Source organism: Malania oleifera, chromosome 3 (genome assembly GCF_029873635.1).
Source record: "Malania oleifera isolate guangnan ecotype guangnan chromosome 3, ASM2987363v1, whole genome shotgun sequence".
Taxonomy (NCBI): domain Eukaryota; kingdom Viridiplantae; phylum Streptophyta; class Magnoliopsida; order Santalales; family Ximeniaceae; genus Malania; species Malania oleifera.
Window position 1 is genome coordinate 89,378,574 of NC_080419.1, and position 72,089 is coordinate 89,450,662.

Here is a 72,089-nt window from a genome sequence, read left to right on the forward strand (position 1 = left end):
CAGAGAGTAGCAGAGTGAGCAGACCACAAGCACAGTAAGTAGCAGAAGGCAGAGCTCGCAGGTTGATCACCCTGCGGCTATAGCAGCTGCAAGAAACCCACTCCTTTAATACCCTTTTTTCTTCCTGTTTTTCCAACCCCCTCTACCTTTAAATTAAAAGCCTCAAAAAAGCAAACCCAGGCCATACACCAAGTTCAGGCTGCAAAACGCCCCGTTTTTTTTTTGTTATTCATTGAGCCTTACGTGCATGTAGGCTGGGCTCCACTTGGTCTTGTCTTAAAAAAAAAAAACTCAAAAGTAGCACTGTTCTCCTTTTATCTTTATTCCCCTATGACTCGGTTTCAATTTATTCAGCCGGTTCCTTTAATATCTCATCACGGCAGCCCTGATGTGTGCTGCATAGACCCTCACGGCTCCCCAAGGCCAACTCAGAAACCGATTGCTCCTCTTTGAGTATGAGCCCATGCATTCCTAACATACGGTCACCCCGTTTTTTCATCTGCATGGCACGAGGAGACCCAGATTCCTACGTGGTGGCCTTAAGCTCCATGTGTATGGTCTTTTGGGCTCAGCTTGCGCATGCATTACCGGTTTCTTCTCAATATAACCCATATAAAATTTTTAATCTCTGCTTATTTTCAAAAATAATCCTGCAATAGTAAAAAACACGCAATACATAAATTTTGGCAAGAAGTGATAATTATCTTAAGTACTTATCAAAATGTGTGCTCAACTATTAATATATGGGACGTAAGCAGGCATTATAAGTAGAATTATAATCTTGATATGGCCACGATTTAAAATGCGCTAATCTACCAACTTTGTGGTAACGCAACGGTATACCATCATTTATTAACCCAAGGAAAGCTAAGTCTGGTAGAAAACAGGAAAGGTTTAAGTCGGAAGTCCGTGAATGTGTCAGTGCTTGGCAGGAGTAGCTCAACAGCAGACCGGATGGATCTAGGAAGGGTCGTGGCGTGGAGATTTATGGAACGAACCCATCCGGGATTATTATAGTCTAGTTCGCTCAGATGAAAGAGCAGAGTTGGATTGAAAATTGTGGAGAAGTATAAAGTGGTTTCGGAAACAGGTCTCAATATCTCCAGACGATGGATTTCTAAGGTTTTAACTTGGTCGCCGAGTACTAAGGATGCCAAGATTAAAGGATGAATTCTAGAGTAGAGCTCATTGGCTTCTCTATACTGTACATACAGGGAGCACAAAGCGTACAGGGATCTAGAGGATCCTTCTGGGGGAAAACTCTGAGAGAGAGATTTCCCGGTCGTGGGAACTATGTTTACGTGCCAGTGATGAAAGCAGAGCATCAGCGGCAAGAGGGGGACGACTGCACACCACTTTGATTCCCTGAGTGGAAGTGGGACATTTCTATTGGACTCGTCACGGGGTGGTTGCCTTCAGCATTACCTGGATAAAATGCTATATGGTAATATGGATCCATTTGCACTCTAGAGCTGGCACAACCTTTGGTCCTAGTAAAGTCAGTTTACTTCAAGAATAGGCTACAAGAGCTAGTATATATAACAGGAAGATCGTCCGACCTTCATGGGAGTCCCGGGTATCCATTGTATCGACCAAGATCACAATTCACCTCCATTTTTGGAGGGTTGGAGAAGGACTTGGGATCGTAAATGAATTTCAGTACAACATCTACCGTAGACAGATCGGTATAAATCAGAAAGAACAATTCAAAATCTTAGAGGATTATACTGTGGAGCGTGCGTTGCTAGATTTTGGTAAGTAGTTGGATTTAGTTTTTACCCTTGGGGATTTTTGACAATCTATAATAAACGTATCCAAACTAGTATTGAGAGGGCACCATATGAAGTACATATGGTTGAGAAGCGTGCGATCATGTGTATTGTGACGAGGTGAGGTGAACGGGCAGCTTTCGGGACGGAGCGTATCATAAGACTTCGCCAAGAATATAAAGTAGTAATACAGGGATAGAGTTAAGACATTCATAGTCAGCATAGATGAAGGGAGTATGCGGTTTGGAAAGCAGGGTGAAGTAAGCCCTAGGTAACCGAATCATTCGAGATACTGGAGAAGGTTGAGTCCATGCTTAACCATATAGCATTACCCCCAGTTTTATTAGGATCCAAGACATCTTTAATGTATCATGTTGGAGAAAGGATCCAGCCCGATCTCGCATATAAGCTATGAATTCTTGGAAATCAAAGATACATTATCTTATGAGAAGGTACCAGTTCAGATTTTAGATCGGAAGGAACAATAAATCCGTTCTAAAAAGATTCTGTTAGTGAAGGTACTCTAGCCTAACCACACGGTGGAGTAAGTTTCATGGGAATTGGAAGCGGAAATACGTCGGAAGTACCCATAACTATTCATCGAGAACCAACACTAGGCAGGTAGGTACGACGGTTTAGGTAAGAATTTGATTGTATATATACTGTGTTTTTTGTAGTTTGTCCAGCTAAGTTTAAGTGTTTGTAAATCCATAGAATTTGGGTTTAGTGATTGAGTGGGGTTGGGAGAGTTTTTTTTTTATCTACTTGTAATCTCCAAAAACTGTTATTGTAACTGCAATATTCCTCCGCCATAGGTGAGGGTAATTAAAAAATTTGGGATGGGGCCACTATGTGGGTGGCAGCCAGCTCTTCCTAGAGTCGGATGATATATTGGTAATTCCACGAGTGATGATAAGTATGAGGCAACAAATTTCTAGGACGAAATTTTTATAAGGAGGGAAGAATGAAGGAACTCGAACCAAGAAAATAAAAGAAAAAAGAAAAAAGAAAAGAGAAAATAGAAAGAGAAAGAGAAAGAAAAGAAGGCAATCGGTTTGGCACATAACCAAACCGTCGATGGTTTTAAGAAGCTTAGGAAAACCATCGATGGTTAAGACAACTAAGAGCATTTTTTTAGTAGCCAATCCATCGACGGTTTCAAAAAGCTCAGAAAAACCGTCGACGGTTTCCTACAGGCCAGCTTGCCTATAAATAGAACTTAAGTTAATTTTTTTAAAAAAATTTCAAAACCTCTCGCTCTCTCTCTCTCTCTCTCTCTCTCTCTCTCTACTAGGGCTTCGACTTTCTCTCTCTTCTGCACGTTTCTCTCTTTTGTAAAGCCTCCTGAGGCTCCGGCTAGCCCTCCGATCATTTCTCTTGTCCAAAACTATATTTTTAGGAAATAGAAATGATCAACCAACAAATTTTAGGTTTTTCTCAAAATTCGTATGATAATTAAAAACATCCATTTCATATGCCTGAATGAACCAAAAAATCATATATAACATATATGAGTTCATATACTCGAATTTAATCGGTTCAAATTCAAGAAAAATTGACATAATTTATTTCCCTTACTTGTTCCTGAAAAATCGCCTAAAACGATCGAAAACGAAACCCTAGCTTTCATGATCCTACTGAGGGAAGCAGGCCTGTAAGCCCAGTAGAAAGCTATTGCAAGCCGAGAGGGAGATAGAGAGACGATTAGAGGCTGTGCTGGAGTCCCGAGAAGTAGTAGGAGAGAGAGAGAGAGAGAGAGAGAGAGAGAGAGAGAGAGCACTGGAGCCCTAACTTTAAAGAGAGAGATATGAGATGAAATGAAAAAAAAAACATAAGATTCTAACTTATAAGCCCCTGCCTCGTTGAAAACTGTCGACGATTTTTCTGTTCTTCACAAAACCGTTGACGGTTTGGCTAATAATGGCCCTCAGTAGTTTTAACCATCGATGGTTTTATGAGATGGCATCAATCGTCGACGGTTTGGTACCGAACCAAACCATCTCCATTCTCTCCATGTTTTTCCTTCTATTTATTTATTTTCTTTTCTTTTTCTTGGTTCGGGTTCCTACATCCTCCCCCCTTATAAAAATTTCGTCCTCAAAATTTGTTAACTCATACTTATCATCACTCTTGGAATTACCGATTCGATCATCTGACTTTAGGAATAGTAGATATCCACCTACATGGTAGCCCTATCCCAAATTTATTAATTACCCTCACTTATGGTGAAGGAATACCGTGGTTACAATAACGGTCCTTGGGATATTACAAGTAGATCAACAAAATTCTACCAATACCACTCGAACACTAAACTTGAAATCTATGGATTACAAACATTCAAGTTTAACTTGACAACCTGCACAGAACACAGTATATATACAATCAAATTCTTACCTGAACCTTCGTACCTACCTGCCTAGGGTTCGGTCTCACTGAATAGCTGTGGGTACTTCCAACATATTTCCTCTTCCAACTCCCATGAAGCTTCTTTTACTGTATGGTTACACCAGAGCACCTTCACCAACAAAATCTTTATCGTACAGAGTTCTTGTTCCTTTGGATCTAAAATGTAAATTGGTATTTCCTCATAAGATAAGGTATCTCTGATTTCCAGGAATTCATAGCTTAACACATGTGAAGGGTCTGAGATGTACTTCCTCAACTTCGATATGTGAAAGACGTTGTGTATTCTTGACAAATCTAGGGGTACTGCTATCTTGTAAGCAACCGGACCAACTTTCTTCATAATCTTGAATGACCCAATGTACCTAGGGCTTAGCTTATCCTTTTTTCCAAACCTTATAACTCCTTTCATCGGAGAAATTCTCAAACAAATCCTATCTCCTATCCCAAATTCTAGGTCTCGTTGGTGAGTATCACCATAACTCCTCTGCCGGATCTAAGCTATCTAAATTCTACTCCTGATTACTTTGATCTTCTCGGAAGTCTACTAAATAAGCTTTGGTCCCAAAATCTGCCGCTCACCAACCTTGTCCCAATACAGCGGAGATCGGCACCTTTGACCATAGAATGCTTCATATGGTGCCATTCCGATACTAGCTTGATAGCTGTTATTATAGGCGAACTCAATAAGTGGGAAAAAATGAATCCAACTACCGTAAAAATCTAGCACGCACACCCGCAACATATCTTCTAATATATAAATTGTTCTCTTTGATTGTCCATTAGTCTATAGGTGAAATGCCTTCTACAAACTCCTCCAAAACTAGGAGGTGAACCGTGAATCTCGATTGGACACAATGGATACCGGGACGCCATGAAGTCGGACTATCGCCTGCACATATAGCTCTTCTAGCTTATTGATGGAGTAATTGACTTTAGTATGAAGAAAGTGTGTGGTCTTAGTTAGACGATCCACTATTACCCATATAGCATTTTTTTCCATGCAATTATGAAGGCAACCCTATTACGAAGTCCATACAGATATGCTCCCACTTCCACTAAGGAATACAAAGTGGTTGCAATGGTCCCACTGGCCTCTGATGCTCTGCTTTCACTTGTTGGCATGTCAAACATTTTTCCACAAACCAGGCCATCTCTCTCTTAATATTGTTCCACCAGAAGGATTCTTGCAGATCCCTATACATCTTTGTGCTCGTTAGATGTACTGTATAGAGAGAGCGATGAGCCTCCTCTAGAATTATCTTTTTAATATCGGCATCCTTAGGTACACATAGCCGGGTGTAAAGCCTCAGAACTTCATCATCTGAGATATTGAAACCTGTTGCTAAACCACTTTGTACTTTCTCCACAATTTTCATTAACTTCGTGTCTTTCATCTGAGCAGCTTTAATTCTTTCCTATAGGGTTGGTTGAACAAACAAACTAGTAATGAATCCCCGATGGTCACCTTCCATAAATTCCATGCCAAGCCTTTCCAAATCCATCCTGATCTGCTATTGACCTGCTACTGTCGAGACTGGCGCATTCACTAACTTCTGACTTAAAGCATTAGCTACTATGTTTGCTTTCCATAGGTGGTAACTGATGGTATAGTCATAATCCTTTATCAACTCAAGTCATCTCCTCTATCTCATATTTAACTCTTTCTGCATGAAAATGTACTTAGGCTTTTATGATATATGAAGATCTTGCACCTTTCACCATATAGGTAGTGCCTCCAGATCTTTAATGCATAAACCATTGTTGCCAGTTCCAAGTCATGCGTAGGATAATTCTTCTCATACTCCTTGAGCTGCTGAGAAGCATATGTAGTAACCCTTCCCCGTTGCATCAATAGGCATCCAAGCCCTTTAAGAGACGCATCATTGTAGACCAAAAAACCCCCTTCGCTTGAAGGAATTGTCAGTATTGGAGCAATGACAAGTCACTGCTTTAACTCCTGAAAACTCTATTCACACTCATCTGTCCATTCATATGTCACATTCGTCCTGGATAACTTCATCAGAGGGCCTGATATCTTAGAAAAACTTTCTACGAACTGGCGGTAATATCTTGCCAAACCCAGAAAGCTCCTAACCTCATGAACGTTCTTCATTCTTACCCAATTAATTACTGCCTCAATTTTACTTGGATCCACCGAAAGACCACTCCTAGATATCACATGCCCGAGAAATGCTACCTGTTCTAGCCAGAACTCACACTTCTTAAATTTAGCTTACAATCTCATTCCCCTCAACACCTGAAGTACTGTCCTCAAATGATCCTCGTGCACCTTGAGAATCTTTGAATAAATCAATATGTCGTCAATAAACACTACCACGAACTGATCCAGGTACTGATGGAAGACCCTATTTATTAGGTCCATATATGTAGTAGGCACATTCGTCAGTCTGAACGGCATAACCAAAAATCCATAATGGCCATACCAGGTCCGATAAGTAGTCTTCGATACTTCCTCTATCTTAACTCTCATCTGATGGTACCTGGATCGGAGATCGATCTTCGAGAAAATCTGTGTTCCCTAAAGCTAGTCAAACTGATCATCGATATGTGGTAGTCGGCACTTGTTATTTACCATCACTTTATTTATCTCCCGATAGTCGATGCACATTCTCATTAAGCCGTCCTTCTTCTTAACAAACAACACAGGGGCTCCTGTAGGGATACACTGGGCTTGATGAATCTCTTATCCAACAACTATTGTAATTGCTCCTTTAATTCTTTCAACTCAGCTGGAGCCTTAGAGATCAGCGTCATTCCCGAAGATAGATCAATAGCAAACTCCACCTCACGCTCAGGAGGTAATCTTGGAAAATCCTCCGAAAATATGTCAGGAAACTCCTTTACTATTGAAATATCCTCCAGCTTAACTTCCCCCTCTGATGTTTCCTTTACCCAAGCTAGGTACCCCTGACACACATTCAAGAGTAACCTTTTAGCTTGCATGACTGATAGAATCGATGGCGAGGTGCGCACACGCGACCCCACAAATCTAAACTCCTGCTCTCCTAGAGGTCTAAACACCACGTCTTTCTTGTAGCAATCGATACTCGCATAATCGGAAGCTAGCTTGTCCATCCTCAAAATCACCTCAAATTTGTGCATGACTAGATTAGCAGGCAACGTCTTCCCCTGAATACTGATCGAAAAAATTTTAAGTATCCTCCTACACGTTACTATGGTCCTTGTCGGTGTAGCCACTGATAAATTGATGCCTAGTGGTTGAGCCTCTATCCCACAAAATTTAATGAACTCTCTAGCCATAAATGAATGTGTCGCCCCTGAATCAAACAACACAATAGCTTTATGCGACAAAAATAAAATAGTACCTGTCACCACGTCACTGGCGTCCTTTACATCTCTCGGCATAAGAGAATACACCCGTGCCTGGGCGGTGCCCCTCTGGTGACCACCTCGAGGTGCCTGATTATGTCCCTGAAACTGATGAGGTGCGGGCGCATCACCAAGCAGTGCATGAAAGTCTCGTGCTATGTGGATAGGTCTACCACATCGGTAACAACTAGCTGATTTATCTCAGAACTTGCCTCAAAGCCTCTGATGACACCTAGGGAAAGGAGGGCGTGACTGAGTTCCCTGAGGAGCTCGAGGTCCCACCTCCTATCGCTGACCCGCATAGTCACTAGTCCTCCTCTATATACTCTGAATGGTGTCAGTCTGAAACCCATGAGGCAGGGGTCTCTTCTTCTAGTTCGCTACCCCATCACACTATTGTATACTAGCCTCCATTACCATGGCCTTATCCACCAACTCAGAGAAACTCAGGGCCTAAAATGCCACAACCTGCATGTGTATTCCCTGCCTTAAACCTCCGAGCCTTCTTCGGCTCATCCAGGATCATGTACGAGGTGAAGCGAGATAGCTTAATGAACTTGGTCGTGTACTGCTGTACGATCAAGTGCCCTTGTATCAGATTCATGAACTGCTCTGCCTTGGCTTCCCTGGTGGAAGTAGGGAAATACCTATCAGAGAAGATCTCCCTAAATCGACTCCAGGTAGTAGCTGCAGGTCCTGGCCTCTTATCCTCCACCAGCTTCATTGCTCTCCACCACCGCTTAGCCTTCCTTACCAACTTGAAAGAAGCGTACTACACTCTTTGCTTATCAGTGCAATGTAGAATAGCCAAAAGTTCCTTAACTTTCTTGGACACAATCATCAGCTACGATTGGGTCCACTCCTCCTCTAAATGCCGGCGGTTGCATACGGGCGAACTGCTCGATGGTGCAACCCCGATCTATAGGTGGGTAGTCCTTCCCTCTGTAGTCCCGCCTCATTTCTGCCCTAACCTGTCAGGCTAGACCTCGCAACACTGTCGAGGCATTTATATCCTTCTCACTGAAATCCTTCAAATTATTATCCCCTCTAACATTAACATCCTTATCTCTAGGATCCATCCTGAAAATAGGGAAAAGAATAATTTTCTTAGAATTCTATTGGCAGAATACAACCTGTACAACTAATAAGCTATAACTATAAAGTTCCCCTACATCCCGTATTAAAATACTTAGACCTTTCCTGATAGACTTTTCCCACACAAATAAATCATTTGACCTCCAACTCCCCAATCCAAGGGTTAGCCTTATCGCTTAGAAACAAAACCGTCGATGGTTTGCCATAATTTTTTTGAGACCGTCGCCTCAGGAAAACCACAGAAGACCGTCAAGGGAATTTTGCCTTTAGGCTACCATACAAAAACCCAACCTTTTTTGGTACTCTGATTGACTATCCACCCTATACCTGACCCACTTTACTGTACCTAGACTACTCATTCCTACTCTTATCACCACTCAGTCCTATGCTCTGGTAGTATTATTCCTTTAGAGTCTGCAGAACATAGGAAACCTAGGCTCTGATACCACAATTGTAGCGCTCCGAACCCAGTGGGGTCTAGAGTGCTAATATTTCATAAATAACCCTATAAAACTCTGATACCACAATATCAACATCCACAATTAATTTAAATATACAACCAACGGAAGCAAAATATACTTTTACAACCATACATACTAGAGTATTAATTCTTAACTAGTCATACTAAAATTTCCCAAAAACATTATACAACCCAGAATGTTCAAAAACACTAAGCATAACAAAATAGTATCCTAACAAGCCCAATCTCGACTAAATCGTCTAGGTCCCGCCCTGGAGCTCCTAAACTCGATTTCTTGTAGGTCTTGAAAAATTGGTATATTTACTAGGGTGAGACACTTCTCAGTAAGGTAGAATAAATTATTATCAGTATGTGGTTAGCATGAGTTTCAGTGAAATCAAACCCATTCTTTAATTTACTTTAGTTGACAAATATAGCATTTGTTTAATATATCTCACACCTATACAGTTGAAAATAAACATTTCTTTCATAATATAAAATAGTTTGATAACTAACAAACTTTACATAAATTCACATATATGCGTAGAAGAAACCCCCTTTTGGACATATAACATCATCATAAATAAACCCCCATGATCGGGTTATGTGATCCAAAGACTGGACCTAGCCCTAGCTGGCCCACCACCAGGCTAAGTCAAACCTTATGTCTGCAAGTCTGATTTGCCTACCCAGCCTAGTCTAGACTCCAAGGGGTACACAACCCTTCCATGGCCAAATCGACTTTTCATTACCAACACTTCTATCCAGAACAGTGTGGTTGCATTATCTCAAATACTAGCTATGATACCGTGCTCTCATCACAATTGGTCCTTAGGGTTCTTAAACCATATAATGCAATTGAAGTAATAAAACTGTAATAAAATTTTCATTTTTGTAATTTAGTATAAAACCCGCCATATACACATTTACATATAAAACTTGTCATATCGAAACCTGGCATTAGCCGTCATATCAAACCCGACACTTAACTGTCATATCAAACCCGATACGCAGCCTTCATACACATTTCACAAATTTCACCATATTTCTAGTATTTCCATCAAATAGTTCAATTCACATTTTCATGATATAATACTATAAAGATACTCAATTTCACTTATGCAGTAAAATATGAATAAATCTCATGCCACACAATTTTTAAACTGATAATCCATAATATACTAAATAGCATGGAAACATAGATTTTTCATTGAAAACTAGGTCTGATCATCTCCACAATTTTATTTATCCAAAACTATATTTTTAGGAAACATAATTGATCAACCAACACATTTTATGTTTTTCCCCAAATACGTATGATAATTAAAAACATCCATTTCATATGCCTGAATGAACCAGAAAATCATATGTAACATATACGAGTTCATATTCTCGAATTTAATCGGTTCAAATTCATGAAAAACTGACACAATCTAGCTTTCATGATCCTACCGCAGGAAGCAATCTGGTAAGCCGAGTAGAAAGCTACTACAAGCCGAGTGGGAGAGAGAGACGATCAAAGACTATGCCGGAGTCTTGAGAAGTCGTAGGAGAGAGAGAGAGAGAGAGATATGAGATGAAATGAAAAAAAAAAAACATAAGATTCTAACTTATAAGCCCTTACCCCGCAGAAAACCGTCGATGGTTTGGCTAATAACAGCTCTCGGTAGTTTAATCTTCGATGATTTTTTGAGATGGCCTCAATCGTCAACGGTTTGGTGTTGAACCAAACCATATCCATTCTCTCCATGCTTTTCCTTCTCTTTATTTATTTTCTTTTCTTTTTCTTGGTTCGTGTTCCTACACATACCCTTTCCTAGTTTTTCCTTTGTAAACCCCTCAAAACTCATCCTCCTTTTCTTAATCTTTCTTTCATTTGACCAAGGACCAATCACATGAGCTCCTTTCCTACCTTTCCCCCTTCGTTTGCCCAACTAACTTCTAAATTAGCAATGTTTAATGCCAAAAGGTAACTCAAGGATGGTAGGTTCCTGATGGATACATTTAGGTGTCTAACCTTAATCTCCTACTCAAGATCCATGCCAGTATGCAGATCTTCGTTAGAGCTCTAGTAGCACCTTGTGGACTATAATATCTTGAAGGAATAGTTTATGATTGCAGGAAGATTGCAGAGTGATATTAAGCTACTGAATGTAGAGAGGTGAGTGCTAGAATTGGTGTGATCCCAAGAGAGGGGGTGAATTGGATATTTAAAAAAAATTCTTCCTAGGTTTAACTAAGCTAGCAGCAGTAATACACAACCTAGTGTTTGTCTGAACACATACCAATTCAAAAGATGAATTACTGAGCAGATATTAAAACAAATAAACTATTCTCAGTTTTTCAAAATCATTCAAAGTGCATATGTAAAATAATCAGAGCATTAAACAATAACATATAGGGTGTGAAAGATAAATTACAGAAATATATAGTGCACATATGATATATTATTGGGGTTCGGCTAATACTGCCGACGTTCCTGCCTCAAGCACACAAGCAAGAGGATTCCACTAGTTGCTCACTTAATGGGTGGAGCAACACTAATTACAATACCTTACAAGGTTGCTGCACCAAGTTCTCCTAACCGAGTCTGAGCCAGTCCGGTGCTCACCTAACCGAGTCTGAGCAATTCAAGACTATTCACAGGGCTAGTCTCCCTCTTCTAACCACACGTCACGAATACAACAGATAATCAAATATTTGTGTACAATAAAGATGTTTCTTACACTAAGCAGGTGATGTACAATAATCAGCTCAATACACTCATGTAGGTAAGGATTTATGCTCAAGTGAGATTTAGTTAAAACAATATATCAACTCACAATAATATGTGCAGATATATGTATATATGTGAATGAGTGAGATCTTTGAATCAAAATGGTATGATCACAATATGAATACTCAAAGATCTTGAACACACAAGCAACTATCTCAAAAGTGATTTTCAAATATCAAAAAACAAGAGATATTCAGATTTCTAGCTTGTTAAAAGTATTTGCCAAAATCACAAGACAAGCTCTTGAATCTTGCAACAAATATACAAAGACTCACTAGCTCAAGGAAGTTTTCCCAAAAGAAATTTATGAATTAAATCACAAAGGAAAACTTTTGCTTACTCTCGATAAAATAATATCAAGTAAGTATATGCAATGAGAGTGTAAGCTTTAAAGAGGATGTATGAAAAATATGCACAACACTAAGAAATTAAACTCCTTCTCAAGTTGCATTTAGTTTGCTAGTGAGTATAAACAATGATTCTCCTCAAAATGATTTTTCAAATGAGTGTAAGGAGAATGAGCAATATGCTTGAAAGATTGAAAAAATTTAAGCAATAGGAGTGTAAAAATTTTAAAGGATTTTTGCTAATCAAAATATATTAATTACCCTCTAATCTTAACAAATGAAGAGGTATATATAGAATTTGTTAAAAATATAACCGTTGGGGATAGAGGAGGTATTTTGAAAATTTTTAAACATGTTTAATTAAAATTAACCTCATTTATCTGCAGTAAAAATCTGTCAATCCGAGAGGTTTGGTCGACTAAGGACAAGATTTAGTTGACCGAGGCAAATTTGAACTACAGGTTTCGTCGACCATATCAAGGTGTTTCTTAACCCTTTGTGGGTTCAGTCAACCAAGGCAAAGGTTGGTTGACAATTCATATAGATTCGATCAACCAAGGCCAATTTGAACTACAAGGTTTGGTCGACCAAGTAGTTGGGGTGTCAATGGTTAATGGTTCAGTCAAGCGAGGATGGTGCATTCAATTTAGTATGGTCGACCGAGCTAAGTCAACATGTTGAATTCTGACCTATTCGGTCAATTGAGACATTTATACTACCAAGGGTTTGGTCGACCGAGACCACTTAAAATGTGCATTTAAGCTCGGTTTGGTCTCTGTGTTTTATCAACACTATGTGAATAAGCATATGACATTTAAGTTTACAAGGTGATGGCTCCTATGGTCATTCTAGGGCCTCTTGAGCATAAATACCTATTATGCATGATATGCAGATTATTATAGACCATTATTACAGACCCAAAATATAAAACAAAATACATTTTACAATAAGAACAAATGTCTTCAATCTTCTTGGTCGTGTGACTTCATGGAATGCGCCAGATACATATGATCTTAGAGTTTCTTCTGGCTTCCAAGTACCTTAATCTTATGTGTGCTAAAATTTAGACTTGCTCACATACTTAAACATATATAAGATACTGGTACTTTGTCAACATCAAAACAGAGATCGAACTCAAAAAGTCAACAATCTCCCCCTTTTTTATGATGACAAACATTGAGGAGAAAAATGGGTTATGCCTAAAAGGCTCCCCTTAAGAATATGCATAACTTGAAAATAAACAATATACATCAAGAATATTCATAAAAGAAGACATCTCAAATAATATGCATTTAGTTTTGATAATAAAGCACAGACACACATGCATGTAGCTCAACAAACCTCTCCCCCTTTTGGTCATAGAAAGATTTAACATTTTACTCACATAAGTTCTCCCCCTTTTGTCATTAGTAAAAGGGTTAAGCTAAGTGAAAGAAATTTAGTCATTTTCAATTTTTTTTTAAAAAAAAACTTAGCGTAAGAGAACTCCCCCTTTTAAAAAAAATTACCCCCCTTTTTAACGTTTAAATGCACGAAAGAAAATTCTCCCCCTTTATCATATAGTATATGGGCATATAAATGTTGATTAACAAAGATATAGCATTTAAACACATATGCAAGAAAAAAATATATATTTAGCTTAAAACCATTTCTTGCAAAATAAAATTATAAATATGTATATAAATCTATATGTGTATATAAATATATATCCCCCTTACGATATTATCAAGAAGTACTGAGGGGCTATGCTTGCAAAAAGAACTTTAAAAATCATGCACGCTCAAGCAAGCAAAGTTTGTCTGGTTTGACATTTAAGTACAATTTCATAATATAACCAGAATCAATAACCACATAAATCCCAAATATATCATAAGGTTGAAAACAAGGATCATAAGGCATGACAAAAGAACTTGTGGCTAAGAAATTTAATTTCATTTAAGATATTCAATAGAAACATCATTTTTACACACAAACCACAGTGAATTCAAGAACTAATCTAAGCAAAAATAAAATAAAATAAAATAAAAGTGGTGACCACAACAAGATAGGAATTTAATTTCAGATTCTCCCCCTATCAATTTGACTAAGTTCTTAGATTTTTAACTACTTATACTGATGCTGATTATGAAAGTTCATTGAGAGTTCAAATAGTATAAGTACTATTTTTCATTCCTAACAGATTTTACTGAATATACGTTAAACGATTTTTGTTCCACTAGTAAAATCTTTCCTAGAACACACATACGCTAAAAATCAAATACTAAGTCATGCATGGTGTTCATATGCCCCAAGAACAATCCATATAAAATATTATTGTAATATAAATAGGATATGATATTCATGGTACCTATAAGGACTTCGGACTCAAAAAGTGGAAACAATAATAGTGAGTCCGCGGGTCAGGTGATTTTAATCATTTTCTCAAGGATGGGGCTTAAACTCCTCAGTATAGTTTCAAGAATATAAAAGTGTATTTATGTTTAAGGATGAATTTCATTTAAGCACATCCATCACATGTTCATTTTTCATAAAAAAAAACTTAGCATGCAAAAGATTATAGGCATTAAGTTTATTTTTCTTAAAAGTGGGGCTTAAACTCCCCCTGTATACTTGCATGCATACATACTTGCATTAATTTCAAAGATAATAGCCATTTAAAAACATTCCTTATATACTCATTCTATCAAAGAATTTCAGTATGCAGCAAATAATAAACATTTAACACATGGCATGATATATTGCATTTTGATTTAACACACTATAGCCAATCAAGACTATGCTCAAAGGTAATGCAATAAGGGATCAATTATGAGGATGATACAACTCAAAATACGTAATGAGTGTGTACAATACGAAACCTCCCCCTAAGTCATGCAATTGCTCATAGTTACATGGACTTTGAATATTATAACATGATGATTAACCATTTGGGTCCTTCATGAAGTTCATATCCCCAAGGTTAGGACCGAATGGTGTCCATGAACTAAGTTTTTCCTAGGTCCATAAAATGTGTACATGTTTTCAATTCGGTGCAAACAAATAGGATTTAAAATGTACTAATCTATTTAATTATCTAGCAACTTAGGAAATGACTTAAAGTTTGTGCATGTATTTTTAACTAAGGATGAAAATTAATATTCATTTAGTTTTCACTCATCCTTTAAAAAATTATTTTAGCATGCATTATATAAAGTCGTTTTGGTGCACGGTTTTGTTTTGGGAAAGTTTTGACAAAATTTTGGCAGCATGCCGTCTGTAAATCAGAAATTTTCCCATAAAACCTGTACCTGATAGCTGGTTGTTTTCAACAGATAGATCATATAAAGCATGCAACAACGTAAAAACCACTACCAGAATGCAATTCACATCAATGCATCTGTCATGCAGGAGGCATTCTAGACTAAGAATACAAATAAATAAATTTATGCAACAGCCTTGCAGATGGTGTTCCATGCAATCCACTCTTCTCAATCAGTATATTCAATAACAGTTCACAATACCAGATAATGACAAATTACTATCCATCAATGTAATTTAAGCATTAAGTGAAGTATACACCGTATGCTACAGTGCTATTTTCATAAAGGCACACGGACATAAAATGAGAGCATTTAATGGAATCATTATAAAGAGTAATGCTCCCCTTGAGTTATGCATTATCTTTATCTTATGCCTTTTTTATTTTTCAAATTCATAGCCAAGTGCCCTAAGAATTTTAGTGATTTAAGCTTGGCTATACATGCTTTGGCTTAAAGGACCAAAAAGTGACAAGCAATACTTCCTCAAAGTCATAAGCCTACATTGCCTCTTTTCTTATGAATCTCAATGCGTGAGAGACTCAAGTTCGAATGGCTTTGAATTTTGATTACATGTGCATAGGTCTCCTTCAATCTATATTTGAAACCTAGTGCAACCACCCTAGTCATTCAACATCATTTGAAGCTCTAAAAGATTTGATTTAAAGTTTGAGAGCTTGTGAAAATAATATGAATGAATACTCTTAGAGAAAAAAATTTCCATTATGTTCACAAGAGTTTTCGGTAGAAGCAAGACATTTTTCAGTATAAGCAAACTGGGGTATGTCCTAACTATTTTGGCAAAGGGCATTTATCGGTATATAATTATTGTAGAATAGAGCTCTTTGGAGATTGGAAATTATCTTTTAAATATGATCACTATTTTAAGCAAGGATACAACCAAGGAATATGTTGGAATTGGTGTATTCCCAAGAGGGGGGGGGGGGTGAATTTGGTATTTAAAATTTTCTTCCTAGGTCAATTCAAATTCCAGAAGCAGTATTACACAAGCCTATGGTATTTCTATACAATCATAAACTTAATCAAGAATTAAATGTAAACATTCAACTGTAGAAATTAAAAGCAGGCACAAGAAATGTTATCGCGGTTCAGCCAATACTACCTACGTCCCTGCCTCAAGCTCACAAGCAAGAGGATTCCACTAAGGTTCACTTAACAGGTGGAGTGACACCGTATACAACACCTTACTAGGATGGTGCACCTAACTTTCCTAACCAGGTCAAAGTCAATATGAGACTTTTCACAAGGCAAGTCTCCCTCTTCAGGCATACGCCTGGAATACAATAGATAATTAATTTTTTGTACAAAATATGCTTCTTACACTAAGAAAAAATGTACCTCTATGCTCAATCAATTTATGCACTCACATATGATAGAATATTAAGGTCAAGTGAGATTTTGTTAACCAATGTGTTAATTCTCAATTGTATGTATGTCAATGTGTGTATGTGAGAGTAAAACTTTTAACTTCAAGATAATGTGCTTGCAATGTGACTAATCAAAAGGTCTCTACAATCCTAAACAAACATCACAATAATATTTTTCAAATGTAAAGCACAATAGATAATAGGGTTTAAGCTTGCTAAAAATATTTTTGTCAAAGCACAAAGCAAGTTTATGAATCTTGCAATGAGGATGCAAGATCTTAAGCCAAGTAAGATTTTTTTCCAATACAATATTTATGAGTAAAATATTATGGGAAAAACCTTAAGCTACTATCCAAAAATCAATACACAATCAAATATAAATGAGGGAGAGTTTAAGATTGTAAGATGAATATGAAACACTAGTCTTTCTCAAAATAGAAAGCTAGATGAGTATGTAAAAGAGATTTTGGCAATATGTATGAAAAATATAGAAGTAGGAAAAATTTTGCCCAGTAAAATTTTCAGAGAATTTTGACTAGTCTAAAACCCTAATCATGTCTTAATTATGAAAAATGAGGAGGTATTTATAGAGTTGGGAAAAATTATAGCAGTTGGGGACACACTGGGTATTTTGGAAAAAGATTAAGTGAGTTTAATTAAAAATAACCCAATTTAATCTCAGTAAAAAATGACCAACTCGAGAGGTTCGATCAACCATTTTTAAGGTTTGGTCAACTAGGTTACTCAGTTCGGTCGACTAGGGTGTTTTTGAATTGAGATTTTGGTCGACAAGACTTGAGGTGATTTTGGAACCTCCGAGGTTTGATTGACCAAGCTAAGTTTGGTTGACCAAATTTGGATGTTCGGTTGACCAAGCCACTTTTCTACTTCAAGTTCGGTCGACCAGGGAATTGGGATTTCCCCACGTGCCAGTTCGGTCGACTAGGGCGTTGATGTTCATTTTAAGGACTGTAAAGTCCAAAAAATAATAGTAATTAAATAAAAAGGAAAATGAAAATTTTAAAGGAGGTAAAGCAGGGTTCATCAACGAACTTCCTTATACGGCTCGTGGACGAAGTTCAGTGTTTCGTTGACGAAGAGATACCGAACTTCCTTCTTTGTCTCGTAGACGAGTACACGTGACTCATCGACGAAGAGACATGTCAAGTCACCTATATATATGCTAAAATTGGGTTTCAGCGAGGAAATCAAATCCTTTTTCCTTTCTCTCACTAGAAAAACGCCTCCTATGACTTCTCTCTACATATCCAGCCTCGTTTCTCCTTGGTTCGATGATCATAAGCTACCACGATGATCCTGGGGAGATTCTCTACAACTTAGCCAGAGCAAAATTTCGATTTGAGAAGTTTGGGAACCATCCCAAAATCAGGGTAAGTAGGCTATTTAAGGTTTGGCTTGTAGGTTTTTCTGAACTAGATTTGGTTGTAGATGTTATTGTACTAGTGTTTAGGATGATTAAATTTGGGTGTTGTGAATTCAAGATTTTAGGGCTTATACTGCAGGCAGGTCAGAGAACCTAGTGGGTGTTCTCAAGAATCCAGGTAAATGATAAGTAGTTTATAAATTCAAGAAATGTGAGTATAAAAATTATTCTAAAAATTCAGTTAATTAATATAAAAATATGTATATGTATAATTTCAGGATTGTGAAATTATGAACGCCCAGGGCGTAAGTTAAAAATCAGTAAACGTGTCTAGTTTGTTAGGTAAGGGAAATATGTTGTGCTAGTAAATTCAAAAATTTTATTAGTAAATTATAGTTTTTGTCTATTAAGATACATGGTATAAATTATATAGTTTTACAAATTTCAGAACATGAGATTTATTAATTGTGTGGCATAAGTAGGTATTTGTTCAATGCAGAGTTTATATAGTTTTTCATAATATCATGATTTACAGTATTTTTGCACAGAAATATGCTTTACCAGATTTTATAGAATTATGAATTACAGTGTATATACAGACAAATATTTTACAATATTTGCAGAATACCATGATTTCCAAAATTTCAAAACCATAATACTCAGATATTACAGTTTATTTAGTTCAGATATTACAATTATTTCAGTTCAGATATTACAGATCAGATATTATAGTTATTTCAGTACAGATATTATAGTGTTTTCACATCAGTTACCTTCTCATATCTTATTTCTAAGTCATAGGGGGTTTTTTTATGCAATAATTTGGGTCCTATGGTTAGTATAAGGTCTTTCAGCTTTTTAATTAGTCCTAAAAATCTGGCATTGGTCGACTGAAGGTTGACCAAAGGGTGATCCCTAAGGTCTTGTGGTTCCCTATGGTCAGTCTACGGTCATCACTGAGCTTTTGTCCATATTGTTGAATTAGGTGTAATCCCAAGAGAGGGGGTGAATTGGCATTTTTAAAATTCTTTGAATCTATTTACCACTTAATCCCTACTTGTATATTTAGCAATGAGTTCTTACTACCCAATTAATTGTGTGCAATGTTATTCAACCTACACATGCAAGATGAACAATTTAAATGTAGTGCTAAAAGTAAAGAGTAAAGGGAAAAGAGAAGACAAATGTGGGTTTTATGAGGTTTAGCCAACTCGGCCTACGTCCTCGCCTTGAGCAACCACTCAAGGATTTCACTAAAATCTCTGCTCCTTAAAATGGGACAGAGCTTCCCTTACAATCCGCTGCTTACAAGAGGTACAACTCCCTCCTACTCCGCTGCTTACAAGAGATATAGCTCTCTCCTCAAACCCCGGTTCACACACTGAACCGTGAGAACAATAGAATCTGTAAAGACACTCAAAAATGCTTCCAAACAAAGGCTTGTGAGTACAATTCAAATTCCTAATACATTTACCATATGATATAACTTGAAACTCGGAATGTATGAAAACGATACAATCGTTTATGTATGATATGCTTCAATACACAAATTCTTTTTTATCCAATCTCCCAAAAATATTTGTATAACTCACTGCTTTGAAGAACTTAGGTTAGATCTTTGAATATAAGAATAACTTTGTAGACTACAAAGATGTTACACCCACTTTGTAAAAATTATTTCACGAAATATTTTAATCTCAATAATATTTCAATCTCAATCTGATCTAGGTAATATTTGACTTGATGTATATGTATATGTATCTCTAAGATGGTGATACCAAAAATCAACACTCTTACTATATGATTTTTTGAAAATATCCTTCAATATATATATATATATATATATATGTAGTTACAAACATAAATGATCTCTAAATAAGTTGGTTTTTTGTATTGAAAATATCAACTCTTTGAATGAAATCTCACTTGAATCAAAAGTGTTTAATCAATACCTAAAGCTTTTCTCAAGTGGTAATATTCTTCATAAAATGATTTTCTATATGCACACACAAGATCAACTTCTTAACAAGAATTCAAAAGTAGATTTTGCAATGATATACTCTATGAAATATGGATATCAACAAGTAGATCAACTTATATAAGAAAAAATCTATCCAACTAACTCTTAACAAAAAATATGATTTATCAAACCTTAATACTAGAATGAAAGAACCAGATGAGTAATTGAGTTCTACTTAGATATTCTGAGTAGATTTGCCCAAAGTAGATGAATGTAGAGTGAAGAGCAAGCAATCGTATATCAATCATCTCAAGTTTCACAGTTCTCTTTTCAACAAGATGTGTTCTACTCTTTAAGTTGATCTTCTCCTGTTTTTCTTTCATACTAGGGTTTAGATATGAAGTATAAATAGTGTCTCACCCTTAAAATTGATCTCAACCGTTGGATCATAAGATAGCTTGCATGTTTGCTCAATAAAAATGACATTTTGAATCTTTCCCACAAGTTCAGATGACCGAGGTCAAGAGCCCAGATGATTGAAGTCATTTTATCCTTCAAAAAAATAGCTTGGACACAAGGTCAGACGATCGAGATCAAGGGTCCGACGACTGAAGTGTCAAGTTCAGACGACTAAGATCAAGGTTCAGTCATTTGAGGTGCTTCTGCCAGTTTTTATTTTTCACCCACAAAATTTTAGACGACTGAGCTTATTCTTCAAAAGTCTGAGGAAATTCTTCAGTCAACTGAACTTAAGGTTCAGTCATCTGAAGTTCCCAATTTTTGCATATTTACTTTCCAGTTCAAAAATTGTTTTGCTTTCTTTCTTGGCTCTTTTATGAAAACATTTTTCAGGGTTTTGACATTAATTCTAATTCCACGAATGTCCCCTAATGATGTTCATGAAATGCATGAGTCCTTAAATTAAATCATATGAAAATGTAAATACATGAGGTCTAAGTACCCATTCCCAATATGTGCTTGAACTTTGCCACTTGCATTTTGATTCTCGTACTCTTTGAGTTCCATGGATCTTTCCAAGATATGTATACTTTACTTTAACGATTCCATGAGTCGTTATCCTTTTGTGCATGCTTAATATAAGTCATATTCATAAACTCAATGCATAGATCAAATACCAAGTGATTCGTCATTATCAAAACTGGATTGGACTATTAGAGTCAACAATCTCCCCATTTTTTATGATGACAAATACAAGAGCAATATATATATATATATATATATATATATATAATGGGTTACACCTAACAAGGCTCCCCCTCAATTAATGCATTAAATATTCAATGAATGACAATATGCTCATGTTCATACACAAAGTGTTTAGCCTAAATCCAAATGAATTCTGAAATATGCTCATATGAATATGCTCATGATGTTTCAACCATGACATCAACAAAAATTTCTCCCCCTTTGTATATCTCACCCTTTGCATAACATCAATAACAGCTTTTGCTCATTCTTCTTTGCTCCCTATTTTTTCTCCCCCTTTTAAGATCAACAAAAATGTGTATAATAATAAGACATGAATGGACATACCTTTATGTTCTTCTCCCATTTTTTTACATCAACGATCTCCCTTGCTAATGCATAAGTTTCAACGATTATGTGAGGATACCAAATGTTGACTAATGTTATATCAATTGTGAACAAATGTTAATTGATTTGATACCAAATGTGAATTAAGGCGATACAAAAAAAAATGATTGATTTTACACTACATCTTAAGTGACATTGCTCCCCCTAAATTATATTATCTTGTATAATTCTAAGCAACCTCTCAACTATGCATCAGGCCTAATTCACACCTAATTTGGATAAACTTATCCTCCGCAAGTGGTTTCTTGAGTATATTTGTCCATTGTTCATCCGTGCATACAAATTCAAGTGTCACATCCCCTTTTTGCGCATGATCACGAAAAAAATGATGTCTTATCTCTATATGTTTAGTTTGTGAATGTAATATGGGATACTTTGAAATATTTATCGCACTCGTATTATCGCATCTTATAGGGATTGATTCATAACTTAATCCAAAATCCTTGAGTTGTTGTTTCATGTATAGCGTTTGAGCACAACAGCTACCTGATGCTATGTATTCAGCCTAAGTTGTGGAAAGAGTTACTGAATTTTGTTTCTTGGAAAACCAAAAGACTAAGGAATATCCCAAGAAATGAAAAATACCACTAGTTCTATTCCTATCCACTTTTCTACCCACAAAATCAGCATCTGAATAGCTGATAATCTCAAAAGATGTGGACTTAGGATACCATAATCCAATTTCCACGGTTCCTATTAGGTATCTAAGTATTCGTTTAACGGCTAACAGATGTGACTCTTTTGGTGCCCCCTGAAATCTTGCGCACAAACATATACTAAACATTATATCACGTTTACTGGCAGTCAGATATAATAAGCTACCTATCATTCCACGATATAGCTTGACATCTACTGGTATACATTGTTCATCTTTGTCTAATTTCAATGAAGCACTCATAGGTGTACCTAGTATTTTTCCATCTTCCATATTAAACATTTTGAGTATGTCTCTAATATACTTCAATTGATTTGTGAATATTCCATGTTTTTCTTGTTTGATTTGAAGTCCTAGGAAGAAATTTAGTTCACCCATCATGCTCATCTCAAATTCATTTTGCATGGTATTGGAAAATTCATCACACAATTCTTGATTCGTAGCACCAAATATGATGTCATCTACATATACTTGCGCTAGGAGAATGTCATCTTTCTTAAACTTAATGAACAGGGTTGTATTTATCTTTCCTCTTATAAATCCATTTTCTAATAGAAAACTGCTTAGCCTTTCATACCAAGCTCTTAGAGTTTGCTTTAAACCGTACAAGGCTTTTATCAGTCTATACACATGATCTGGATTCTTATGGTTTTAAAGCCAGGGGGTTATTCTACATACACTTCTTCATTTATGTAGCCATTTAAAAATGTGCTTTTGACATTCATTTGATATAACTTGAAATCCTTAAAAGCTGCATATGCTAAAAGCATTCGAATGGCTTCCATTCTAGCTACAGGTGCAAATGTTTCTTCAAAATCTATACCTTCTTCTTGATTATATCCCTAAGCTACTAATCTAGCCTTATTTCTTACAACTATTCCATGTTCATCTTTCTTATTCTTATATATCCATTTGGTTCCTATGATTGACTTATCCTCAAGTCTGGGAACTAATGTCCATACTTTGTTTCTCTCAAATTGATTTAATTCTTCTTGCATAAAAAACGCCCATGATTCATCCTCTATAGCTTCACTCACATTTCTAGGTTCTTCTTGAGATAGAAATGCAAAATGACTAATCATATTCCTAAGAGAGGATTGAGTGGCTACTCCACGTAATGGTTCACCTATTATTTGATCAATGGGATGATTCTTTATATATTTCCATTCTCTAGGTGGTTCATTAACCTCATTTTCAGTTTGGTCAATTTCAATGGATGGTTCCTTACATTCATTCTTCTTTTCTGAATTATTCTCAATGGATCGTTCTTCAAATTCCTTGTTTAATTCAATTTCATCTTCATCAGTTATTTTGGAGAAGGGATTTGACTCATCGAACACTACATGAATAGATTCTATGACCGTCAATGTTCGTTTGTTATATACTCTATAGGCTTTACTATCTAATGCCTACCCTAGGAAGATACCTTCATCAGATTTCACATCAAACTTTCCTAGGTGTTCATTGTCTCTAAGCACAAAACATTTACAGTCAAAGACATGAAAATATGATATGTTTGGTCTATGACCATTCCATAATTCCTAAGGAGTCTTATTAAGTGATGGTCTAATCAATACTCTGTTTAGAACATAGCAGGCAGTATTCACGGCCTCAGCCTAGAAATACTTAGGTAGTTTATGGTCATTAAGCATAGTTCTAGCCATTTCTTGTATGGACCTATTCTTCCGTTCAACTATACCATTTTGTTGTGGTGTTCTAGGTGCTGAAAAATTATGGGCAATTCCTAATGAATTACAATAGTCTTCCATGCCTTGATTTTTAAATTCTCTACCCCTATCACTTCTAATTTTAGTGATTGTATATCCCTTTTCATTTTGGATTTTCCTTTACAGGTTTATGAATTATTCACATGCTTCATCTTTGTGCCCTAAGAATAATACCCATGTGAATCTTGAAAAGTCATCAACTATGACCAAGACATATGATTTTCCTCCTAAGTTCTGAATTGGGGTTGAACCAAATAAGTCTAAGTGTAACATTTGGAGTGGCCTAGTAGTGGAGATCTCTTTCTTCTTCTTAAAGCTTGTTCTTGCTTCTTTTCCCAGTTGGCATGCATCACAAATTTTATCTTTCACAAATTTAGTCTTAGGCAATCCCTTGACTAATTCTTTCTTAACAAGTTTTGAGATTAAATCCATATTAGCGTGTCCTAGTCTCCTATGCCAAATCCACCTAATTTCGTTCATAGCAGATAAGCATGTCACACTCTGTGAAGTTAAGTTATCAAAGCTAGTGGTATATACGTTTTCATGATGCTTAGCAATGAACAATATCTTATTATCCATTTTGTGTTCAACTATGCACTTGTCATATTCAAAAGATACTTTGTAACCTTTATCGCATAGTTGGCTTATGCTCAATAAGTTGTGCTTTAAACCTTCAACTAATAAAACATCATCTATAATGAGTGAGGAATCATTACTGACTTTACCTACACATGTGATCCTTCCCTTAGCATTATCTCCAAAAGTAACAAACCCTTCATCCTTGGGTGTGATGGATGTGAATTTCGCTTTATCCCCGGTCATGTGACGTGAGCATCTGCTATCCATATACCATTTGTATTTTGAGGATGTTGATCTTAAGAATATCTATAAGACACAATCAAACAACTAGCTTTAGTACCCATATTTTCTTGAGTCCAGGGGGTTAGTGCTAGATTGACCTTTCACCTTCCATACTTTCTTAATTTTTACATCTTTATTTTTGAAATGACAGTCGAATTGTATGTGACCCAACCTTCTACATTTAAATCATGTAGTATTTCTATAATAATTCTTAGTTGGAACATATGACTTTGACTCTCTTATAAAATAACCCATGTAAATGTGTCTATTCTTTAGATTTTCCTTCCCATTAAAGCCAAGCCCTTCCTTTTCTAGGAAATTTCTTTGAGATCCTAGAAGCTTTTCAAAATTTTTTGTCCCTCAGTAAATTTACAACTAATTTCATATTTATCTTTCAAATCCTTTTCTAACTCATCAATTTTCAAATCTTTATCTTTTTATAAAAAATGCATGAGATTCATTTTGGCATTCAATTAGCCTTGAAAGTTCTCTGAATTTACTTTTTAATTCAAGAATTTTCTTTGTTTTCTTTTCAAGCATTTTAATAGAGTATAGGTATTCTTGTTTCAGTTCATCATATGAAATCAAGTCATTTTCATTTTCAAACTTACTAGAATAATAGAGGTTGAAAATGGTGATTCTACCTCAAGGTCATCATGTGCCATTAGACACGAATTGGCAATCTCATCGTCGCTGGATTCAGATTCTGAACAACTAGCGATGTGTGTATCCCAGCCGACTTCTAGTGCCTTCTTCTTTTTCTTTGAGGCTTTCACTAGTTTAGGACACTCAGGCTTGATGTGTCCAACCTCTCAGCAGTATTAGCATGTTGGAAGATCTTCCTTCTTTTTCTTCATGCTAGACTCTCCTCTTTCTGATTTAGAGTTTCGAAATTTTCTGTTAAACTTCTTTTTCTTTTTCAGGGACTTTACGAACTTCTTTGTAAGCAAGGTCATCTCATCATCTGATTTTGAGCCACTTTCCTCACTAGAGCTGTGAGATGTTGCCTTAAGTGCTGTGGTTTTCTTGGCTTTGCTTTGCTCATTCTTCCTCTTATTTATTGCCAACTCACAAGTGATGAGCGATCCAATGAATTCGTCCACCGACATTTCCTTGAGATTTCTCTCTTCTGCTATTGTCGTAGCTTTCTCTTGCCACGCTGGAGGTAATCCCCTGAGTATTTTCCTGATCAACTCATAAGTTGGGTAAGTCTTTCCAAGTACATTTAATGATGTGTGTGAATCTAGTGTATATGGATTGTATGGATTCATCAATGGTCATTTTAAATGCTCCATATTCACTAGTGAGCATGTCTATCCTACTGTCCTTGACTTCTTTAGTACCTTCATATGTAACTTCTAATTTTTCCCAAATTTCTTTAGCTGAGTTACATGCCATTACCCTATTAAATTCATTGACATCTAATGCACAGAAAAGCAAGTTCATGGTAGTAACATTGATTTGTACTGATTTCCAGTCTTCCTTTGTATACTCATCTTCAATTTTAGGTATATTAATCTTATCAATTACTTTCATGGGAATGTGATTTCCCTTAGTCACTATTTTCCAAACCTTCCGATCTACGTTCAATAGATATATGCTCATCTTACGTTTCCAATAGGTGTAGTTTACACTACAGAAAATTGGTGGTCTAGTGGATAAGTGTCCCTCACCGAATGGAGTTACACCGATATGTGCCATGTGATCTTTTTACAAATAAACTATTAATCCTATGTATACTCGCTCTTATACCAATTGTTGAATTAGGCGTAATCCCAAGAGGGGGGTGAATTGGGTATTTTAAAATTCTTTGAATCTATTTACCACTTAATACCTACTTGTATATTTAGCAATGATTTTTTATTACCCAATTAATTGTGTGCAAAGTTATTCAACCTACACATGCAAGATGAACAATTTAAATGTAGTGCTGAAAGTAAAAAGTGAAGGGAAGAGAGAAGACAAATACGGGTTTTACGAGGTTCAGCCAACTCGGCCTACGTTCTCGCCTTGAGCAACCACTCACGGATTTCACTAAAATCGCTGCTCCTTAAATTGCGACGGAGCTTCCCTTAAAATCTGTTGCTTATAAGAGGCACAACTCCTTCTACTCCACTACTTACAAGAGATATAGCTCTCTCCTCAAATACCAGTTCACACACCGAACCGTGAATACAATAGAATCTGTAAAGACACTCAAAAATGCTTCCAAACAAAGGTTTGTGAGTACAATTCAAATTCCTAATATATTTACCATATGATATAACTTGAAACTCAGAACGTAGGAAAACGATACAATCATTTATGTATGATATGCTTCAATACACAAATTCCTTTTATCCAATCTCCCAAAAATATTTGTATAACTCACTGCTTTGGAGAACTTAGGTTAGATCTTTGAATATAAGAATAACTTTGTAGACTGCAAAGATGTTACACCACTTTGTAAAAATTATTTCACGAAATATTTTAATCTCAATAATATTTCAATCTCAATCTAATCTAGGTAATATTTGACTTGATGTATATGTATATGTATCTCTAAGATGATGATACCAAAAATCAACACTCTTACTATATGATTTTCTGAAAATATCCTTCAAAATATATATATATATATATATATATATGTAGTTACAAACATAAATGATCTTCAAATAAGTAGGTTTGTTGTATTGAAAATATCAACTCTTTGAATGAAATCTCACTTGAATCAAAAGTGTTTAATCAATACCTAATGCTCTTCTCAAGTGGTAATATTCTTAATGAAATGATTTGCTATATGCACACACAAGATCAACTTCTTAACAAGAATTCAAAAGTAGATTTTGCAATGATATACTCTATGAAATATGGATATCAACAAGTAGATCAACTTATATACGAAAATATATATCCAACTAACTCTTAACAAAAAATATGATTTATCAAACCTCAATACTAGAATGAAAGAACCAGATGAGTAATTGAGTTCTACTTAGATATTCTGAATAGATTTGCCCAAAGTAGATGAATGTAGAGTGAAGAGCAAGCAATCGTATATTAATCAGCTCAAGTTTCACAGTTCTCTTTTCAACAAGATGTGTTCTACTCTTTAAGTTGATCTTCTCTTGTTTTTCTTTTGTACTAGGGTTTAGATATAAAGTATAAATAGTGTCTCACCCTTAAAATTGATCTCAACCGTTAGATCATAAGATAGCTCGCATGTTTGCTCAATAAAAATTAAATTTTGAATCTTTCCCGCAAGTTCAGACGACTAAGGTCAAGAGCCTAGACAACTGAAGTCATTTTATCATTCGAAAAAATAGCCTGGAAACAGGGTCAACAACTGAGATCAAGGGTCAGATGACCGAAGTGTCAAGGTCAGACGACCGAGGTCAAGGTTCAGTCATCTGAGGTGCTTTTGCCAATTTCTATTTTTCACCCATAAAACTTTAGATGACTGAACTTATTCTTTAGACGTCTAAGGAAATTCTTCAGTCAACCAAACTTAAGGTTCAGTCATCTAAAGTTCCCAATTTTTGCATATTTACTTTCCAATTCAAAAATTTTTTTTTGCTTTCTTTCTTGGCTCTTTTATAAAAACATTTTTCAGGGTTTTGACATTAATTCTAATTCCATGAATGTCCCCTAATGATGTTCATGAAATGCATGAGTCCTAAAATCATTCTAAGGTATATGTTGAGTCTCAAATTAAATCATACGAAAATGTAAATACATGAGGTCTAAGTACCCATCCCCAACATGTGCTTAAACTTTACCACTTGCATCTTGATTCTCTTAATCTTTGAGTTCCATGGATCTTGTCAAAATATGTATGCTTTACTTTAAGGCTTCCATGACTCGTTATCCTTCTGTGCATGCTTAATATAAGTCATGTTCACAAACTCAATGCACAGATCAAATACCAAGTGATTTGTCATTATCAAAACTGGATTGGACTCATAGAGTCAACACATATCATGTGTGCCATGCAATTATTACAAACCACACTAAAAATTAAATGCAATGAAATGAAATTTAATTGTCTTCTTCGTGATCTTTTGCTCTTCTTGTTATGGAGTACGCCAGGTATATGTGCATTAAGATCCGTCCTGGCCTCCATTTCCCTTAAACCTTATGTGCATGCTAAAATATGAATATGTTCACAAACTAAGTACACACATAAGGCACTGGTGGTATGTCAGCATCAAAACAGAGATCAGACTCAAAAGGTCAACAGAATACGATGAAACTTTACAGAATGTGATCGTGGTTGGTAAATATTTCCTATGGGATCTTTATATTTCAAGTACGAAGGGAATAATTTTATGATAACTAGATTCCCTTAGTGGATGCCCCTAATTTGGTTAAGAAGGGATGTCTTTTAAATAAGCACTCGATGGAATGGGAACTTGATAATTATTAGTACTTAAGCCTAGAGTAATGACTAATACTTGTTCAAGGCTTTTAAGTTCGAGGATGGGTTTAGGATAAAATGATATAAAGTGTGAGATGGATCCCCTAAACCACAAGCTTAAGCGATCGACAATGTATGCTTAACATAAGATTTTTTGAGTTAAGCAATAAGAGTTATTTACCTAGCAAAGATGCATAGTGCATTTGGAAAAGATTTAGATTCTTAGTATAACAAGAAAGTATATAATGAATGCAAATACTAAGTTTTTACATTTTAAGTTGAACCACCTCCCAAGCCTTCGGTTATTACTACCCCTTACAGCTAATCCTATGCTCTAAGGAAGAATAATTATTTAATTTCTATTGAAACCCTTCATTCCTCTTGTCTCATAGGATTAGCCTCCATAATTACCCACATCATTTCCATATCTAAACCTTTGGCATTTCTTGAAGGACAAGTGAGCCAAATGTGCCATCGCATTTTTCGACATAAGCAAATTTTGTATATCTGTGAAAGATCATGCTTATTTGTTCTATTTTAACTCGACGAGGCATATTTATGATAGTGGAACTTATAATATGAACCCTTTTTAAAAATATTATTTCTTTTGACTCCTAGGGGTTGATTTTGGTAATCTTTTTCATCTGTGGGTTTGAAAATCATTTCAAAATTGTCTTTAATTTTTCTTTTCAAGCAAACGATTTTCATGACCTTATTTATCTTTTTCTTTTCAAGGATAGCGTTGTGTACATAACTAGAAGCTTATGCATTTTTCATAAAGCATTTTCTAGTTTTTTATAAGAATCATCGCATGCATTATCAAAAGAACTATGGTTATATTCAATAGATGATTCAAAATATAATATATCACAGAATTTAGCAACATAATCATCTATAGAGGCTGAGATAGGATCATATACCTCTCTGTCTATTAATGCAATTGCCCTATCATTTACCACTACCTAAGTGGTGGTCTCATTCTCCCAAAATTCTCCATATTTCCTTTCGAGTTTATCCCATATTTCCCTCACATTTTTACATGCCATAATTTCATTAAAAATATGAGAACCCAAAGCACAATATGATAATTCCATGGCATATGAATTCACATGCATTAACCTAATATAATTTTCATCCAAGGGCATACGAATTCCATTAACAACCACCTGTCAGGCCATCCAATCCATTGATTTTATAAATATGCTCATTCTAATTTTCTAATTGGTGTAATTGACACCACTAAATACAGGAGGCTCAGAAGGTGATTGTCCATCGCCGAATGGAGATACACCAATTTAAGTCATTGCGATCTTTTGCAAAAGCGTTTAAGTCTAGTATAACGAGACTCTGATACAAATTATTGGAATTGGTATGATACCAAGAGGGGGGTGAATTGGATATTTAAAAAATTCTTCTTAAGTTTAACTAAGCTAGCAACAATAATACACAATCTAAGGTCTATCTAAACAGATTCCAATTCAACAGATGAATTACCGAGCAGATATTAAAACAAATAAACTATTCTCAGTAATTCAAAATCATTCAAAGTGCATATGTAAAATAATCAGAGCATTAAATAATAACATATAGGTGCGGAAAATAAATTGCGAAAATATAAAGTCAACACACGATATGTTATTAGGGTTCAGCAAATACTGCTTAAGTCCCTGCCTCAAGCTCACAAGTAAGAGGATTCCACTAGTTGCTCACTAAACGGGTGGAGTGACACTGATTACAACACCTTACTAGGATGGTGCACCTAGTTATCCTAATCGGGTCTGAGCCAGTCCGGTACTCACCTAACCAAGTCTGAGCAATTCGGGACTATTCACATGGCCAGTTTCCCTCTTCCAACCACACGTCGGGAATAAAACATATAATAAAATATATGTGTACAATAAAGATGCTTCTTACACTAACCAGATGATGTACAACAATCAGCTCAATACACTCACGTATGATAAGGATTTATGCTTAAGTGAGATTTGGTTAAAACAATACACCAACTAACAATAATATGTGCAGATATATGTATATATGTGAGTGAGTGAGATCTTTGAATTAAAATGGTATGATCACAATATGAATACTCAAAGATCTTGAACACACAAGCAACTATCTCAAAAGTGATTTTCAAATATAAAAAAAAAAAAAAAAAGAGATATTCGGATTTCTAGTTTGTCAAAAGTAATTGCCAAAATCACAAGACAAGCTATTTAATCTTGCAACAAATATGCAAAGACTCACTAGCTCAAGGAAGTTTCCCCAAAAGAAATTTATGAATTAAATCACAAAGAAAACTTTTGCTAACTCTCGATAAAATAATATCAAGCAAGTATATGCAATGAGAGTGTAAGCTTCAAAGAGGATGTATGAAAATTATGCACAACACTAAGACATTAAACTCTTTCTCAAGTTGCAATTAGTTTGCAAGCAAGGAGTATAAACAATGATTCTCCTCAAAATGATTTTTCAAATGAGTGTAAGGAGAATGAGCAATATGCTTGAAATATTGAAAAAATTTAAGCAATAGGAGTATAAAAAATTTCAAAGGATTTTTGCTAATCAAAATATACTAATTACCCTCTAATCTTAGCAAATAAAGAGGTATATATAGAATTTGCTAAAAATATAACCATTGGGGATATAGGAGGTATTTTGAAAAAGTTTAAATAGGTTTAATTAAAATTGACCTCAATTATCTGTGGTAAAAAATCTATCAAGCTGAGAGGCGCAGTCGACCAAGGACAAGGTTCAATCGACCACTTTTATAAGTTCGGTCGACCGAGGCAAATTTAAACTACAGGTTTGGTCGACGAAGGCAAAGGTTGGTTGACCATTCATATAGATTCGGTCGATCAAGGCCAATTTGAACTATAAGGTTTGGTCAACCAAGTAGTTAAGGTATCAGTGGTTAATGGTTCGGTCGATTGAGGACGGTGCATTCAATTCGGTATGGTCGACCGAGCAAAGTCAATATGTTGACTTTTGACCTATTCGGTCGATTGAGGCATTTATACTGCCAAGGATTCGGTCGATCGAGACCACTTAAAATGTGCATTTAAGCTCGGTTTGGTCTCTGTGCTTTATCAACCCTATGTGAATAAGCATATGACATTTAAGTTTATAGGGTGATGGTTCCTATGGTCATTCTAGGGCCTCTTAAGCATAAATACCTATTATGCATGATATGCAGATTATTACAGACCCAAAATATAAAACAAAATGCATTTTACAATAAGAACAAATGTCTTCAATCTTCTTACTGTGTGACTTAATGGAATGCACTAGATACATATTATCTTAGAGTTTCTTCTGACTTCCAAGTCCCTTGATCTTATATGTGCTGAAATTAAGATTTGTTCACATACTTAAACACACATAAGATACTGGTGTTTTGTCAGCATCAAAATAGAGATCGTACTAAAAAATTCAACAATGAGTGAGTGCAACTCATTTTTCTTATTCTACTTGTTGGACCTAAAAGACACACACACACAAAAAACAGAATAACAGACTACTTATAACTGAATAAGAAATAACGAAATAACTGAATGAAAATAAAAAAAATATCACAACTGAATTTTAACAATAATAGAGCAGCAAATTGTTGGTGCTAAAGAGCAGTAGCAGATAGTATGGGTTGATGGTTGACATACTGCTGAAGAGAGACCAGAAGATAACAAAATTCTAACTATATATTTTTACGTGCCCCCTCAAGTTGGAGTATGAATGTTGTGAATACCAATCTTGAACAAAATATTGATGAAATATCGAGAACCTAGTGCCTTTGTAAAAATATTAGCCAGTTGACAATCTGTTTTGACTTGCATAGTTTTGATGACACGTTGAATAAGTTGTTGAATAAAATGGCAATCCGCCTCGATATGTTTCGTTCACTTATGATATACTAGGTTAGCAGCAATGTGGATGGTTATTCAAAATAGCAAGGTAGCCTATGAATGAGGAATGTCAATTTCACGAAATAATTGCAGCATCCAAAATAACTCTAATGCTACAGTACCCGTAGCTCTGTATTCTGATTCTGCAGAGGAGCGAGAAATGACGGTCTGTTTCTTAGATTTCCAGGCCACAAGATAATCACCAATGAAAACACAAATCCTTGTTACTAAGCGTCTAGTGTTAACACAACCAGCCCATATCATAGTTTTGATGACACGTTGAATAAGTTGTCGAATAAAATGGCAATCCACCTCGATATGTTTTGTTCACTTATGATATATTGGGTTAGCAGCAATGTGGATGGCTTCTTTGTTGTCACAAAATAGCAAGGTGGCCTGTGAATGAGGAATGTCAAGTTCACGGAATAATTGCAGCATCTAAAATAACTCTGATGCTACAGTAGCCATAGATCTATATTCTGATTCTATGGAGGAGCGAGAAATGACGATCTGTTTCTTAGATTTCTAGGCCACAAGAGAATCACCAATGAAAACACAAATCCTTGTTACTAAGCGTCTAGTGTTAACACAACTCGCCCAATGAGAGAAGAAGAACTAGAGTACAACAATCCTTGTGACGGTGCATCTTTAATGTATCTCAAGACATGTATAGTAGCATCAAGATGTGGTTTTCTAGGTTTAGTCAAGAATTAGTTGAGAACTTGTACTGAGTAAGAGATATCAAACCTTATAACTCTGAGATAAAGTAATCGACCAATTAATCTGTTAGCTTTGCTGCAACCCCAAGAGGGGGTAAATTGGGAATTTAAAAATTATCACCTAATTCAATCGGTTTAACAGTAGTATTACACAACCTAGGGTTAGTCTATGCAATCAAAAAATAAACATACACGTGTAGTAAAAGTAAAGTGCGAAAAGTAAGCAATACACGCAATATGTTATCGAGGTTCGGCCAAATTGCCTACGTCCCCGCCTACGCTAAGAAGCACAAGGATTACCATTATAGACTCACTTAACGGGTGGAGCGGCACCTAAACAACTAGGTCAATTAGCATAGGGCTGACCTCAACCTTTACAACCAGGTCAATTAACACAGGGCCGACCTCAACCTACACAATCCTTCTAGGCTGGATTACCGCCCCCTTAGGCCATGCTTGGAATACAATAGATTTCTCAATAAAATTTGTGTACAACAAATGTGCTTCTCAACTAAACAGATATGTACTATAATACACACAATATAATCAATGCACTACCAAAAGATAGGATTTGATAAGCTCAGTGTAGTCTTAGTGTCTACTCTCAAATATTTATGCAAATATTGCAATCAGTGCGTGAGAGTGTGAATGATTTGATCTTTGTGTCAAATAATGATTTCAATTACAATGCACAAACAAAAATCACAAGCACACTTCAAATATATCAACAAATAATTTTTCTCAATATAAACCACAAGAGATATTCAAATAATGGTTTGTAAAAGATTTATTTGATCTTTGTAATAAAATAATAATCTCAATCAAAAGGTATAGCAACAAAGATCTTTTAACCCTCAAGTAAATATCTCAAAAAAAAAAAAGTTTCAAAGATAAGCACAAGAGATATTTTTGAAAATGATGTATAAAATATTTTAGCAATCAAAATACAATATGAACTCTTAAGTATTCCAATAAAATTGCAAAACTCAGAAGCTTTAAGAAGTTTTTCTACGAAAGACTTATTTACGAAGCCCCCTAGAAAAAACTAGAAGCTTACTCTCAAAGAAAAATTAATCTTAATCAAAAGAGCAAGTAGGAGTTTAAGCTTGGTGAGAAGAACACAAGAGCACTCTTACTAAGTGGTACTTGCAAATATGGATGAGTAAAAATGGGAGTATATAGCTTGAATATGAAAAATAGGCTTTTTGAGATTCAGAGGATATTTGTTAATTATTTTACTAAAATCATACTATTTTTTGCAAATGAAGGGGTATATATAGAGTTCCCCAAAAATATAACTGTTCAGGACATGTAGGGAATTATTAAGGTAGTTTAAAAACAATAAGCACAATTAACTCTGTTTAAAAAATTTAACTACGGTAAAAAACTCTTCCAACCTGAAAGCACCGATCGACCGGACTTGTGGTTAGGTTGACCAAGTGTCTAAGTTCGGTTGACTAAGCGAAATTTGAACCGAAAGTTCGGTCGACTGGACTTAGTGTCCCAAGGGCGATTTTTCTATTTTACCGTGGTTCGGTCGACCAGGTGATTTTGAATTATGAAGTTCGGTCGACCAAGGCATTGGATTCTCCCACGTGTGGGTTCCGTCGATCGAGGAGTCAAATGTTGACTCTGTGAGAGTTTGGTCGACCAAGTCATATGAACTTGGTATAGTACAATCGACCGAGCTATGGTCAAAATGTTGATTGCTTGACCGGTTAAGTCGACCGAAAGATTTACACTATGAAAGTTTGATCGACCGAACATGCATTTTTAATGCATTTTGGTTCCAACTCTCTTATACATTCACCCTATTCATATGATATTTATTTTATTTTTAATGCAATAGGAAACTTTTTAATGCAGATTTGTGGGTCCTAAGGTCAGTCTAAGGTATTTGAGAATTAACCCCAAAAATCTGGCATCGGTTGACCCAAAGGTCAACCGAAGGGTGTTCCTTAAGGTCTATCTATGGTCTTGAGCTTATTCATCCTACCATGCAAGTAAGACATTAATTATTACATACCATTTTCCTATCTTACTATGACAGACCCAAAATGATATATATAAATTACAATGAATAAACATTTTAAGTTTTCATCTTCTTTAAGCTTATATACTTGCACCATATGATACTTCCAATTAGTCCTGCACACAAACTCATCAACCATTAAATATCAAAGTATTTGTCATAGTCAAAATGGGATATAACCAATAAGGTCAACATAATCTTCTATATTGTGTAACATTAGTCAATAAATCACCTTCATACCGAAAGAGTTTTAAATCAGCATCCATCGAAAAGTTTCGCTGGCTTAGTTGCTAGCATTCCAGCATCTTCTAACAAATCAAGTGCATATTTTTCGTTAAATGATTTGCTGTATGCTGGCTCTAATACCATTTTATGATTGCGGAAAGATTGTAGAGTGATATCAAGCTACTAAATGCAAAGAGATGAGTGAATGCTTCTCATTTTTCTTATTCTACTTGTTGTACCCAAAAGGGATATATATATATATATATATATATATATATATATATATATATATATATAAACACATACAACAGAATAACAAACAACATAATAACTGAATAACAAATAATAGAATAACTGCATGAAAATAACAAAAAAAAAAAAAGTCACAACTGACTTTTAAGAATAACAGAGTAGCAATCTCTCTCAACATATGCAAGGAGTTCTAAAGATTATTGAATTTAACTTGAATTCTCAATTACCTCAATCTTGTATTGTGCTTTCTTGAAACACTTGGAGTCGAGATTGCTTTCTTTTGGAGTATAGATTGTGTTTGACAATTTACAAAAAATCGATGAAGTTAAATCAAATAAGTTTTGTTAGAAAATTTTGGCATTTCAATCTCTTTTAATTTTTTTGTTAGCTTTGGTGTATTCCCAAGAGGGAAGGTGAATTGGAATTTTAAGTCTTCTTCCTAAGTTAAACCAGATGTTAGTAGACTATCAAAACCTATGGTCTTTCTATACAATCCCAAGTGCGCAGATAAATATAATATGCAGAAATCCAAATCATGCGCCTCATTCACACTATAACATACACGAACGGTAAATATAAAGTGCAGAAATATAAACAGACACACGATATGTTATCGGGGTTTGACCAACTGTGCCTACGTCCCCACTTCTAGCTCGCAAGCTCTAGGATTCAACTAATGGCTCACTTAATGGTTGGAGCGGCACCTAATACAACCCGGTCAATTAGCACAGGGCTGACCTCAACCTTTACAAACTCTCCTTGAGGGGTGGAGAAGGCCCTAGGTCAAATTCACAGGGCAGACCCCAACTTGATCCTTCCGGGTTAGATCAAGCCCCCTTAGGCCACACCTGAAAATACAACAGTATGTATAAAATTTTGTGTACACGGAAATGCTCATTACATAAGCGAATATGTACCACTATGCACAATATAATCAATGCACCTCAATAATGTAAGAACGATAAGCTCGGTGCTTTACGTGTGCAATCAACACTCAATATTATGGATAATCTCAAATATATACAAGAGTGTATAAACAAGGTTTTCTTTGAAAGGCAATATAAAATATCTCAATGCAAGCTTAGGGCTTCAAAAATGCTGCAAATATTCAAAACAACTCAAAATATTTTCTTCAATGTAATATGCTCAAAAGTTGCTTGAAAGAATAATATAGCTTGTTAAAAATATTTTGCACAACAAAATCATGCTATATGAATCTTTCCAATGACAGTGCAAAGATCCTTAAGCTACTAAGTTTTTCCCAACACAAGATTTATTAAATGAAATTTGTGGAAAAACCTTGCTTAACTCCCCAAAATCAATACCAATCAACTAAGCAAAGCAATGGGAGTATGAGCAATACTACTAAGCAATTACCCAAGCAAGAACTCTCGCAAGGCAAAAAATAATCAATGGAATGAATGTGTGAGAGTGTTTGGAAGTATTATAAGCAAAATGAGATTTTGGGTTTGAGAGGATTTTGGCTAATGATTTTTCTTAATCTCCCGCTAATTCACACAAATGAACCCTTATTTATAGGCTAGGTAAAAAATATAACCATTTGGGATCTATTGGGTATTATTAGAAAAGTTTAAAAATGCTTAAGCACATTTAACCCAAATTAACTCAATTTTACCTCGGTTAAAATAATTTTAACCCGACAAGGTTCGGGTGGCTGAACCGAGGTTCAGTCGCCCGAACAGACACATTCTAAAAAGTCTTTAAAATGGTTTAGCAGCCCGAGTGTAGGTTCGATAGCCCGAACAAAATTTAGAAACATTTGTTCATAAGTTCGGGTGCTCGGTCTTTGGTTCGGCAGCCCGAACGCACGTGTTCGGTCGCTTGGGGCCTATTTGAACTAAAATGCTCGGCAGCCCGAGTTGGTAAAATGCATTTTTCAAAGGGTTCAGGCGCCTGAGGACGATGCGTTCATTCTAGTTCGGTAGCTCGAACCAAGGTCAAACTGCTGACTTTCCAACAGTTCAGGCGCCCGAGGAGTTTTGAACTCCAAGGGTTCGGTCGCCCGACCTCTCACATATTTGCCTATTAAGTCTAATTTTTAATTCAAATATTTTCACTAATAATATATGTGATATAGGAACTATTTTGTGCATTTGTGTAGGGACCTAAGACCTTTCTATCCTACCGGAAAAATCTGGCGTCGGTCAACCGAGGAATGCCCTAAGGTCATTCGGTCCCTATGGTCATTCTACGGTCATTTTGAGCTTACAATTTCTTACATACATGGCATGCATAGATTATTAGAGACCGATATAGATTATTACAGACCCAAATAATATAAATTACAACAATAAATAAACTTCAGGGTCTTCAGGCTTTACTTCGTGTGCCATCAATTGATCAAGCTATTATGAACCTGTACACAAACTAGATAGACATTAAATACTAGAGTATTTGTTATAATAAAAACAGGGAATGATCCATAGGATCAACATTTTTCTTAAGGAATTGTCTTTTTAAATTCTTTTCTCGAAAAAACTGTCATTCTACTAAAAAATTAGCCTCACATAATAGCACTTAGCTATCCTTTCTTAAGGAATTGAGTATTGTAGTTTAACAATTTTTAATTTGAATTTGATTTTCCTTGCATTAATTTTTATTTCATGATGATTCAATATATGGTGAGGAATATATATTTATATGCTTATTGGGTAACCATAATCACTTTAAAAATATTATTGTATTTTTATTTCATTTAAATGATTTTATATTCATAAAAATGCTCTTTTTTTAATAATTGAATTGGTGATTCATTAACCACTAATAATCGAATAAATTTTATATAATTTTAATTCATAATTTAACTTTAAACTGCTGCTATGAATTGAAGTAATTAATATGAATTAAATTAATAATTTTTATAATTATTGTTAATAAATGAATTAATTATGAAATAATAAGTAAAATAATTAAATTTTGAAAACTCCACATAAATAAATGATTAGTATTTTGAAACCTCCCAGTAGTTTCTAATTTAATTTTTTAAATTTTTTATTTTTTAACTACTAATATCGCTAAATAAAATGCATCATTCAAAATTAATCTTTTTTTTATCTTATAAGAATAAATTCACATTCTTGACAGTATTTGATACAAAGTAAATAAAATAAAATAAAAATTCTTTGTATTTTTTTAAAAACAAAATTCTTCTTGACCTTATTTTCATGTACATATTTTGGGGGTAAGGATCCATTACTTTTAATAACTTAGGTCCTATTCACTTGTGAAAAATAATTTTATTTTCTTTTTTAATTTTTCAAATAATTATACAATTGGAATATATTGTTGGGCTGAACAAGGCATGATATATTATGAGTTCACAAAAGCAAAGCCCATTATCCAACAAATAATAGACCCTAAAAGGCCCTGCCCTCACCATGCAGTCTCAACCCATCCAACACAAGGCCCATTAACTTCCCAGTGAAACCCAATTCCCAATGAATTGGGCTTTGATCCACAACTGGCCCAACTTGAAGGCCCATCCGGGTTAACAGCCTATATAGATCCAAACCAAATTCTTTGCTTTTTGCCCTTCTAACACGGCTGGCTGTTGCTGCTACTGCCTAGGTGGAGGTGTACTTGTTGACTGCAAACGCTGCAAAAAGTTGAATGTCCACTGGCCACTGTACACCAGCCACGTGTTCTAATTCTTCCAGAGAAAATAATTATGACGGTGGCTTCATCATTTCTTTCTCTTTTTCTTTTCACCGTACTGTCGCTTTCTTTTGCCTCTGCCTCTGCCTCTGCCTCTGCCTCTGCCTATTCCATTCCCTTTCAAATTTTTTTAACTCGACCCGTATGACTTCAAGAGGAGTAGAAAACATCTTTAGGGACATTTGATATAACTGGGCATAGTGTAGTGAATATTGAATATAACTCTTTTAATCTAAAAATTAGATTTTAAATATATTTAAATTTGAATGTCCAATTTTTTTGTATTTCTTTTTAAAATATATAAATATATTGCAAGTGATTCAATATTTCTACAAATGCGCTCAAAGTGAAATCAAGTTTTCATAACTATGGGTATGATGCGGTGAAAAAGTTTCAGCAAGTAAGAAGAAACATCGGGAATTCAACTTCAGATAAATACACTTACGGAGCCAGTAATACCTGTAAATGGTGAGAGTTTACTTTATGATTCAGCGAGAACCGTGGATGGTGAGAGTTCGTTCTGTAAGCCAGCGTGAACCGTGGATGGTGAGAGTTTTTTGTGAGCCAACGGAGACCGTGAATGGTAATAGAGATGTGTCTTGAGAGTCGGGTTAGCCGAACATCCAACCGATGCACGGAAGTCGTGTCCGCATTTCAGACTTTATCTTAATCAGTGAGACTTGGAGGTGGAGGACGTTAATTCGTAGGTTTGGTGCCACATCAAGGGATTTGAAGGACTCGTTAGTGGGTGGAGTTCCTATGTATTAAAAAAATATATATATACTTCATAACTAGGTTTCACTTTAAAATCTTTACACAGTCAAAACATGATCACATCACCTGAATTTGGATTTGAATTAATTAACACTTAGTGTCCCCTAGATGCAGATGACACTTGAGACGAACATGAGCCTTGAAGTGTACAATGCCGACCATTAATTATTTTCTAATATTTTTATTTTATTTGAAATTATTTTATTTTTAAATCCGTGTGTTTTAAATTCTATGGACCCTATTAAGTTAGATGTCTAAATGAGTTAAACAAAACAGAGCATCTGCATCTGCATCTGCATCTGTCCCTTTTGACGCTATGCTGAAAAAATAGCAATCCTCCTCTGATTGTGTGTTTGTACGAAATGGATACCAAACAGCTTTTGATGTGCATGTGTGAGCTGGAGTTGGTATAATGTGGATGAAATAGAATTAATCATATGACCCAATTGCACATCCAGCACCTTGTGAAATATAATGTTAAAGAGTCCTTAAAGTCATAGAATTTATAGATTGGAGGAAGTGAAGAGGGAGGTGAATGAAGTAAGATTAGAAGGGATAAGAAGAGGATAAAAGGGAATACATTAATGTCAAAGGATAATAAAATAGAGAAGAAGAGAGGATAAAATAACACTGGGTCATTTAGCGCTAAGCTAGTTGTATTAATATGTTGTATTGAATTCAAAATTCTTACAAGATAGAAATTATACATATTCATACCCACTTCTAAGTATGATCCCCAAACTATGACCCATATAAAGCTAACCTTAATTTGTCAAGCATTTGAAAGATATTCTTAACAAAATTAAATATCATTTAATGTTAACCCTTGATTGTAGTTGAATTATTTCTTTCTTCCCTTTTTAATAGGTAATTTAATTTGGAATGTGTTCAAAGTCAACTCTTTGGCTAGTTTCATTCATATGTGATGTATCTCCATGCTATATGTAATCGGTTTTAATATTTATTAATAACTTTAGTCATTCTATTTTAATGAGAATCTTTGTGAGCAATATTTTTTTGACATTATTTATTTAATGATTATGCATGTGTGTCTTTTATTCTATATAGTAGGTGATTTAGTGTGTAGAGTACGACTTATATACAGAAGATTAGATCATCAGTTCTTATAGAATATAATTTTATTGTTCACTGTCTTAAATGAAATTGGACACACCATTGGTTGGACTGTAGCACAAGGTTTTAATAGGTCTATCTTGACTATTGGGAATGGTACAGTTCCAACTCCTTACGCTAGTACACTTTGTGTATATTGAACATGACCGTCTTGGGGTAATTGTTTTTATACTTACTATATAAAACAATTAATACCTCATGGTTAATATGAGTACTTATGCTCTAAATCCTGATATGATTATTGGACATGTGCATATAGTGTTTATTACTTTGATTCATAGAAAAGTGAGATTTTTTATGGGTCAATAAACTCAGTGAGTTGGGTAATGACGTTATGTGTATGGCGAACATTAATTATTGATGGAATCCATGTCACGGTATCAGGATTGAAGATACCCCTTGAGGAAGCTTACAAGTTTTGATTGTGTCAAACCTTGCAGATAGATTTTGAATCCGGCACATCAAATAAGTTAAGTGGAAAGTCTTAGGAAATTAATATCTCAATTAATTAAATTGTTAGTAATTTAATTTAATAGACGAGTATCTGTAATCTTTACATGGGGAAATAAATAGGTATTTAATAATAGGAGCTCGAAATTTAATTTCAATTATGACAGGGAGTGCAATTATAATTCTTTAGTGGTATGAATTATAATTAATGTAATTAAGGATGAATTCGGGTCAGATTAGGAATTCTTAATTACATGGAAAGACCTAGTCATATTTGCCTAGAGGTCCCTGTTGTAGCCTATATATACGCGCCCCATTGAACAGCTAGGGTTAGACAAGCGAACTTTCACAGAGGCAGACGTTTTCGTGAGAGAAGAAAACCCTAGTAACTGCTTACGAGTCGACTCTCTCAAGGGCAAGGCGTGTTCAAGGAATATAGTAGAAGATTCATGGTCATCTTCAAGAATCGTTTTCGTACTTGCAGATTCAGGATCAAATCAAACAGATCTCGCAAGATCCTAATCACATAATTAGGGTTTGCATGATCATTTTTTTTTTATTATCCGTATGCACTACAGCCGAATCTTAAGGCTATTCGGCAAGTCCCTTCAATTGGTATCAGAGCCTCAGTTGATACTATATACAAATAATAATAACATGTTCTTCGAAAATCAAACCAATCCATGCTTCAGGTAGAACGTGTGTATGCACTAACCTCTGTTTTGCAGCGTTCTGTCCGGCAATTATAGTCCCACGAATGTATGTTCTATGATTGTGATTGTTTATTACAAGATTCGTAACATGTGAACTCCAGTTATGGAGGCATAGGATTTTGTAATCTAATGCAACTTCATCCGAGAAGAAGGCATAGTTGCGGAATGTGAATAGTAATTGAAAACTGGGTGAAACCCTAGTTATGGAATGATGATCAGATGGTCCGTGGTGGCGCATAGCAGTGGCGAAAAATAGGAAAAACCCTATAATAGTGATGTGATTTTTTGTCTAGGCATCGAGGGCGCTACCCTTAGACCCCTGTGACCTGACCAGGTAGGTCGAACCCCGCCAGGGGCGCTACCCCCGCGCCCCCGCCAAACCCTAACATTGTGTAATGACAAATAAGGATTCACGATGTTATGATGCAAGTTGCTTGACCATAATAGTTAGGATATTTATTATATCATATTTTTTATTTATATATATACTTGTTTGGCATGTTTGTTGTTCTTGTGTTATGTCATTAGCATATAAAATTTAAAATTTCAATGTTGGTTTATGCATGTGCAACTAGAGAATAAAATTAATTCCCAAGTTATAATACAATTTTTTTATAAAAAAAATATAAGGAAATTTGGAATTTTATTTGTTGCGTGTATTTTAGTTACTAATAATTGAAATATTAAATTTATTGGAATATTAAACACGTGTTTGTATCCCTTATGAATTAAATAACTAAGTGGGTGAGGGAATTTATTACATATAAATCTCATGGTTTCTATCACTAGTTTATAGGTGATGATATTAGTATCTTCCTCCCCATTAGATGGAATTAATTACAAATTCACCAAGTATAAACTCTAGTAATTGTTAATATTGGGTCACCTCTCCATCTAAGGATTCACTACAGGACAATAGTGTTAGAGATTTATACTGAAAGACATGCTTTATGTAATCAGTTTTATTGTTTATTAATAACTTCAGTTATTCCATTTTAATGAGAATCTTTGTGAGCAATGTTTGCCTAATATTATCTATTTAATGATTATGCAAGTGTGTCTTTTATTTTATATAGTAGGTGATCTAATATGTAGAGTACGACTTACACGTAGAAGATTAAATCATCAGTTCTTATAGAATATAAGTTTATTGTTCACAATCTTCAATGAAATTGGACACACCATTGGTAGGATTGTAGCACAAGGTTTTAATATGTCTATTTTGACTATTGGGAATGGTATAGTTTCAACTTCTTGTGTTAGTACACTTAGTGTGTATTGAACAAGACTATCTTGGGGTAATTGTTTTTATACTGGCTATATAAAACAATTAATACCTTATGATTATTATGAGTGCTTGTGCTCTTAATCTTGATATTATTAATGGACATGTGCATGTAGTGTTTATTACTTTGATTCATAGAAGAGTGAGATTCTTTATGGGTCAATAAACTCAGTGAGTTGGGTAATGATATTATGTGTATGGTGAACATTAATTATTGAAGGAATCCACGTCTCTGTATTGGGATTGATGATACCTCCTTGAGGAAGCTTATAAGTTTTGATTGTGTACTAAAAAAAATAAGGTTATTAGTGAATGATCAAAATCTTCACTAATAATCCAAAATTGTCACTTTTACGTATTAGTGACGGTTTTATAAGTATTAGTGATGGTTTTGAATTAGTCGCCGTAACTGTGGTTACTAATAATTATTAGTGACAAATTTTAAAAATGTCAGTAATAATAGAGTATTAGTGACGAATTGTAACCATCACTAAAACTCTAATACCGTCACTATAAATTCTACATTGGCTCGACTCAAAATCGTCACTAATAGTAGAGTAGTATTGATGAATTTCAAAACCGTTAATAATAGCAAAGTATTAGTGACAAATTTCAAAACCGTCACTAAAGCCTAAGTATTAGTGACGGTTTTGAAATTCGTTACTACTATACTATTAGTGACGGTTTTGAAATTCGTTACTACTATACTATTAGTGACGGTTTTGAAATTCGTCACTAATACTCTACTATTAGTGACGATTTTGAAATTCATCACTGCTACTCCACTATTAGTGACGATTTTGAAACCTTCACCAATAACATTAATTTCTGTAAAAATTTATAATTATATTTTCGCATATATAACATTAAACCATAATTACTAAAAAAATCATAAATTGTTCGAAATTCTAATTCAAATACAAATACAAATACATTATAAAACTTTAATTAAAATACAAAAATTCCATCTGTTCAGATAACCAAAAAAAAATCCAAATTCAAATAAAAATACATTATAAAAAATCAAATTAAAATATAGAAATTTCATGTGTGCAAATAAATAAAAAATAAAAAAAATGATCAAAAGATGCATCCGATTCTAGTGCATGACATCGTGCTGATGTTGTGACAGCCACAAACCCTACAAATTAAGAATTATTAAAAAAGTTAATATACGATTTTTGAACATATATATATTGTACTATATGTATCAAGGATTTGATAGGAAAATAATCAGACATTCGGACATGGTTAAAAAAAATGATACAATTTTAAATAGCTAAGTTTTATCAATTTAGAACAATTTTGGCTGTAAATAGCCTGTTCATATTGAGAAATCAATTTCACAAGTACAAGGATTTTATCAACTACATACTAAAACTCTACTTTGAGTTACTCAAGTGTTGAATCTTTGAAGCATTGCTGAATTCATACTATATTGTGAATTGTGTTTTGGTTATCTTGGTTGGATTAAATGAAATTACTGAAAGGGATATTCAAATTAATATATTCATTCATAAAGGTTTATAACTAAATAAATTTCCACTGAACTTGTGATTAAAAATGAATTTTGTATATGTGGTTGCTGAACTTAAAACAAGTTGAGAAAGAATCAATTAAAGAAGATATAAAGAAATTTTAAAAACTCAATTCACCACACTCTTGGGAATACACCTTTCTTTTCAGAAAGATGCCTAGAGTGACATATATAACCACCCCTCAGAGGTTTCCCTCTGAAACCCCAACCACTCCAATGTTCAAATTCAAAATTTAAATTCTTTCTTGCAGCCCAGCGACGACTTGTCAACGAGAACAGGGCACTCGTCGACGAGCCAGAGAAGGCCACTCGTCGATGATTCTATCCACTTGTCGATGATTCTTTGAAGTTTGAGATTTCCTGGCTCTCAGTATCTCCTTGTCGATGAGTGCTTCACACTCATCGATGAGTCTTTGTTGCTGCCCTACACCAAGACCACATCCATATGTTTTTCCTTTTGTTTATAAACTCCCGAAGTATAAAAGCCACACCATAAACAACACAAATAGATGTGTAATGCATGATTCAATTAATGCATAAGTACATACAAACACAACCTTAATATGTATGCAACCTATTGTACTTTAGCTAAGGTTCATGGAAAAGATTGTCACCATTTACAAAAAGTATTTCAAAAGTACAAAAAGACCCTGAATGATTTAAGCAGATCTCAGATTCAAATTCTCGGGCCTTCTCCTAACTATGCGTCTTATGCCTTCCTGAGCTTGTTTCAGCTATTGATATGCTACTCTAACTACCTGACGTTGCAAAGCTCGAAATTTGGCTTCTTAGTAATCAGCTTTTGTTACACAAGGTTCCATCGTCTCCAACACGTAGTTGTATTTGTCCCTCTATTATCCAACTGATTCTCCAACTCCTGTATGCAGAGGGATTTCCCTTCTATCTTATCTTTCACTTCTTCTAACGTCGGGGACTTCCATGCAAGTGTTGTTCGAAGTGAGCGTCTTTCCTTTCTTAGAGATATGCCTTCATCCTCTGATTGCACACGCCAAATTTTCTGCCACTTGATTTCTCTATGATAGAAGCGACTATCTTCTCTTCCCTTTGCTTTGTCTGCTGATCTTCCATTACTGCTTTCATGGCTTCTTCCTCTGCTGGGCGTGGCTCTTCTTGCAACCTTGACTGCATGTCTTTTCTTGATGATTTGGTATGAATGACAAGGGCTTCTAAAATCCCCTTGAGTTGGGGATTTACTCGGTTAACCCACCATGCATCGTAGCTTCCCTGAGTCATGGCAAGCTTGCTACCTTGGTCCACCAAGTACATATGTTTCCATGCCACCATGAACTTTCTAATCTGATGTTAAGCGTCTACTATTTCATACACAAAGTTTGAATTTGCCAATCCATGAGTCATAGTCACAAACTGAGACGCTCCCATTTGCCTCCTGACCATCAAGGGTGCATATGCTATCCCTCCCCATGGGCCTAGTAACAGGACCCACGAGAGGTTTCCACTCTAGTATACCAAGAACCTTGGTAAAGTGGATTGGATGCCTATGTGGATGCAATATGTTAGTAACAACACCATTCAATTCAAAACAATAATGTACATACATGAGTCCATACCGGAAATGATGAGGCTTTTGTCCCAACCTTGGGATAGGTCCGTATATTTTGCAGGGTTCTACGAGACTCTAACCTAAGGAAGGGATCTCATGGGTAATCATGTGTGCTTAGGCTCTAAACCTTCTAATGACAGGTCCCCATATTGAACTCCATCCTTCTCTCGAAGGGATAAGGACAAAACCTGCACTGAGAGGAGTGGTTCACGGTCCCATCAAGTTCTGCCACGAAGGAACTGATGCTATTACACTTCTATCTAATCTAGCAATGAAAGTCTGGGTATAGAGCGTACATGAGTGTGTGAACTCATCCTTTTAGCCTAATCCCTCTACCCCACATTCATCCACATGCTTATTCACAATTAATCTCATGCTTATTCAAACAACCATGGAAACAAAGCATTTACAAATAATCACATGCTTATTCAAAAAATAAAGCATTCACAATTAAAGCAAAGTATTCAAACTTGTATGCATAGTTGCATGCTTTACCATAATATTCACAAAATATATGCAATCAAATATTCAAATGTATAAATAATATTCACAAAATGAGAGGGAGTAATAAAAAAAGACTTCTTAAATTTATACTTTGGGATAATTATCAATCAATTAATGGCTCGACTCTCAAACATCCCCAGTGGAGTCGCCAAGATGTCATGACACTCCTACGCAGAGCGAAATAGGTGCCCCAGGGTGGTGCAAACTGAGAAAGGTGATTTTAATATTTTCGTGGAAAACATGGTGTGGTGGCATCGTCACTAACCTTTTGTAGTATGGTTAGAATACTTGATTACCACCCAATTAAGGGTAGAATCAGTCTGTATTACCAAAATTGGGATCGAGAGTTTGGTTATGCGAGGGGAAGGTACTAACACCCCCTACACGCCCGTTCTACAAACAGTACCTAATTAATTGAAGATTATCCCACAAATTAAATTTAATAAGTCTTTGAAATTACTCCTTTTAAAAAATTTGTAAAGAAATGCATAATGTAAATACTATATAAGTATTCGCTCAAGACCAGGGCATACCGTACTCCGAAGAGCTCATGTCTCCCTTTAAAATCATTGGGATATGAAAATCAAGAAAGTACTTTACAAAATACACTCCCAAAATTTTGAAATTTTATAGGATTTTTTCTAAGTATGAAAAATACTATTTTGGGAGGTTTTGGAAATAATTTGAGATAGAAAAGGATGCCAAAAATGATTTTCAAGTTTTAAAAAGTATCTTTCTTGATTTTTCTCTATTTATTATAATTTTTGTATTTTTACCATATTTTTCCAAATTTTTAAATAACATAAAGGTAATTAGGGCAAAATAATGAAAATTAAGTGTGAAAATATTTTTGGAGTTTTCTCCTAATTTTTTCCTAAATTTTTTGTGATTTTTAGAAATTTTTTATGATTTTTTTTGAATTTTTAAACCATTAAAATAATTAAATACAAAAAAAAAAAGACCAAACAGGAACTGGTTTTAGACCGATTCAGTGGACTTGACCGGCTCTAGGAAGAATAGGTCAAATGGGGTAGTCAACCTGTTTAAGCCTAGGTCAAGGCCATGCCATGTGTCATTTGGCGAATGGGGGATGCATGCAGGTGAGGATCGGCATGGTGGTTCAATCCTGACCGCCCGTTGAGCAGCAATGATTAACAGATGGGAGATAGTTGTGTAGCTTTCGTTTCGCGTGGAGGAGGAGGCGCCAGGTGTCACACGGTGAGTGGAGGAGCAGGCACTCATGATGCTCCTAACAAGGGGAAATCACCACTATTGATGGAGATCAGAGATCCAACAGCGATGGTGAGATGCATCAAGATTGCTGACGTGGAGAGATCGTAGTCACTCTTGAAAAGCTAGGATCCAACGGCGGGGGTGCACGATGGACACGGATCTCCTACATGGCTTCAATATAGAGCATTGGCTGAAAACTCACGATGGACAGTGATGAGGGGACTATGCAGTCTTTTGATCAAACGACTAGAGACATGACACGTGCTATGATCCTATGGTTCTGCCAAAAATTTTTGTGCTTTCTCATTTTCATTCTCTTCTCTCGAGCACTTTCTCTCTCTCCCTTCCTTCTCTCCCCTCTCTTATATTCTCTATGAGTTAGACTTAGAAACCCTAAGGTTTCTAAGACCTCTTTCCCTTCCTCTACAGCTCCCTCTCATCCTCACTCACCTTTACAACTCTCTCTTTCTCCCAAATCCTATCCTTATCTCAATCTTCCATTTCTTCCTTTCTCTGTTCCTTCGAAAACCCTAGATCTCAGTTTGGAAAACCCTAGTCTCTCTGTACCCCCTCTTCTTTCACTCACCTTGAAGCTCTTATCTCTCTGTAGCCTTTCGGTTTCCTCCCTACGAAACACACTTTGAAAACCTTAATCCCTGTTTTCCTTTTCCCTTCTCTTCTTTAAAACTTTGTAAGAAAAAATCGAAACCCTAGCTTCTATTCCATTCCTCTCCCTCCTTTTGTCTCTGTAACCTTATGAAACCCTTTCTGAGATCTCAACCATTTCGTTGTCTAATCCAAAAGAAGCTTTGGAGACCAGAAAAGCATAGGATGAACAACAACACTCTGGTGGTGTTTTGAGGGAGAAGGTTCACAAAAACCTCATAGTGATCCTTTCAACTTCCATAAAATAAGTTTTTTTTGTTATATATATATTTTTTATCGATTTATTTATTCTATGTATGATATTACCAATCTTGTTTATGATTTGTGACTTGGAGGCTGTGGAGGACGTTGTGAGCTTGAACTAGGGTTAGGGTTTGATTTGTAGAGTTGGGGTTGAAGATGAGGCAACTCATCTTCACCTAGTGAGTAATGCAAGGGTTGACTCGTGCGAGTCAACCCGTGGGTGTTGTGTGAACTCGGAGATACTCCAAGTGAGTCTGGTATGTGTGACTAGTCATGTGTGTGGGCTAAGGAGTGAGTTGGGATTAATTTGGGCTTCTGGTTTTACTTGGGCTTGGGGTTAATTATAAAACAAGCCGGGCTTTTGATTTTAAATGGGCATGGGGTTCAATTTTGAAAACAGACTTTGGGGTTTAAGTTTAAAAATGGGCTAGGGCCAGGTTTAACAAAATGGGCTTTGACTTTAAAACTCAAACTCGGGCTCGGAGGTTTTAAAAGGAAATGGACTGGATTTTAAAAAGGGCAGTGGGTCGAGGTCAAATTTTTTTTTTAAAATGGGCTTTGGGCTTACTTTTATAAATAGGCCCAGATTCTTTTAAAAAAATGGGCTTTGACTTTAAAACTCAAACCTAGGCTCGAAAGTTTTAAAATGAAATGGGCTAGGTCTTGGGCCCTTTTTTTTTTTTTTTAAAGAAAAAATGGGTTTGGCTTAAGCTTTAGAAACAATGGGTTCAGGTTGAGGGTTCGAAACGAATTCGAGTACGGGTTAGAGTCTTGTGGAGCTTAAGCTCAGGTTCAAGTATGAACTTGAAATCTGAGTAGAGATACCAGAATTCAAAGTTTTAGAAACAGTTCTATATATGGGTAGAAAAGGAAATGAGGAGGGGGGGGGGGTAGGCTTTAAATCTTACCCGCGGTCTTTCACTCCTCCTGTTTTCTTCTCTGGTTTATGTGCTTGTCTGGTAATTGCTCTCCACTTCTCTACTTCTCTGTTCCTCTTCAACCTTACAGAGCTTTCCTGATGCTCACCAGTCTCATAATTGCTTTTAATTTCTACAGGGCCTCTCTCTTAACTCTTTGATTACCGCTCTCTTTTCTAAATTTTTGCAGAGTCTCTCTTTTACAATCCTACTATTTTTTCTCTCTTATTTTACAAAGTTTTTTTTTTATTCTCTCTCCTCCTCTTTTTCTCTAATTTCTGCAAGGTTTCTTTGATGCCCTCCTCTTCTATGTGTGTCCATGCTATAGTGTGCGACTCCCTATTTATAAGGAGTCTGGGGGCTTGATTTGGCGCCAATTTCCTTTCTAGCGAGGCTTAACAGAATTCCCTCACCCTCTTGATTCTGACACGGAATAATTCTAACAACCTCATTATTGCATATGTGATTTTTCTTATTTTCTGAATTTCTTTTGGCCATTAACGTGTTGTTCTCTCTCTTGTGCGCATGAGGTTTAGAAGATGCTTCCAGCTAGTTATTGAGGATTGGTTGGCTTGTTTTTATTATTAGCATTTTCCTTTTTGCAACTTTTTGTATGTACCTACGTACCCCCCTGTACTGTAACAATTGTTTGTACACTTTCTCTTTCTTTGTATTTTTTAGTTGTAACCTTTGTGTGTATTATTTCCCTATAATATTTCTTGTATTTTTGCACTTTTGAATTTTCTCATTATATTTGCACTGTATTTTGTAGACCCCCTTTGTATCCCCTTACTGTGCACATGCACCCCCCTTTCAATAAAATGTGAATTTTGGTTGCGCAATTCAATTTTGACCAAAATCCTATGATGGTTTACCAAGCTAGCTTGGTAAAAATGTGACTTTGAGATTTGACTAAAACCTCATTTGGAAAGACTTATTCTAAATTAGTTTAAAATTTGAAAAGCTTAATTTAAAATCTAAAAACTCAATTCAAAAGTTTGAATGACTCAATTCAAAAATTCGTGGACTCAAATTAAAAAGATGGAAAACTGGAATTTCAAAATAAGAGGACAAAATTTTTGAAATTTGAAGACTTCAATTATGAGGACTCAATTCTTGAAATACTAATAAAAAAAGTAATTTTGAAATTAACCAAGGTTAGAGAAAATTAGTTTAAAAGAACTCAATTTTTTGAAATAATCCTAGCTTCGAACGAGACTTCGAAAAACAAACAAGGCTCAAAATAAAATAGCACTCAAAAATACTTGGGACTCGAAGTAGAAATACTGGGACTCAAGTATGAAAAAGGGTTTCATTCAAGACTTAAAGTCAACCTTGTTACGTTGAGTCTTCTCATGAAGGCCTGGTTAAAATTGGGGTGTCAACAGTGTCGTCCATGTCTTCCAACTTACTTCCATATAGTGCCTTCACCATACCTTACTGCACCAACACGTCCTTAACTCTCCTCTGCTAAAGTCTAAAATTTTATGTTCCATCAAACTTACTGATGGAATTGGTTTTTTCCCAAGGGGGGGGGGGTGAACTGGGTATATAAATTTTCTCTTAGATTTAGTTTTAATCATAAGCAGTACAGCACAACCTAGGGTCTGTCTAAGCAATTGCAAAATCCAACACAATTTAACTAAGCAGATACAGCAGGCTCAGTATTTTCCAATCATTCACTATATTTAAAACATGCGCACATTCATAGTAAATTTAAATATAAGCATGCATGTGCAAGAATTTAAGTGCAAAAAATTAAAAGCAAAGGGAAGAGAAATCAAACACAAGATATGTTATCGGAGTTCGGCCAATACTGCCTATGTCCCTGCCTCAAACCCACAAGTAAGTGGATTCCACTAATTGCTCGCTTACGGGTGGAGCGACACCGATTACAACACCCTCTCCTCACTGGGCAAGGGAATACTCTAGGTCAGAGTACAAGGATGACCCCAATCTTTACAACCACACCTTAGAAAGGTGCACTTGATTTTCCTAACCGAGTCTAAACTAGTCATGGACTTTCTTAATCGAGTCTAAGTCTATCCGGTGCTCTTCTAACCGGGTCTAAGTAATCCAGTGGATGCTACAGGCCAGGACAATCCTCTTCTGACCACATGCCAAGAATACAATAATAATAAAAATATTGTGTAAAAATATAATTCTTCTCCACTAAACAGGTGATGTACAACAATGAAGTACAAACGCACTCACGTATGATATGAAATAAGAGCTCAAGTGAGTATAGGTGTTTTCTCAAAAAATATACTTTTTAGTCCTTGAAAATGATGTATATGTCAAAGCACTTCAAGGATTAAACCCTAATAAAAATTTTCTCCTAAAAATATATTTCAAAGAATAATAGGAGAACTTAGGGTTTTGTTTTCAAATAAGTCAGGATAAAATATATATGATCTTTGATAAAAATGAAATATGAAATATGTCATTTTCAAAGATCTAAAGCTCAAATAATATTATCTCCTCAAAAATGATTTTTCAGTAATAAAAGTATAGGGGATAATGAAGATATGCTTCTCAAAAATATTTTTGCAATAAGCATGAAAGTAAGCTTTTGAATCTTGCACCCAAGATGCAAAGATTCACAAGCTAAAGAAAGTTATCTCCCAAAGATATTTATCAAGACAACATATGTGGGAGAAATCATAGTTTTACTCTCTAGAATGATTTAGAAAATAAAAGAATGAATTAGAGTAAAAGATTTTTTATATGAAAAAATATATGCCCAAATCAATATGCTCTTGAAAAACTTTTATATGATAAGTATAGGAGAGTATATAAGAATAAAAACTCAAAAATATTTTCAAAGGATTTTCAATCTAATCTTGTTAGCCTAACAAGGCTTTCACCTTTTGTTTTGATGATAACAAATGAAGAAAAAGGATAATGACATTATGTGTTCAAGTAATGATGTTTTCAGGAATCTGAAAAAGCCAAACTCATCAAAGCCTCGAAAGATCACCAACAAACTTAAAGGTGTATGTTGTGTCATGAAGTGGTCAAACCGGGAAGCACAAAGACATCTGAAGATGAAATGAGCCTAAAGCTTCAAGATGATCATGAAGTTTCAAAGAACAAGAAATGTTCATATTGTTAGGAAATCTTCATGTAAGTACTTCAAAGATAAAAATGTCATTGGGAATGAAATGAAGCTCATTAGGGGATAAAGAGGGACTTAGAGACTTTATTTTAAAACCTCAGAAAATGTTTTTCAAAAGTAAGAAAGTAAAGAAACCAAATATCTTTGAAAAAGAAAGAAGGAAAGTAATTTTATACTGTCCAGGCGACTGAGGTTAAATCCTCAGGCAACCGAAGATTTTTGCTGAAGAAAATCAAACAGGCAGTGTATCTTCAGGCTCTTGACCCTGTGTCTTTAGGCTCCTGAACCTACTTTAGGCTACTAAGGTTGCACTTCAGGCAACTGAAGTACGACAACGGGCAGATTTTCAAACTTCTCTTTTTTAAATTTAATTGACTTACGCCCTAATATTTTTGAAAACTTTGGGGGCACTCCAAGTAAACTTGGGGAGCACCAATGAAAGTGTTTTTGAAGCCTATATATACATGGTTTATGAGAAACAAAAATACCAAGCATTGAAAATTCCTTCAAGATCTCTTTCACTCAAAGATTTTCGCTATTTGTTTTAAAGCTCTGAATTGCTGCGGAATTTCTGAGAAATCTCTGAGCATTTGAAACTTCTCTGAAGTATCTGATTTAAGTTCTTGATCCTCAACAAAGAGAAGTAAACCGGTGATATTTATATTGAGTTTCTTACTTCATTCTTTTGATATTTTGAATTTGAAGTATATTAGTTTCTAAAGTGTACTAATCAGCTCTTTGTGTGAGCATTATTTGTACACATCTATTTGATTTGTATCTTGTAGATTGACAATTCCAAGGATTGTTTGGATCGTTGGCTAAGCAAGGGGACATTGCTTAGAGAGGTGAGCTCTAGCCTAATTTAGGAGTGATCGAACGAGAGGACATCGTTTGGAGAGGCAGGCTCTAGCCTAGTAAAGGAGTGTTTGAGCGTGAGGTATCGCTTGTAAAGGTTTTGTTCCACCCATCAACGGAACAGGTTTAGTGAATCCTTTGGTGGTTGTCCAAAGGCGAGGACGTAGGCTGGGTATAAGCCGAACCTCGTAAAAATCTTCATCTCACTCTCTCTTTCCCTATTCTTTATTTTCAGTACATATTTAAATTGCGTGGATGGTTTAAATTTAAAATCATATAAACTACGTATATTTGGAAATCAAGTAAACCTTAAAGTTTGATTTTGATTTGGGTTGCGGAAACCGAAAGGGAGTACGTTGGTTGAACCATTCTTTGCGGAAACCATATAGGAATACGTTACTTGTCTAAACATCCCAAAGATAAATTAACTTAATAGTTTGTTTGAATTGAAGTTTGGAAAGAGTAATTGGATTTTATATTGAAAAATAAATTTCATATATACAGGGCTTTGATCAAAACTCACATTCACCGCAAGGCTGAAAACATCAAAAGCTGAAAGTTACATATATTATATTGATTATGATTGGATGGTATAAAGATTTGTTTTATATTCCAAAAGTCTTAAATCTTGAATGATTTCATCAATCTAATAGTGCTGTAGTGAACTTATATGTGGTAAATAAATTGTGGTTGTGTTGCTTTGGAAATTGTGATGAATTGTTTGATTGTTTTTACGTTCAAAGTGTGGTTGAAGATTGAATGTTTAATTGTGTTGTTGATTGATTGTTCAAAAGAAATCAAGTTCTTGTTTAATTGGCAAAGTAAATAAACAAGTCAAAGAATTGGTTAAATATTAAAAGAAGTTAAGGACTTTAAAATAACTAAAGAGAACGTTTTAAAAAGCTAATTCACCCCCCCCCCCCCGGCGCTCTTGGGAAGCTATTCCTAATTTCAATTGGTATCAGAGCAGGGTTATAGCAAATCTTAATTAGTAGCTATAAAAAGATCGTAATGGCTAACTTAGGCTTAGCTCCCTTTGGAGAGGGACAATCTTCAACTAGGCCTCCAATCTTTTGTGGATACAACTATACTTTCTGGAAAAAGAGAATGCAAATATATCTCCAAACTATGGATTGGAAAGCGTAGGAGGTTGTTATGGAAGGTGACCAAATTCCCACTAAGATAGTTGATGGAAAACAAATCCCTAAGGAGAAAATTGATATAAAAGACTTAGACTATAAGATGCTGCAAGTAAATTCTAGTGCTATGAATGCTCTATATTGTGCTTTAGATGCCAATGAATTTAATAGAGTAATGGTTTGTAAATCAGTTAAGGAAATATGAGGCAAGCTTGAAGTCACGTACGAAAGCACCGTAGATGTTAGGGATAATATGATCAATATGCTTACAAGTGAATATGAAGCTTTTAAGATGAATCCGGATGAATCCATAACTAATATGTTTACTAGGTTCACTCACATAATCAATTCCCTAAATGCTCTAGGAAAAACCTATACTACTTATGAGATGATTAGGAAAATTCTTAGAGGGCTGCCACCAAAATGGGAACCAAAAGCCACTACCATAATTGAAGGAAGAAATCTGAAAACCACTTCCTTTGATGAGTTTATAGGTTCTTTACTTACATATGAAATGACTATGAATGAAAAGAATGGAAAAAGCCAAAACCCAAGATTCAATAGCCTTCAAAGCCTTAAAAGACAACTCAAGTAGTGAGGAAGAAATGGATGAAGATGAAGTAGCCTTCATATCTAAAAATTTAGTAAGAATACTAAGAAGAAGAAACAAATTCTAAAGAAGAAATCAAAAATATGAATCAGATGAAGAAGTTAGCAAGAAATCAAAGAATAAAACTCCTACGTGCTACAATTGCAATAAGGTTGGACATATAAAATCAGAATGTCCACTACTACTAAAGAAAAAGCTTAAGAAGAAAAATAAAAAGGCCATGAAAGCCACTACTTGGGACATGATGAGTACAAGTAGTTCAAAAAATAAATCAAGTGACTAAGAGGTTGCTTATACATGCTTTATGGCTTGGGACAATGAGGAAAGTTCCTCATCTAAATCTTCAAATAATTCTTATTGTGATGAATCCAATGATGAGAGCATGCCATCATATGAAGAACTTCAAAATGATTTATTCAAAATTCAAAAGATGCTAATTAAAGTAACTATACAAAACACTTCATTGAAAAATATGAATGAAGGTATAATGAAAGAGATAGAAACCCTTAAGGCTGCACAAAGAGAAAATGATTCTAGAATCAAGAAAATAGAAAGTAAGAATGAATCTATGACAAAAGAATTAGAATCCAAAAATCTTGTTGAAAAGGAAAAAGACTTGAAAATCAAAGAATTAGAAAGTAAGAATGAAAGAATGATAGAAGACCTTCGATCCTTATCCTCTACGGTATATGAGAAAGATATGTATATTTATGAATTAGAGGATAGAATTAGAAAATTATCTCTAGAGTTAGAGAAATCATTAAAGAAAGTTGACAACAAGAAAGAGATGGAGATAAACAATCTTAAGAATCAAATCAAAGATAAAGATAAGATCATTTATAACTTCACTAAAGGAAAAAAAAAAATCTTGATAAGATGATTGGCTTACAAAGAATGTCATTGAACAAAGAAGGCATTGGTTTTAATGGAGTTGAAAATAAAAGGAAAAAACAATCTGTATATGGGATATTTCTCAAAAGAATCCAAAGACTAGGCTACCACATCTAGTAAAGCCTACATGAATACAATATGCTATAAATGTAAGAAAAAAGGGGCATATCAAGTTTGAATGTCCATTTAAGAGAAAGGGTGTGAGGACTAAACAGGAGTGGAAAATAAAAGAAACATCCCTTGACAAATCCAAAGGAACCAAGAAAATATGGGTGCCAAAAATAAAATAGAGAGTAGAAGGATCCATAAAGATTGGATGATTAAATGAAAAAAAAAAAAAAAGAAACTCTAAAAGATTATAACATAAGTGCTGCTAAAAGATAGGTATACATCAATAAAAAGAGAAACTTGAACCATTATACAATAAGGGAAATAAGTTAGAAAGGTTCAAAACAAGGAAACAAGAAAATTTCAGAAGTTAAAGAACTTCGGTTGACTGAGCAGATAGCCTCAGGCTCCTACATGTACCTCAGGCACCTGAGCTCCATACCTCAGGCGACTGAACAGCTACTGCCTGTTGAATTTTAGCCCAAAAAATTCTTCAGGTGCCTGTACTTATTCTTTAGGCGTCTAAAGTTGTAGAGTCCTCATATTTTAAACACGCGAAACCCTATTTCTTCTAAACTCTAGGCTCCTGAACCAAGTTCTATCACTCACCCGAAGTTCCAAACACCAAACCTCCTTCAATCTCTGGCACTAAAACTTTTGATTTCAAGCTTCTCAATTCAATCATACGTATCCTAGGGTTTGAAAGAAGGTATCTGTTGCTCCAAGAAAATCTCACAATGCCTCGAACTAAGCAAACGACAAATCGTGGCTTATCTTCTGGTAGAGATGATCCTAATATCAATTGATGACTGGTATCCTCTCATGCAAAGCATGTTTATTGAACTCGTCTTCAGTCCATAGATCCTATATTTGGTAAGGTCCTTGATGTTCAATTCTTCAACATAGAATTTTCGATATTCCGCCGTTGTTTCAAACCATAGGATGGAAGAACTTCATTGTTTACCAAGATAAAGGACTTTTTCCAAATCTTGTCAAAATATTTTAAGCTAATTTAGTTCAAGGACACAACATACACCTTTAACCTTGTTGGTGATCTTTCGAGGCTTTGATGAGTTTGGCTTTTTCAGATTCCTGAAAACATCATTACTTGAACACATAATGTCATTATCCATTTTCGTCATTTGTTATCATCAAAACAAGAGGTGAAAGCCTTGTTAGGCTAACAATCTCCCCCTTTTTGATGATGATAAATGAGGAGCAAAAATTTATAAAAACTTGTAGAACGCTCCCCCCTTACAATAAGCATAGATTCAAGTAATATTTCCCAATATTTGCATTTGCATAGTTAATTTATATAGTCAATTTTCATGCATATTCAATTTAGCTCAATATTTAGCTCAAATATTTAATTCATATTTTTGCTCTCTCTAAACTATCTCTCCCCCTTGGACATCATACAAAAAGGGTACACAATTTTAATAGAAAAAGCAAAGAACCATATAGATATGCATCTAGAGAACCATATGTAGTACAACTCAAAAACACATCACTAAGATGTGACCTATAACAGTACAATGCATCATAAAAAGAGCTTTTTAAGTTTACGTCTTAAAAGCTAGAAATGTCAATCGCCAAGTCCTTCCAATATAACGCATGATATCAACTGATTAATAGAAAAATGATTATACACAAGTGATAAATCATAACACGCCCCCTGTCAATCAGGATACTCAATAATTTCTTTTAAGTCATAAGTTCAGAAGATTCAAAGTTTCAGATTTAACATTAACATTAGAACTTATAGTGCATCAAACTTATAACAACATTTCATAGGTTCAGAGTTTCAGAGCTAGATACAAATACATATAGAGACTTATAGTCTTTTCTTACACATACATCCCCTTTGTATATTAACAAAAAGCAAAGTACATTCAGAATTTGAGCATGTGTAGCATACAAAGTAGCAAAAACACCATCAAAAGTCTATGTATCAGAGTTAGTGTCACTATCTTCAGCAATTCATTTTCCTTTGGATTGCTGTGAGCCCTCTTCCTCGTCATTACCAACTTCCTCTTTTTCTTCTTCATCTCCTTCTTTCTCTTCTTCATATTCTTCAGCTGATGAATCATCACTCGGGGTATGGAGCTAGTGTCCATAGGATCACCATGTGAGGAACTACCCTGAATCTTTTGAATGCGCATAAGAAGCTGATCTAAGGAGGAATAGTTATCCTGTAGAGTTTTAAGACCCTCGCGCATATCTTGGCTAAAGGAGGTGAATTCATTATAAAACGGTGTGAACCATGAGGGAGCTTCAGAGGCTGAACCTTCTGGCTGATCCTGAGGTGAAGGAGGAGGCGCAGTAGCTCCCCTGTGTTGTCTCCCTCCTTTTAAGAACCACTCATGATTTCGTTTTTCATATCCCATCTGTTTGAGAGTGGTTGAGGTAAAGAGTTCATATCTGGTCCTTTTTATGAAAAAGTCTTATGAAGATGTGATATTCTGATTTGCAAAGATCATATTAAAAGCTCCCCCGTATGGAAGAGTAACTCATTTTGCATCCATCTTTGCCCACATCCATTTCATAATAAGACTAGCCAAATCAAGCTTCTTCCCTTTTAACAGACACCACACCACAACACAAAACAATCGATATATGAGAGATGATCATATGATCTAGCTTGTGGCAAAATGTTATTTGTGATGATCTTTTGAAGGATTTGGGCTCTCAAGTTTAGCTGCTTATAAAGTGGTATATGTCCAAAGTAGATAGGTTCATTCTCCATGATTAGTGGCAAAACCTTTTCTAGTGTAAACTCTTGTTGAAGTATCCAAGATTGGGCAAATGCTGGACATTCAAACTCTCCTGGAATTTAGTATAAGCCGAACCTCGTAAAAATCTTCATCTCACTCTCTCTTTCCCTATTCTTTATTTTCAATACATATTTAAATTGTGTGGATGGTTTAAATTAAAAATCATATAAACTACGTATATTTGGAAATCAAGTAAACCTTAAAGTTTGATTTTGATTTGGGTTGCGAAAACCGAAAGGGAGTACGTTGGTTGAACCATTCTTTGCGGAAACCATATAAGAATACGTTAGTTGGCTAAACATCCCAAAGATAAATTAACTTAAGAGTTTATTTGAATTCTAAAGTTTGGAAAGAGAAATTGGATTTTATATTGAAGAAGAAATTTCATATATACAGGCTGAAAACATCAAAAGCTGAAAGTTACATATACTATATTGATTGTGATTGGATGGTATAAAGATTTGTTTTATATTCCAAGAGTCTTAAATCTTAAATGATTTCATCAATCTAATAGTGCTATAGTGAACTTATATTTGGTAAATAAATTGTGGTTGTGTTGCTATGGAAATTGTGATTAACTGTTTGATTGTTTTTACTTTCAAAGTGTGGTTGAAGATTGAATGTTTAATTGTGTTGTTGATTGTTTAAAAGAAATCAAGTTCTTGTTTAATTGAAAAGTAAATAAACAAGTCAAAGAATTGGTTAAATATTAAAAGAAGTTAAGGACTTTAAAAGAACTAAAGAGAAAGTTTTAAAAATCCAATTCAGCTCCCCTCTTGGGAAGCTATTCTTAATTTCAAATCTCATACTTAAAACTGAGTCATGGAAGTATATATATAATCTAGGAGAATTTTGACCATTAGGGACATAACGAGAATTTTTAGAAAAGTTTAATTAAAGTTTAACCCCGTTTTAACGCTGAAAAAAATTACTGAACCTGAGAGGTTGGGTCGACTGGTGCTCGGGCCGATCGGTCGACCACAATCATAAATTCAAAATCAGTTTTGGGGTTCGATTGGCTGTGGAGAACACTGGTTAACTGAGCCAAAGGCTATTCCAAACCTTTGTAACTTCAGTCGACCGGGCCTAATGCCGATATATCGGTTCTTCAAGGTCGGTTGGTTGAGGCATATTTGAACTAATTAGTTCGATCGGCTGAGGATAACTAGAACAACCAAAATTATAGGTTCAGACACCCAGGGTTCTCTAGTTCATTTGGTCGGTCGGCCGAGGAAGGTAGAAAAGCCAAATTCTATGGTCGGTCGACCATGGAAGCTTAGTTCAAAATTGCGTCGGTTGGTCTAGCCAAGTCAAACTTTTGACTTCCAACCTTTTGCATGGTCAGTCGACTAAGGGCAAAACAACGTGAACTAGTGAGTCGACAGAGCTTAGTGAATTCCTTAGTAATTGCCCTGCTTTAGACCCTAAAAATTGCAACCGTATATATATGTGTATGGCATTTTAGTTATAGGGTTTTTCATGAAAAATTTTGGATGCTTGGTCTGTCTATGGTCATTTTGAGCTTTTCATTCACATCATGCATGTCATGCATTATTATAAAAAAAAAAAAAAACTAAAAAGCATTTACAACTTTAAAACAAATGTCTTCTTCTTCTTCGTTGCTCCTCACTTCATGGAATACGCAAGGTGTATGTGTTCTTTGAGTTCCTTCTGACTTCCATGACCCTTTTTCATCTATGTTCTGAATTATTAGCCTCTTCAAGTACTAGACACACACATTAGATCCTTGTGCTTTGTCAGCATCAAAATAAGGATCAGACTCAAAAAGTCAACACTTACCAATATTGAACTTCGTCGAAGAAATCCCAGTCATTACAACCAATAGTTCTAATACCAATTTGTGGTGCAGAGTGACCTGAATGCCAATACGCGGCAGAAACCACTAATTGAATCAGAACAAGAAATGCAAACAACCAACAATGAATATACGGAAACAATCAATCACAAGGAGATTAAAATAAAGCAATAAGAACACACGATACAAGAAATTACATGGTTTGGCAATGTGCCAATGTTCATGAGCGCAAGCGATTGATTTTCACTATCAATTCGTCAAACTTACATCAAGGGTTTCAAAATATTGTTATATTATAACCATATACATACAGAAGACTTATACTGTATCTAAAACACTCTTGTAGCAATTCTCGGAGAAAAATCCTCTAAAATCTCTCAGTCTACTGATCTTCCGATCAAAATATGTGACTAGCGCCGAACGAAATCGTCGACGGTATGGGCTGAAAATGTTGACGGTATGAATTGAAATCACCAATGGTTATCTATCGAGGCCAAACCGTCGATCATACAATCAACCAAACAATTGAAATTTTCTTCCTACAACCCCCTTCAAGTTCTTTGCTTCACCATACTTTCCCGGTGCATGCGTTTCACTAGCCACATATCCAACATCATGCTTATGGAAAAGAAAGAGAGTATATTCGTCGAGACTTAACCCCCATTTGAGTGGACTTAAAAAAAATGCTTATAACACTTATCAATTAAAATAAGCACTTTTACTATTAAAAAAAAAAAGTGGTGCTTGACTTATACTATAACAAACACTTATTACAAAAAAAAAAAAAAGAGTACTTTTTCATAACCACTTTTTTTAAGAACTTTAAGTGAATTTTGAGAAATAATGAAAGATAACTTTTTGGACACTTATAAGTGGCACAACTCATAGGCGGGGTCAATTTTGAAAATATAAAAAAATTTAGTAACTATTTTATAATTTAAAAAATATATTAGAAGATATTCATATGTTATTTTATTATACATTATAATATTTAATTATTAATGAAACATAATTCAATTATGTAATAGAGAAGAAGAACCATCTATTAATTTAAATTAATGTTAAAAATAAAAAAAAATACTAATTTAATTAGTTTAATTTTTTTAACGTAAATTAATATGATAATTATATGTTATGAACATAAATTAAGAACATGATTATTGTTCAACAGCAGCAACAACAACAACAACAACAACAAAACCAAACCTTAAGTCCCACTAGGTGGGGTTGGTTATATGAATCATTTTCCACCAATTTATGCGATCGTGAACTATTTTCTTTTGACAAATTCAGGGCTATTAAATCCTTACTCACTATCTCATTTCAAGTTATTTTAGGTTTACCCCTGTCCTTTTTACTGTTCCCAATAGTAATTAACTCACTCTTCTTTACACGTACACTATGTGGTCTACGTTGCAGGTGTCAAAACCATCTGAGTCGTCCATCTATTATCTTATCTTTTATAAGAATTACACCTAACTTACTACGAATATGTTCATTCTTTAACAATGTCCTTTTAGCATTTTAAAAATATTTTAATATTTTTTTAATTTTAAAATAGTGTCGTTCATTTAAAATGTGTGCCCACTCATGTGTCTTTTTTTTTTTTTTTTTTGAATTTTGCATACGCAAAATAATATCATTTTGACACATTTGTTCGCATATGTGCCCCTCTTGGACTGTTGACTATTAACTTGATCAAAATAGTGTCGTTTCACTATGCTCGTAAACATGGATGGTCGTACACCAACTATTCTTTGAATTTTTTAAAATTATTTCAATTAATTTTATTATTTTTTTAAAAAAAAATAATTCATAAACATGAATAAAATCATCAACAAGGACAAAAAAAAAATTCAAAAAATTTAAAAAGGTGGTAGAAATTTGCAAAGAAGAGGAATAATTCCGAAGATAAAGGATTTTTTTTCAAATTTTGTGCAAAAGCTTGAAATTCCACCTAGATCACTCCTAGTCATTTTGAGTTAGTACGAATCATCGAAATGATAAAAAATTGTTGAATAGGAACATGATTATTCCAAAATGAAGGAGACAAAATAGCATTAGTGTTATTGCAGCCCTAGTTCTAATGCGAGGTTTAGTTATCAAGTTTTGATTGTTCTACCAAAAAATGACTATTGACAAATGACATGAATAAGTAAAAGAAAATGACAATAGTATAGAAATTATGCAGTTATGAGATATCTTACCTCCTTCTTAAAGTCACAGTTATAGTAACAAGAACCCTTATAGCCCCAAGGTTTTCAAAGTTTGCTCTTGCTATGTCAATGCTTGAATTTTTTTTTTTTTTTTTTTAAATTTTTGTGACATGCTCAAAGGAGGTGTTGCTTGATTTTGCACCAGAGAATCCTTCTACTATAGAATCTCCCCAAGCATTTCCTCCATTAATTTTGAAAATTCAAGAATTACACCATTGAAAACTTTTTGTTTTTTGCGATGAGCTAGTAGGTTGTGGTGATTGAACAAATAAAAGAGACTAGCTCCTATCTCGGTTATGAGAACCATAATTGTGTGAGATTACCATTATCTTATACCAACCTTACTCGTTTATTTTCAACAAATTGCATCAAACTATTGCTACTAAATTTTGTTGACTTTGATCAGAACCTTGAATTCCTAAAAAAAAAAAAACAAATAAAGCTTGGATGACCCGAGTATTCTAGGGGATCTTGCCGATGTTTAAGTTGAGGACTTGAAGAAGTAAAATAGAATGACAACAATATTGAAATTGTATAGTTATGAAATATCTTACTTCTTCCCTTGAGTAAAATGGTCGAGGGGCTGGTATTTGATAATGAACTTAACCTTTCCTCGAGATTGTTCAGCCACCCTTCATAGTATTAAAAAATTCTTCTTGTATTAAATCCCAAGTGCGTTTACCGTATGTACAGAAAATGCCTTACATTTAAATTTGTGTAGAAGAAATATAATATAAAATTATATTTAATTTTGTCCAAATTCATAAATTCAAATTTATCACCTAAAATTCATGCTCCTAAATATAGTGATAATGTAAATGGAGTTGCGTGAATTCTACTCTTTTATTTTCGTACTTTACTTATGGATTATAAACTCTTTACTGGTCCCTTCATTATTTCACCTTAAAATAAAACCCTAAGAAAACCTTACATCTCTTTATTGTGGATATTTAGATACCATCAACATAGATCTTTCTCTTGTGTTTGAATTCAAGTTGCTAAAAATGTGTATGGTGGCTATCAACCACTAAAGGAGTTGCTTCTCTGTCTAGATTGTGATACGTGGCATTGCCTTTTTTCTTTTCATCTATTTTTGTTTTTTCTTTCTCCTTTTTTATTTTCCTTTTTTACCCTCCTTTTCCCTTTTTTTTAATAAAAAAATTTGAGTGCTTCGGCCTTTTGCCAGCTTTCATCCGCAGCCCCTCCCGCCCGCATTATATTTGATGCCCCTTTTTTTATTGGCCCCACTGTTTTGAAAACACAATTTTGCTTAATTTATTTATATTTTCGTTCTACATTATAATTGTGAAATAAATTTAAATTATTAAAATAATATATATATATATATATATATATATTTGTTTTTCATGCAATATTAATGACTTCTACAAGGTGTAGTTTGTATCTATTATTAAGAAAATGTTCCTTTATTTTCATAATATTCTTCAGCCATAAATGAAAGTTATTAATAAATTTGACAAGAGACCGCTACGTGAGTAGCTTTAGTAAATTTGAGATGGAACCGTTATGTGAGTAACTTCCGACTTTTTATAAAAAATATATATATATTTAAATATATATGTATATATTGAGATGTCTTGTCATTAGTGATCTTAAAAGTATTGGTAAGATTTTCTTCGGGATTTGGTGCAAAGCAAATTCAAATTTTAGGAGAAAGTGCAAGAAAAATTTTTTTGAGATAATTTTTATTTTCTTAATTTTTTTTAAAAAAATCTCTAGTAATTTTTTCTTAGATCTACATATCTGGAAAGATTAGGCGATAGTGGCCAAACAAATCTATTGGTATGGACAGTCTTGCCTTAATATTGAAAGTCTGTGCCTTTTATTATACATTTTATTCTTGGTTCCTCTCTCTCTCTCTCTCTGTTAGGTTGGAGTCTGGAATTTTAAAACTTTTTCTTTAAGACATGGATTTTAAGTTTAAGATTTAAATTTATGTGATTAGGTGATCGTACTTTTGATTTTCACTTATTCTGTTTCAATATAGAAGCAAAATAAAATATAACATGTTTCATGGATGTTGTTAAAACTCATTTTAGAGTTTGAAATTATAGGAGCTATAACTATTTGAGCTTTAATTTGACTAAGATTTGAATGGTATTTATGAAGAAACTAATTATTATTTGAATTTGTTGACTATTTTCAAAAATTAAAAATAAATTTACTGTGGTGCATCTTAAAATTGAGATTCAAAATATTTAATAAAAATTTAGACAAAAATGTTGATTTTTCATATTTTCTTAGCTTTAATTTTAAAATTATTCTTAATTGTTACTTATTTTTTAGATTCGTCTTTCAATAATTTAGTATCAAATCAATTAGTCTATGTGCACATATAAGCACATAAATTTTGCAATATTATTTTTTTGTACTATATATTATCGAGATATTACATTTATTTTAAAATATTTTAATGGATGTAGATGACCATTTTGACCGAATGACTAAAATGAAGATCGTCAAGTCCTAGTTACCTCTCTCTGACTTTTACTTTTTATTTCGAGTATTCCTGCTTCTTTTTTGACATTTTTTATATTGTATCGGATGATTCGAGAGATTATGGAATGATAAGATGAGGTCCGACAGTGATATAGAACGGGTATGGTCGGTCTGGTCCTACAATTCATCCCTCACACAAGCACATACACACAAATACTTTGATTTAAGAATTTAATATACTAAACATAAGCACTATAACTTATGTGACATTTCACATGTTGTCGGATTTTGGAAGAGGTGTATGACGTTGTCTAGAAAATAAGTCTCAAGGGTTCCTTATCAAGGAATCAAACTTTATGCATAAATATGTTAATTTCAAAGCCAAGATTGCAAGTTCTAATTTAACAAACCAATATTCTCACAATTGATTTTAGTTAGCAAGTAGCAATATTGAAATCTAAGGTTTCAAATGGCTTATCAAATATGAAATTTCAGTCTTCAAGTAAAGACTTACACAATATAAAGCAAGGGTTCAAACAAGTACCAAATTTATGAAGAGATTAGTTGGATGACTTGACATTGTTCAACACGAGTTTACACCATGCCGCAAGTCATTCGTATAAGCTTTGAAACACCAATATGAAAGTAGCTATGGTGTGACGGGAAAGTGGGCACGTATGTTTTTAATGGGGGTGGTCGTGTGGGTGAGAGGGAGGAGGTGGTGATGGTAACGCTGGATAGAGTGGTCTCTCATCACTTGATCTCTAGAGAGAATATCGTATCCTCTTACTACACAATCAAAGATTGGACAAAGCTTTCAAGTTTCAACAATGAAATTCTCCTTCAATATTCAAAACATAAGCTATCTTTGAGTTCTTACAATAAAAAGATAAAGAAGCTAGCATAGGGAACAAAACATTAACAAGCTTACACTTTCCACACAAGCATGAGAGACAAAAATATTAAATACACTCACTAACTACTATCACAATCACTACAAGAAATAAGGGTATTAGTGACGGTTTTAAAACGTCACTAATACTCAAAAAATCTTCACTAATACAATTAATGACGATTCTAATTTTGTCACCATATCTGCAGATACTAATACTTATTAGTGACGAAATATTCAAACCGTCACTAATAGTGGAATACTAGTGACAGAAAAGAACCGTCACTAATAGCCTACGACCGTTACTATAAAATTGCACATATGGTCGGCTCAACTTCCTCACTAAAGCGCATGTATTAGTGATAGATTTAATAACCGTCACTAATATGACTGTAGTAGTGACGGTCAATAAACCGTCACTAATATTACACTTTCTAGTGACGATTATTAAAACAGTTACTAATAATTGTCTATCAGTAACAATTGTAGAACTATCACTAATATTTGGCCTCCATAAGGTTGATTCTATAGTGACGGTTTTGGTCATTTAGTGACGGTTTCTAAACCGTTACTAATACTTCATCTTTCCATTATTAGTAACGGTTTTGCAAACCATCACTAATGCTTTAAAAAAATTATTTTTTTAAAAAAATTCCTGTAAAAACCTTTAATTACATTTTAAAATACACAAAATTGAACCAGAATTACTAAAAGATTCATAAATTATTAAAATTTAAAATACAAATTGTTCAAAATTAAAATACATACAAGTACAAATTCAAATTAAAATATACAAATTAATTCTGTTCAGTTAACAAGAAATATAGGAAAAGTAAAAAATTGTGCGCATTCGACCCGACTGAAGTGTCTGGCATCGTCGTAATGTTCTAAGAGCAGCAAACCCTACAAAATATATATATATAATGTTTGAACATATACATAGCATGATTTTTTGTTCATAACCAAACAAAAATCCATATTTAATCATTTAATGTACGCACTTTATGATCATTTTATCATATTTTGTTTTTGGAAAAATCAATTGAAATTTCAGCAACATGCCGTCTGTAAATAGAACATTTTTCCATAACAAAACATACATACAATCCTGAAGCAATTCAGTATACTCAATATTTCAATAATAATCCATTCAACACAAGCAGTTCAGTATATTCAATATTTTGCAATGTTTCATTCAACACAAGCAGTTCAGTATGAATAGTCCAAACATTTCATACAAACAATCAAGTTAAGTAGGTCCTTGCAAGCATCAGTTAAGCATAATTATTTTTCATTACAAAGTTAAAATAAATAAAAAACACAAGATGATTTGCATCAATACACCAAAACGATGCAAATAGTCAGTAACATCAACAAAAAAACTTTCTTGACTTCCAAAACCATCATCAGTTCAAGCATAAAAAATGAACACCATCCTCATTACCATCTATTTCTCCCCCTTTGCCACTATCAAAAACAGGGGGTTGTCATTGCTGATGATCTAAGAATGGTGCACAGCTCCTCTATATATGTTCTTATGTATGCATTTTCAATTTAGGATGAAGATCAATCTTCATTTAGAAATCACTTATCCTTTCAGTAACAATTTAAGCATTCATCATATTATAAACATTTAGCACTTGATTTTTGGGCTTTGATTATTTTGGAAAAAAATTTTAAAAAATTTCAACAGCATACCGTCTGTAAATAGAACATTTTCCAAATCTGTAAATGAAAAAGAGTATACCAGATAGCCTAGCAATTTTCTATAGCATACAAAACATAAATCACTGCATCAGCCATGTAGGTGGCATTCCAGATAAGGCTTGCAATCCAGTAGCTCAAATAATAGGTCATACAAAAATATAAATCATCCATCAAAGAAATGTAATCATTCACTCAATTTGCAAAAATGAGACACAAATTTTCACCTGCTTATTTGAGTGGTCATCCAAGAACACGTATGAACTTTGCAAGCACTTATGGGGCAAATGTGTGTAGGATTTTTCTCTTTTCCGATGCAAGCCTCTTGTGTAGTTTCTTCTGATGATTTGCAAACTCCACGAATAAATCCTTTAGCTCCTTAGCTATCCTATATTCTACAGTTCCTGAGTGACTAAGATTTAATTCTTCGCCAATTATAGCGTTTGTGCTCTGTAATTCCTGTTATAATATGAGAATCATAAAATCAATTATGCAATTCAACAATAGAGCTCCAACAGTAGCACAAAATCTCACTTTTATAGTTGATGATATTTCCTCAAAAATTAATGAAAGAAAAGAAGAAAGAACTTGTCAGGGACTTCGGTTTTAGGTTCTCAATTAATGGTTTAAACCATCCATGCTTTGGTATCTTTTTAGTTATCACCCACAGCCTGTAGAAAATGAACAAAACAATGAAAGCTAACTGACAAGGGAAATATAAGTTCTAATGAAAGTAGTTACTCCAAATCCAATATAATTCGATATAGAAATAGAGGAAAAAAGCAGACACTATACACTCAACAATAATAATACATTAAGTTGATACCTTCCTATTGAAGATGTTATAATGTGATTTGGATTGTCAAAAAATTCCCAAAAGTTCTCCAAGTTCTCTTTAGAATCTAACACAATGATTCCCCTCATGTATATCTCTAGAGACAATCTTGGGAAAATGTAGACTTGTGTTGATATGGTAGTCTGCCTTTGTATGAATTCAACAACTATTCCCGGGAACAAGTCTTTCTCCAAATTGTCAATTAATACAAAATGGTCATAGCTAGTGATTCTATTCATAAGTGAAGTTTCCCCCTACCATATTTAAATCTTGCTCTATAGACTGAGACAAAATTGACTTGTTCTTGACATTTAAACTATAAATATCCTCATGGTAGGCAGCAACTCCAACACTAGAATCGCCACTTTCATTTGAATCTAAACCAGATGCTAGTAGGGTGGTAGGCCAGTTCTCCATTGTTAAATTGTGTCTAAGAAAAATATGTCCAACTCTGAATAGAATTAAGTACATTAGTTCATAAACCAAAAAAAGAAGTCAACCTGATACCATATAGAACAATAAGGAGTTAATTTGTAGTTTCGTTTTGACTAGTAAACCCCCTTTATAAGACTATAAAAAAAAAATGCACATCCATTATTTTCTATTCAAAGGATGTGCTAAAAAGATAAAAAAATTCACAAAAGCAATTAATCAAAGTACATGTTTTGGGGACCTTCAACCTCCTCCCTCCTTTCTTTGACTCCGCGCATGGGTGGGTTGCTCGTGAAGAGGACTACATTTTAGTACGGTCATTATGAGACTATCTTCATAGTAGTGGACAGATGAAAACAATTCCTATTATTATCCACGAAGTGAAATCGGATATATATCAGGTGATATATTGGCTATCCTCGCTAGTGTGGTTGACACCATATATAAGAATCTAAACGAGTTGACGATAAAATAGAACGAGCAACCCATGTTGTTTTAAGTAGAATGCTTGAAGAGAAAGACCGTCACTAGTAGTATGAAATTATCTACTAGCTTCACCTTTATAGGTCGACTCAAGATCCCCCAAAGGGGTGAATTATTAGTATCGGATTTACAAACCGTCACCCCATGTTGTTTTAAGTAAAATGCTTGAAGAGAAAGATCGTCACTAGTAGTCTGAAATTATTTGCTAGCTTCTCCTTTATAAGTTGATTCAAGATCCCCCAAAAGGGTGGATTATTAGTGACGGTTTTTTAAAATGTCCCTAATAATACACGTTAACGAAAGAACAATCTGTGTTTGATTGGTTGAGTTTAGATGACGAGCTACGGTCTTTTGTTGGGTGTTTGGGCGCTTTTGAGCTAGTTGGAATCCCAGTGTATGTGGCAAAGTATCTGATAAAGGAAGAA